Source organism: Salvia hispanica, chromosome 1 (assembly GCF_029641045.1).
Source record: "Salvia hispanica isolate PSC_SH4W2 chromosome 1, Shi_PSC_v1, whole genome shotgun sequence".
In the NCBI taxonomy this organism is placed as follows: domain Eukaryota; kingdom Viridiplantae; phylum Streptophyta; class Magnoliopsida; order Lamiales; family Lamiaceae; genus Salvia; species Salvia hispanica.
In genome coordinates this window covers 25,203,999-25,270,692 of record NC_142692.1, presented here as the reverse complement: position 1 = coordinate 25,270,692, position 66,694 = coordinate 25,203,999, and the positions used below count along the sequence as shown (strand labels likewise).

Below are 66,694 nucleotides of genomic sequence, written 5' to 3'. Positions count from 1 at the left end.
AATTTTACATCGTATAAATATGACTAATTTTCAAATTATGTACTCCCTCCGTCCCATTTTAGGAGTCCCAGTCACTTTTACACACCCATTTTGTAAAAATCATAATAAATTAGTTAAAGTGGAGAAATGGTAAAGTAAGAGAGAGAATAATGTAGATAAGACTTATCTACATTATTCTCTCTCTTACTTTACCATTTCTCCACTTTAACTATTTATTATGCTTTTTACAAAACGGGTGTGCAAAAGTGACCGGGACTCCTAAAGTGGGACGTAGGAAGTATTAAATTGATCACATGTTTATTTTATTTGCAGCAATCCAATTAGCCTGTTAGACTAGCCTAAAATCCAATCATTAAGAATAGAGTTAGAATATATATAACTCAATAATACAATACAATTAATTTGCAACCCGACTAGGATTGGGACAAATACGTACTGGGTTGATCCGATTGACCCCTAAACACATTCGGTAGAATAAGAAAAGAAAACGACATTATTAAATGTTTACAATCTTTAAAACTTAGGATAGAACATATCTGAGCAATATTTTTTTTGGTTAATAAATTATTTGGCCGCCTCACATTAGTAATAAGTAATTACACGTTGAATATACTTTTCAGTTATGTAGTACGGAGTATTTATAGTATTTAAAGAATTTATCCTTTCATAAGTTAGTTAGCGCAATTATATATTGTTGAATGCTACTCGAATGCCCATGCCCTCTCGACTCTATTCATATCTATGAGATTTGGTATGGATGCTTATATTCTGTTAAATTTTCTGTTTTTCATTTATATGTGTACTTACTTACTACTATCAGGCACACAAAATACATACTGTATTATACTCTATAAATGAATAATTTTCTGTTTCTCATTTATAATAAGCAAACAAGATATATGAATGATTACAAATGCAATGTGTAATACTTGATATTCTGGTGAAAATTTTAAATTAAGTACCGATAGAACATAGAAATCTATAAATATATCAATCCCTAAAATCAATTGGTGATAGAAAAAAAATTATAAGATCCAATAGCTGTTTCAATTATCTTCTTACATCAATTTAGAATAGTTATTTTTTTATTTTTTATTTAATTGCCAACAAATACTACTCCATTATCTAAAAGATATGAGAGTTTTAAGTCCAAATATTGAAGCACATAATCAAAAATATACTATAAATTTATTTTGGATAATAATGATTATGTGCAATATGATAAGTAATTGATCGAGTCCTCCCAAAAAAAATACTAATGTAAATAGCTGGATATTAATAATGACTATTACCATGAAAAAAGATACTGGCTTTTGGCCAAAAATAGTAAGAATCATTCCGATGGAAAATATTTGTCTTCAAGTTAAACTAGAATCGCAATTTAAATTTCTAGACAGTTTTTACAGGAATAGTCTGGCTATAATACAATAATCCCTACCTCCTATATATGGTACTTGCACACTTGCACTTTTCGTTTTTATCGTTAATTTAGAATTATTTTTTTAATATAATTAAATTAATATTTTAAGTGTAATGAAAGATATTTAATAATGAAAATTTTAATTAACTCTTATATACTGGTATTAACTAAATATTCTAATTTTTACTTAAATTATAAATAGTATAGGTAGTTTGGGATGAGACGAATTAGAAAAGGCGAGTAACACGAGACTGAGGGAATACTATAGTATTAACAATATAGTATTCCCTTGGTCCCGTAATAGATGTCGCGCGCACTTTCATTTTTAGTTTGTCTCACAAAAAATGTCATATTCTATTTTTTGGAAAAAGTTTCCTCTCACATTAGTATAACTATTTTCTTTCTCTACTTAACATATAAAACAAAATCTCCCAAATTCTCGTATTATTATCCAAGTGTATCATCTATTATGGAATAGAGAGAGTAACAAAATTATCCCCAAAAATCCGGAATGAGAAAGAAACAATATAAAAGAAAAGCAGTAGCATGAACATCGTCAAACGCAAAAATTCAGCCCATAGGAATAACTTTCTCAAGGAACTACTGTGACCAAGGATAGTTTTCATTGAATATCTATATCATTAAAAAATTAAGGTCAAATTAAACCACAAAAAAAAAAAAAAGAATGTCTAAGAATTAAATTTCCAGAATCAAAGGTTAAATGACTCGTTCGATGACGATTTGAATTTTAACTCTGAAATAAAGGATAGTTGGTGTTGGTGGACATCCTTCATTCTTCCAATTACCAAACATATTCTAGAATCTAGATGAGTGGATTTCATATCACAAAATACTTATATTAATTACCATCATTTAAATTTTCCACCACTTATATAATGGTGAAACATGGTAGGATGTAATTATTGTAAGTATTGATTATTTCCACTTCTGATGTTAACCTTGAAAAAATTAATTAAATAAAGAGTAAAGATAAATTTACAACAATTGTATTCACCAAATACCCTTAAATTTTAAACCAGTTTTATTTAAACAGGTTTTCTTATTAATTTACTATTATTTTCTTACTAAATTGCCCTTTTTATATTTGTAAAGATATAATCATTAAATGTCTTGATTATTTTCATTTATACGATCTATGAATTTATAGAAACTCCACTCACGGTAGGATGTAATTATTTAATTATTGTAAGTATCGATTATTTCCACTTCTGATGTTAATATTGAAGCTAGCTCGAAAAAGTTGAGTTGAAATTTTCCCATATCTAACAGAATCTGTATATTTATTATTTCAAACATTCCATTATCGTCATAAAAGAGCTTCATATTCCTTTGATCTGAAATTCCAAGCTATGTAAAGCATTTTTTCAAAATTTGTTTAGTGAGCGTCACATGCAATATTTACGCGAATTTCGGTGTATTTTTCTGTTGTAGTGACGTCTCTGTATCTGGTATATGTGTATCAGCGTATTTGTCAAAATTAAATAATATAAGTTCCGAGTATAGTAAGTATAGTATTCATACTAGAATTAATGGAATAATAGTTCGAAGATTTTGACATGATAGCAGAATCACAACTTGACCCCAGTAACAAAAATAGACCTATTTAATATTACCAAGGAAAATGAGTTGGAATGCGTATAACTATTACATGTCCAGAGCCTTTGTCCTAGTAGCAAGGAGCTTAGATATCAATGTATGAGGTGCCGAGTTCGAGCCCTCTTAAAATCAGTTGTAATTTCCTCATTTCTTGGGAGTTTATTTGTAATTTTCTCCTTTATATAGGAGTTAATTTCAAAAAAATAAAAAAATAAATAAAAATACTATTACATAGACAATCAAATACTACCAGACTACCAATTACATAAGGTCCCTTAATTTGCTAAATAATAAACGGGATAAGATCAATATGATGCATATGTTTTTGCCGATATTTTATTATGGTATCAATATATATCATGTTTGATTGAATATAATCGCGTATTTCGTTCAATATAACTATCTAATGGTATCTTACACAATCATTGACTTATAACTGGCTAAAGTATATTTTTAGTTTTGAATATATGACAATTTTGTAATTTTGTTTCAGAACATTATGATTTAATAATTTTGGTCCAAAACATTTTATATGTTTAACTAATAGTAGTGTTTCTGTTTTTAATTGTATCAAAACTGTGTTAAGCATGAAATTTAATAACATCCGTAACTTTAGAATGAAAAATAATCTATTTATAACAAAAGTTATCTAGCATAATATTTTGGACTAAAATCATAAAGTTATATTAGACCAAAATAGTAAAATAACCCAAAACAAAAAAAAATGGAGTTTAATACACGTACAAATCGGTATATAATATTTGTTTGGTTTATGAACAACTTCATTTTTTAAACAAACACAACACATATATTGAAGTGATTGCATTTATGCACAAAGAAAAAAAAAAGACCTAGTCAAAAGAACACGGGTTCTGAATGAAATCCTTGAGCAAGAGAATTAATACTTACTACTCCCTCCATCCCAGATAATTTGGGACACTTTAACCCGGCATAGATTTTAAGAAATCTAATGGAAAGTGAGTTGAAAAAGTTGGTGGAATGTGGGTCCTACTTTTAAAGTATTAGTTTTATAATAAAATGTGAGTACGAATGAGTTAAGTGGAATATGAGGTCCACTACCTAAAATGGTAAAAGTGAAATGGGACAAATTATGTGGGACGGCCCGAAATGTAATACTGGGTCGAATTATTTGGGACGGAGGGAGTAGTATTCAATTCATTTTGTACTAGATTCGCCGTCTCAAACCTCATTACTACGAAAATATATACTCCCTTCGTCCGCCATTAGGAGTCCCGACCACTTTTGCGCACATGTTGTGTAAAAATGATAATAAATAGTTAAAGTGGAGAAATGGTAAAGTAGGAGAGAGAATAATGATAAGAAGACTCTTGTCAACATTATTCTATCTCTTACTTAACTATTTCTCCACTTTAACTATTTCTTATCATTTTTACAAAACGGGTGCGCAAAAGTGATCGGAACTCCTAGTGGCGGACGGAGGGAGTATATTTTTAGCCCTGGGCAAACGGTTCTCGGTTTTTGGTTAACCGAGAATCGAACTTTATTTTTTCGATTTTTGGTTAACCGAGAACTGAAAAAATAAAGTTAAGGTTCGGTTCCGGTTATTAAGTTTAAACTAATCTCAGTTCCGGTTCTAACCGAGAACCGAAAGGTTAGAACCGAATATCCGTTATTTTCTAAATATTTAATTTTTATATATTTATTTTAGTTTTATTATCATTGTTTTAGAAAAGTAAACTTTGTTGGAATTTTGATTTTTGATGATGGAATGGAATCATGGTTTTTGTCCTTTGGTTTCACACTTATTACTTAATGTATTATGTTGCACTTGAGTTCTGTTCCTTCGTTGGAACCGAAGACCGAACCGATTGGTTCCTTGAGGAACTGAACCGACAAAGGGTTCGGTTTCGGTTCTGGATTTCAGAAAAAATGGGAGTCGGTTAACCGACTAATCAGTTTGGTCGGAACCGAACCTGCCTAATTCCCACCCCTATATATTTTTCAACGCACAACATTATCTATGGAAAAATCTAATTCACATTCTTACCACTAGATTGTAAAAATACATATCCATACTGTTTAAATAATTAAGTAGTTGACTTGATCAATTTGTTTTGGTATAAATAGAGACACATATGCCTCAGTTTCTTCACCAATCCATCTCATCAACCTCCTAAGCTCCATATTTCAGATTTTTATATCTTTCATTAATTCCTCCATATCTTAACTACGTAGCAATGCGTCGTTCCTTGATGCTTCTAGCATGGGCCTTGGCTCTTTTGGCTTGCTCCTCATCTTTTGCCTCTGCTCTGATCATGCGATATTATTTAAAAGTAATCTTATAATATTATTTTATTGATTCTATGTCTTCCTATTTTAATTACAATTATTCATATATATCATACATGCATCGAGGTTTTAATATACTCCTATAGTTTGTAAAGAAATCGAACATGTTGGATTGCAGGTGGCAAATTTTAGAATGCATCGGTTATGCAGAGATCAAGTCATTACAGCGGTGAATAGCGGTACTCTTCCTGGACCAATTATTGTGGCTCGAGATGGTGATACACTTGTTGTTCGTGTCAATAACGTATCACCATATAATGTCACTATTCACTGGTATGTCATTTGTTTACATAACATAACATAACATTGTTTGCGTTATTGCACTTTCAACTAAATAATGTTTGATCAAATCAAATGGTGTAGGCACGGAGTGTTCCAATTAATGAGTGCATGGGCTGATGGCCCCGAATACATTACTCAGTGCCCGATTCGACCCGGTCAAAGCTTTACCTATAGATTCAACGTGACCCGCCAAGAAGGAACTCTTTTGTGGCACGCTCACTTCAAAGCCCTCCGAACCACAGTTCATGGAGCCTTAATCATCCGACCCGCACGTGGTCGCACGTACCCATTCCCAGCCCCATTCCGTGAAATCCCAATCGTCGTAGGTCAGTAATATCATTGCATTTTCATACAAGTATTATAGTTTACTAATATTAATTGAAACTGAGTATTGGGTGTGGATGGTGTAGGCGAGTGGTGGAATGCCAATATCATGGACGTTGAGGAGGAAGCTGTCTCAATGGGGAGACCTCCTAATATGTCTGATGCATTAACTATTAATGGCCAGCCTGGAGATCTTTACCCATGCTCCTCTAACCGTTAGTCCACATTAGTATTCTCGTTTTACTAGTTAACTCTATGCTAAAAATAATTGATACAAATTCAAGGATTCCATCTTAAAACCAATTGATAGATACTTAAATTTTTATTTTTAGTTTCAATCGCCAACAAAAATTTAATAAATCTATATTTTAAAAATAAATACAGGTACGGTTAGATTCAGGTTGGTACGAGGAAAGACCTATCTTCTCCGGGTAATCAACGCTGCACTCAACACTCCAGTATTCTTCAAGATCGCCAACCACAAATTCACAGTAGTAGCCGTGGATGCATCCTACACCGACCCCTACGACTCTGACGTCTTGGTCATAGCCCCGGGCCAAACCGTAGACGCACTGATGACAGCGGACCAAGCCCCCCTCCGCTACTACATGGCAGTAAGTTCCCATGTCGTCCCCCCTCAAGCTCCATTCGTGAACACCTCCGCCACCGCGATCATATCATACATCGGAGCATCCCCATTGTCGCCTCCCTTCATGCCGGTAATGCCCGACGCCAGAGACAGCGACACCGCGCACGCGTTTTTAAGCAACTTGACCGGTTTGACCAGCAGCCCGCACTGGACCCCGGTCCCGTTAGACATAGACGAGCGCATGTTTGTGACGGTGGGTTTAGGCCTTGTCTCGGGCCGTTGCGACACTCCAACCGGGGCCTGCAGCGGGCCCGGGAGCCAGATGCTAGCGGCATCTATGAACAACGTATCGTTCGAGCTCCCAGAGAGGTTGTCGATCATGGAAGCCTACGTGAACAACGTGAGCGGGATCTACACTGCCGATTTCCCCGACAACCCGCCGGTGACGTACGACTACACGAACCCGGCCAATCAGCAGAATCCGGCGGTGATGGCCACGGCGAGGGGGACGAGGGTGAAGGTGTTCAAGTACAACGCGACGGTGGAGATGGTGTTTCAGAACACGGTGGTGCTGTCGTCGGATGATCATCCAATGCATTTGCACGGCCTCAATTTCTACGTGGTGGGGCAAGGGTTTGGGAACTACAATACCCAAACTGATTCTGCCAATTTCAATTTGGTCAATCCACAAGAGCGGAATACTGTTGTGGTTCCCGCCTTTGGGTGGGTGGTCATTAGGTTCCGAGCTAATAATCCAGGTGAATATTTTTATATTCATAACTAATTAATTTGTTTATGTACATGTATATTCAACAGTGGTAACAAATTTGATATTTTCAGGTGTATGGTTCGTACATTGCCATATAGATGCGCACGTGCCGTGGGGTCTATCGAATGCTTTTATAATTGAAAATGGGCCCACACCGGATACAACCTTGCCTCCGCCACCTGCTGATCTTCCCAAATGCTAATTTGAAAATGGATACTCCACTATATATTCTTTAAGATTTACTCTACCTCTACTTGCATTTAACTTTGTTGACGTAATTTTGTTTGTGTATATTTTTTTGTTCAATTCTCTGGCTTGTTGATGTATTTCCTTATCAAATAAATGTAACATTTTAATTCAATACTCTGCTGTAGTAAAGTATTAATAAAACATGACAACTTTCATGAAGATTTTTTTCCTTTTTGTGACGCACAAAATCTAATATTTAGATACTATAATTGACATTATGATTGTTTTTTTCACTATTCTTTAAAGTTAAATCTTTTTAATGATGATTATCAACTTGGCATGTAACAAGATTTAAGAACTTTTTAACACACTCCTACACATGCAGGCTAGAATGTATATTAGATTTTCACATGTGAGGCAAACAAGACAGAGATTTGTAAAGAAATTCATCATCGATTTGGATCCACGTTGATATCATATTAGAAATGAGCCATTCAACCCTCTTTAAAAGAGCTTATAAGGGGGAGGTATCCACAATATTATAGATGAGACATTTTCATTACCATATTGACATAAAACAAGATTTAGAATTTTTTAACCGAGTATATTTAATGGTGAAGTTTATTAACAGATTTAATACTTGCTTTGAAAAATGATATAGTAAGGACCATTTAAGATGAAAAATTTATAAAAGAATTTATCAAAATAAAAAATTAAAGTGTAAGGACCTTTAACTAGATGTATTTTTGCCTATTTAGATTTGAAGTTTGAGAAATGTAATCAGGGCTAACTAAAATTAGTAAATTAAACGCGATACATTTATAAATAAACATATATATCAACAAATATATTGTTAATTGGTTATCGCGAAGTGATTGGTGCTGATTATAAAATACTTAAATTCAAGATCCACAGTATAGGAGATTATATTTTATGCTTGTTGCATGCAGTAGTTGGATCTAATGACCCCCCTAAATTGGCAATATTTCTTGCTATATGTAAGTAATTAGCAAGATTGGGATTGAGCACCCACCGTAATACAAATCGATAATTTTGTTATATGCCGACAGCTTCAGGCCAAGATAGTCATGACCCATGTTACTTGGTATTAGAAAGGGACGTGATCAAATGAAAACTCTAAATATTGTACAAATTCAAAACTATGATTTGGACCATTGAAAAATGTCAACAGATCATAAAAAACATCAATAGGAAAATGTCAACAGAATTTCAACGATAGTCAATGATTGATGTTGTGTTGATACTATGTTCATATTAAAATCTTGAAATTTACACTGTGTTGATATTGTATTGAAACTGTGTTGAGGGATTTTGAGTTTGTACAATATATAAGTTTGCATTTTATCACTACCCATACTAGAAAAGTATTAATGTTCGACGAATTTTAGTATTTCCATCTTATTTTAATTATACAAATCTAATCAAACATGTACTCCCTTATTATATAACTATATATACACAACACAAACATGTATTTCTTCCGTCTCAATCAAAATATCCATATTTTTTTAGTTTGTCTCATTGAAAATGTTCCCTTTCTATAATTGAAAATATATCACTCTCTTTTCTCTCTTTATTAAAATATCCAACCACCGTTTTCTGTCTCTATTTATTTTACTTAACAATTCCTCCAAAAATCTCGTGCCATTAAATATATGTGAACATCTTAAGTGGAACGGGAGAGTAATACATGCGAGCGTGTAAGAACACTGTTTCTTTTTCAATAATATTTCTGACATGGGCCACTGTTTCTTTGTTTGGTTTGCAAAATAAATGTTGGATTGGACTAACATTTCTATAGGTCCAACAACAATTTATTTTGCTATAAGTTACAAGCTACTCTAAATCGATTACCTCTTTATTTTTTAATATTGGGTATTACAAATACTTTTGTTTAGTTGTTTATAGGTTATAATTAAAAATAATGTTAGTATATCATTATTTTATAGTGTTACAAGAGGCTAACTTTTTGAGTTTACCTTTAAATATAATTTTTATATTATTCAATTTATTAATAGGGCTTTTACATAATTAGTTACATAGAATTTGAATAAATTTAAATTTTAAAAAACAAATACTCCAATTTTGGTAGGAGCTTAAGTGCCCTCACACCTCACTTCTTTATGTTCGCTACTCGCTAGTGATTGATATTCTTTTTTGTATTCATCAAATATTGGAAAACCGTGAACCTTGCTACAAATGAAGAATCAGTAGAATAAATTTGAATGGGATCTTGTTGATTAGGGATGTGGACGTGGAGGTTGAGTAGAGAAATTGAGCATTGGATACTCATCTTTCTTTTTTTCAAAATAGACAGCCCACGCCATGCGTAGCCTAATGCAATTGTTTTTCGTAGGCAAACGTGCAACTTGTGTAGTGGATTAATATTATTGATTTTTAATATTTTCACGTCAACACAAACAATTACTACATAAAATTGGATTGGTGTATGTTTTATTTTTCGTTTCTTCCCTTTTATAATTGGCGTTTGATTTACTAGATAAAATAGTAGGGTTAAGTTGTAAAATTATGTAGTAAGAGATTAGCTATGATTAATTAATATGACTATCCATCTATAACTAAGTCATGATCAAATTCAATCTCATAAACCAAATATAAGTACAAATTTAATCATAGGATATAATCTTGCAAATCGAACACTCATATTAAATGGATACAAATCTAGAGACATAATGTCTCCAAGACATAATACCCTTATGGCATTTTGACATAGATATAAATTTTATAATGACTACTTTACCTAATATCATATTAAATGGATACAAATTTAATTAAGGAATATTAAATCAAATTAAATATCTTTATATAAATGCATATTTATTGATTTGATTAGAGATAAGCTACAATCATGCTCTTTTTATATGTTTACATATCAATTTTTTCATATTAATTTTATACTATATTATTTATTTAAAAATCATGAATTCAGATTATAAATTAGTTACTATAATGCGTAATAAATTATTATTTAATAATAAAATAATTTGATAACTTCATATATTATTATTTTTTCAAATAAATTTTTATCTAATTAGTTGATAATTTAATTATGAGTTATTTTCTTTTTTTATATTATACTTTCATAGCCGGTTAATTTTATTTTTTTTTTGTTAAATTTCTTATTCAAATTTGAATTGTATGATTAAATAATAGTAGTAGTTATTATGATGAATCATTTATTTGCGTTATCTTTTGTATTTTTGTATTAATTTTCTTAACTTTTATCACATGTAATATTCTTTTTATATTTTGATTGACAAGTACTAGTTAGACTTCGCTCTATAAAATTATGCTTAGAAAATTAACTTTATAATGTTTGAAAAATAAAAAATTATTATATTTTTTAATACGAAAATAATTGGATGAATCAACTTTTCTCATTTTAGATTATTTAATATATCGTACATCAACTAATTATATTAAGAATTAAGAAAATTAAGAATCGTAAGCTCCATTAATTATATCCTTTTATAGTTAGTAATTTTAATATAAGAAAATGAGAAGATTTTAAATATAGGAGTATTAGTTAAGAACATGTGATCTTTTTTTTTTTGAGTTGTAATTCCAGAAATAATAGTAAAAATGAAATGTAAAGAATTAATATTAAAATTTTAAAAATTTTAAAATCAAAATTACGTACTCAATTAGTATGAAAATCAAAACTGCATCTCAAATAATTTTAAAATCAAAATTGCATACTCCAAATTTGTTGCTACATGATATAGTAAATTTCAATATTTAATAAAGAAAAGTAAATATTAATTATGGTCAATAATAGCATTAACAATGATGTAAAAAAATAATAATTTAAAGTTATTTATATTTTAAAATATAATTTAATTTTTCTTAATACAGTAAATTTAGTTAAGAACTCTATATTTTACAAATAATTAAATTAACCTTATCAAGATCTTAATTAATACTACTTCCATATATAAATGCAGGGGCAACAAAGTACATATACAAATATTAAATTTAATTTAAAATTAAATGTAAAATAAAATTACTACTTTAACCTCATTATGTTTTAGACATTAAGTCTCCAAAACATTTTTCTATTGATATTATTAGCCATCCTAGATGTCTCTTTCTACTTTACATGTTTTCAACGACCTCTACTTGTGTTACAACTGGAAGGAAATTTATTGAAAATATATCTTCTAATTTATGGACCAATAATGAAGTGCTTGCTAAAAATATGATGCCACGCATTGTCGCATCATATATATGTGGAAATTTATATTTTAGAATAACTAGTTGTTTCAACTCTCAAATATATAGTTTTTAATGTTGTTTTGGCGTCCTTTTATTAATTTTCTATGGCTATTCGATGTCCAATTAGGGGACATTATAGGAATAAAGTTACACATGTAAAATACTAGGAATATCTGTTTTTGGCGTACTGTTTTTACTAAACATATCAAATTGATTCATACAAACCAAAATTTCACGGTACTCTGTTAATACTATGACTAATTTATACTATTATAGGAAATCGCATATGATATCATATACTCCCTCCGTCTCAGATAATTTGGAACATTTTGACCCGGCACGGATTTTAAGAAATCTAATAGAAAGTGAGTTGAAAAAGTTGGTGGGATGTGGGTCCTACTTTTGAAGTATTAGTTTTATAATAAAATGTGAGTAGGAATGAGTTAGTGGAATATGAGGTTCACTACCAAAAATGGTAAAAGTGAAGTGGGACAAATTATGTGGAACGGTCCGAAATGAAATACTGGGTCGAATTATCTGGGACGGAGGGAGTATCCCACTTAATATTCCTTTTTCCATTGTCTTAAGTAATCAATTTTCATTTTTAGCCAAAAATAAAAACGCGCTAATTTTTTTGTTTTAGCTTTTATTTTATTTTCTTTACTTAATTCAATAATATTATTTTTTAAATATCTCGTACAAAAAAAATGCAATCACTTTTAATGACACGTGGAGGAGTAACAATTAACCAAGAAATAAATATTATAAATGTGCACTATCTAATAATGTTATTTCCTGAGGTTTTTTTCTATTCTAAAGTCTCTTAACAAAGAGCCATGTCAAACTTTGGAATTTCGACATATAACTTTTTGATAGAATTTACAAGAAAAAGCAAGTATATATAATCAATATATCAAGCTCTAGTCTTAGTAACAATAAGATAGAAATTGAGCTTGAAAATAGATACATATACAAACTGCTTCACTTATTTAAGGCTCAATACTTAACAAATCATTCTGCTTCAATACTTAACGAAAACATTCCTAGTTTCACCAGTTCACCTTATCATGAAAAACATCATATTCCCTCATTCCTCGAACAAAAAGGACGGACGACACGGGTTTTAATACAAAATTAATAATGTAAGAAAGATATAAAAAAAAAAAATTTGATTATAGTATTGTTAGTGGAGAATGGGGTTCATTTAGTAAGAGAGAAAAATATACTATCAAAAAAGAAAAATGACTATTTTTATAGGACAGACCAAAATAAAAAAAATACTAATTTTTTTTTATTCAACAAAGGGAATATTGCCAAATTTAATCAGAAAAAATGTAATCGGAGTCAGAAACATATGTACGTATGTCGATTAGATCCCTCGCAGAGATTCTTACTCAACTTTCGAAAATTACAGTATAATCTTGACAATAACTTTATTTTGTAAAATACTAATCCCTCCGTCGTATACTAAATGTCACACTTTTATTTTTAATTTGTCCTACAAATACGCCACATTTTTTTTTAACTCTCTCTTATATTAATATAAATACTATATTATTTTTTTCCACCTAACACACAAAATAACATGTTATAAAATCTCATGTCATTATCCAAGTATGCCAAATATTATGAACATTTGATTAGGGTTCGTCACGGATTTTAATGAAAAAATAGGAAAATAAGAGAGAGATAGGCAGAAAAAGTAATTAAAGTATTATTAGTGGAGAATGAGTCACCACCTCATTAGAGTGAAAAGAGTTTCAAAATTAAATAGTACTCCCTCGTCTCATTTTAGGAGTTCCGGTTGAGTTCGGCACGGGTTTTAAAAAATGTAAAGGAAAGTTGGTGAAAAAAGATAGTGGAACGTGTGTTCTACTTTTTTATATTAGTTTTATAATAAAATGTGAGTGGAAAAATGTTAGTGGACTATGGGGCCTAATACTATTTGTGGAATATTCCAACCGGGACTCCTAAAGTGGGACGGAGGGGGTAGTTCATAATTTTGTGGGACAAACTAAAAAGAAAATAGAAATCTTAAGTGAAAAATATACTCCCTCCGTCCGCGAATAGGAGTCCCGTTTTTCCATTTTAGTCCGTCCGCGAATAAGAATCCCGGTTCACTTTTACCATAAATGGTAAGAGGATCCCACCTTCCACTAATTCATCCCACTCACATTTCATTTAAAACTAATACTCCCTCTGTTCCATAGTTATAGAGTCATTTTGGTACGTTCCATAGTAATAGAGTCATTTCCATTTTTAGTAAAAGTCAACACATTTCTCCACACCTACTTTACTCTCTCTTCCTTTTTTTCTCTTCTCTCTCTACTTTTTTCATTTTTCACTTTATTCTTTCTTTACTTAATTCACCTAACGTAATTTTTCTTAATCTTCGTGCCGAAAAGAAATATCTCTATTACTATAAAACGAAAAGAGTATATACATGTAAGACCCCTATTTCACTAATTTTTTTTCAGTCACTTTTCTTAATATTTCTTAAAATTGGTGTTGTACATGAGATTCCTAATAAACGGAGAGTACATAAGATAGAGATAGTGGGTCCCATGGGGTCAGTCTCAGCGAGACAGAAGGAGAGAGACAGGGGAAGGGGTCACGGGCTCATCGGGAATTGCGAACTCTCTTTTCTGACATAGCTGCTGCATTTGTACATTATTTTTTCTATATTTTATTCGCATCTACAATCTATCCGATTTAATATTCAAACCTTTAATTATGTTGTAATGATTTTATTCCCGAACACACGAGCTACAAAGCTTATTCACTTTTACATGTTACAGCCTTTTTCACTAGTATATTTGTTTAGGGATCTAAAATTGTGAACCCTAAATAGAAAAAAGAATGACTATTACTCCCATTCAAATATCACAAATATCACAGAGCCCCATGTTTGTCAAAAAGTTGAAACTTAAAACCATTCCACGTTTGACCTTTCTCACTCTGTTTTAGGCCCACCTTTTCCAAAATTTTGTTCCATGTATTTATACTTATCTATTTGTGTGGCTATTAATCCGAGGTTTATGAGTCAAAGGAGAAAAAAATTGGAGTCCAATATGAGATAGTTTTCGTGACTCTGAAAATTACAAACATTTCACATGCCACTATATATGCATGGAGCATAGATATGACAGCTGAAATGTGAAACAATTCGAAAAAATGAAAAGGTGCACCAATAGTAAGACACTGTATTCGTGGGACTTTGGTCAGTTGTGAACTTGTGATTCGAATTGAAACTATTTATTCAAATATTTTATATTTCGAACTAGCTAGCTATAGTATTTAATTTCTTTTACCAATTATAGTGAAATGCATATCTTTTATTAATTCTAGGTGTTGGTAATAGTATATAATAGAATTGAGCTCGAAAAACTACGGTTGACACAAAGCTCTACACATTCTGATTACAAGCAGCATACAGCCAATGTGTACGTACAATCAATTGTATCTAGAGAGAGAGAGAGAGCAGACAGAGCTGGGCCCATAGCCTATTTCTATGGCTGACCGACTTTGAAATTACGAATAGATAATGAGATAGGACTTAGAACCAGAGAGAGAAGAGAGAGGAGTTTGGTTTGTTAGAAGAATAGAGAGGAAATATTCTCTTTAGCTTTCAATGGTATTTTTGGTGTTTTGCTCCTGAAATCAAACAAATCATCCTCCCGATTGTATTCTTGTGTTGTGCTCCTCGGATTCAAAACGTTATTGCTGTTGTGTGTTTTCGTCTTCTTACTTTCTTCTGAATAATACCAAACCATCCATCTGTTTGTATTTGGAGACCTTGTTTGTTTATTTTGTATTCCAACTCTTTGTTTTTCCTCCTCACTCAAATGATGTCTGGTGCTCCTAATTCCCAAACAAACCCTAACTCCAAACCCCCTTCTTCTGCAAAAAGGCGACGAAATCTTCCCGGCACACCAGGTAATTAAGTAATTATTCAATATATATTGTGATGCTGATGTTGACATATACATACATATATACATACAGATCCAGATGCAGAAGTTATCGCGCTTTCTCCAAAGACGCTTATGGCGACCAACCGATTCGTCTGCGAAATCTGCAACAAAGGATTCCAGCGAGACCAGAATCTCCAGCTGCACAGGAGAGGCCACAATCTGCCGTGGAAGCTCAAGCAAAGAGCTAACAAGGATCAAATCAAGAAGAAGGTTTACATCTGCCCGGAGAAGACCTGCGTCCACCACGAGCCGGGCCGGGCCCTCGGCGACCTCACCGGAATCAAAAAGCACTTCAGCCGCAAGCACGGCGAGAAGAAATGGAAGTGCGACAAATGTTCTAAGAAATACGCAGTTCAATCCGATTGGAAGGCTCACTCCAAGACGTGTGGTACCAGAGAGTACAAGTGCGACTGTGGAACTCTCTTTTCCAGGTACAGATGTTTTCTTTAATGCTCTCCAAATTAATGATTAGCTAATTATCACTTTTATTGCTTTTTGCAGGAAAGACAGTTTCATCACGCACCGCGCCTTCTGCGACGCCTTGGCGGAGGACAACAATTTGAACTCGAGAAATGGAGAAAATCCGATATCGGTGGATCAGAATCAGCAGAAGCCGAGGCTGTCGCTTTGGTTGGATCAAGCCAACTCTCAGCTCAATCACACTCATCATAATTCAAATGCTATGTTTATGCCTTCATCCACGGATATGATTCAGATGGCGTCGAACGGCCTTTTCGGCTCGAATTCATCCATGGCGGATTCTCTGGCTTCTCTCTACTCAGATAGCCAAAGCTCGGGCATGTCGGCCACGGCGCTGCTGCAGAAGGCCGCTCAGATAGGGTCCACGAGGAGCAGCCCGACGTTCTTCGGCAACACGGTCGGGGTGATGAACTCGTCTTCGCCATCGGCGTCGTCCACCAACACATTGCCGTACGGCCCTCCGCAGACCGAGCTGCATCAGGTGTTTGGGGAGAATGCCGCGGCGGCGATGATGAATTTCAACAACAATCTCGGAGGCGCCGCACAGGGGGCTAATTCGGTGAGCTTGCATTCGGGATTGCATGGTTTCACGAGGGATTTTCTCGGTATGGGCGGAGACGGCGGCGGCGGTGGGACGTTTTTGCCGCAGGAGCTGGCTAAGTTCGCTTCGATGAGTCCGGCAATGGGGCTCACCCACTTCACTACCAATCACTAGCTAGCACCTACCTTTTCTTATTTTTTCCCTTTTCCTTTATTTTTGTTTCTGAGATTTTGTTTGATATCACCATAATAAAAAGTGTTTATACCTCTAAATAATTACTCTACTTAAGTAAAAGTACTAACAAATTAAAAATATCTTGCCACTAGTCAATTCGCATGGAAAAATGATTCAGCCGACATATTTAATGAATTTTAGATTTATCTCCTAAAATGTACTCCCTCCGTTCCTTCATAGTTGAGTCATTTTTTCATTTCGAGAAGTTTCCTCATAGTTGAGTCATTTCCATTTATAGTAATTTTTTCCTCTCTCTTACTTTACTCTTTCTTACTTTATTCTCTCTACTTTATTCACTTTTTACTTTATTCTCTATATCTTTTTCTCTTTCTTACTCTTTTTATCTATTTATTTAACACACTCAACATTCATTTCTTAAACTCCGTGCCAAAAAGTTCCGCCTCAACTATAAGGGAACGGAGGGAGTACTCCATAGTACTTCTTACTATTTTTCTTTTAGTGATCAGATCTTTTGTTTTTATCATTTTCTTCCTTTTTTCTGTTAGATACTTCGATTCTTTTAACTATTTTTTTCTTCTTTTGTGCTTGATTTTCTCATTCTATCAATTTTTACTTCGCATATTTGCATCTTTAAGAATATCAAAAAATGTATATCTGACAGGTAAAACTATATTCATTTTGCCAAACTTTCAGTAAGATATTTTGTTCAAACATTTTAGAAGCATAGACAGAGTGATATAAATACATTCTTCAAGCAAATTCATAATATGACTCCCATAATAAAATATCCACGAAAATTCTCATTGAAATTGGGAGAGAATGCAATAGAGCATGGGTAAACAATTTGTTACGCTTTCGCTTTCCCCCGTTTTTTCAGGGAAAGTCTTCTAATCATTGTCATTATGGAGACAAAAATCATGGAAAAAAATAATAAATGATTTATTAAGCTATGGTTGTTTCAGTGAATTTTATTGACATTATAAAACATGTTTGGTGCTTGCTATTGTAAGTTTGTTTGTTTGTTTGAAGGAGAGTTTTGGCAAGGGCTGAAGAGTTGCGTGCCGAACGGGAAGATCCAGATTACGATGCAATCTTTCTCGAGCTTTTTGGGAGGGTTAAGAAAATGAAACAGGTTCCTAGAGCTGGGTAAGCGACAAGCTTGTATTTTCCACTACCAGCTCAGCTGCTGGCTCTGCATCTTCTGGCTCATCTGGCCTAAGCACTGAGCAGGTTGATGAACTTCTCGAGCAACGAGTACATCCATTGCATCAAGAGATCGAAGAATTGCGGGAGCTATCCTTAGTCAACAAGTTCAAAAGTCTAGAAGAAGTGGCTAGTAGTAATTGAACTAAATCTGTGATCTGATTGAATTGAAGTGTAAAACAATGTTTTGTATCTATGTAAAATTTGAATTTTCGTCGTTCAATTGGGTTATTTCTATTGGAAATATATAGGATATATATTGGAGGAGTAACTTAGTTTGGAGGAAATATTTGAGAGGGGAATAGGTGAAATATGTAGGAAATGATTTAGGAGATGGTGGTGATGTGGGGAAAGTAAGACACTTTTATTTCTCAAACTTCTCAAGTTCTCTATTTGTTCAACTTCTCCAACTTCTCAACTTCTCCACTTATACAAAATGGTACAACTCTCACATATTTATAGGCATACATGTTCTATTCTAGAATTCTCTACTAGATTTCTTTAATATTTTATATCTAGATTTTTCTCCATAAAAATCTAGATATTCTAGGGAATTCTACTAAAAATATCTAGATATTTCTACTACAATATCTAGATAGTCTCTTACTTAATTCTAGAGAATTCTATAATATCTACTCTATTCTCCTAAAATATCTAGATATTTCTACTAAAATATGTAGATATTTTCTCAAGCACATTCTAGATAATTCTACATAATATCTATATATTTATACAATATCTAGATATTTCCATTACAAAATCAAGTTTATATTTTAATATTCCAACACCCCCCTTAAACTTGATTTGTCATCCTGAGCAACGTCTTGAAAATGATAAAGTCTCCGTACTTGAGGGGCTTTGTGAAAATATCGGCAACTTGATCGTGCGATTTGACATACTCGACTTGAATCTCCTTGTTTGCAACGCATTCTCTGATTTAGTGGTAGCATGTGTCGATGTGTTTGCTTTGGCTTGGATAGTGCAATTGCCGACTTGTTATCCACACAAATAGTTGTTCCCTCCTTTTGTAGCCACCCGAGCTCTGGACGTGTCGTTTTTCTCTATGGCTTTGATCTCTTCATCCATCGCGACTCGCCAATTTTCACTTGTTGTAGTTTCTCCAAAGCTAACTGGTTCACAATCAGCAGATAAGCAAAATAAGGTGAGATCTTCTAACCTTTCGGTGTCGTCATACACTTCACCCAAACTTCGTGTGCGTTCTGTGGCTCTTTCATTAAAAAAGATGGTGGCAAGTCTCTGATAGCTGATGTTGGAGATGTAGGTGGAGTTGTTTGTTCTTGCTGCTCCTCTCCGATCTGCTCACCTGCTCTTTGCTCTTCAAACGGTGGTATGAAGGTGAAGTCATTGTTCGAGCCGAAATCCCACACTCCTTCTTCATCGAACTCCACGTCTCGGCTAATCATGGTTTTCTGTGAAGTTGGATCATATAACTTATAGCCTATAGCGTTAGAGTCGTACCCGATGAAGATGAATGGCTTGTTTTTATCATCGAGTTTACTCCTCGTCCGATCCGGTACATGTGCATAGGCTTTGCCCCCGTACACTCTCAAGTGGGCGATCCCTGGTTTTCTCCCGCTCCAGGCTTCTTGAGGAGTCATTCCCCAGAAACTTTTTGTTGGGGACCTGTTAGACAGGTATACGGCGCACGCCACTGATTCTGCCCATAGCTCTTTGGGCAAATTCTTCATCTTCAGCATACTTCGAGTCATCTCGACGATAGTCCTGTTCTTTCGTTCGGCAACTCCATTCTGCTGGGGGGATCTTGGGATCGTCAATAGCCGCCGAATTCCATTTTCTTTGCAAAACTCTTGAAACTCCCTAGAAGTGAATTCTCCACCTCGGTCGGTCCTCATTGCTTTGATTTGTAGACCGCTTTTTTTCTCGACGGCAGCCTTGAACTTCTTGAAGGCGTCAAATGCTTCTGATTTTTGCTTCAAGAAGTATACCCACGTTTTTCTTGAAAAATCATCAATGAAAAGTAGGAAATAGTGATTTTTACCGAGGGAGGTTGACTTGATTAGTCCACACACGTCTGCATGGATTAACTCCAATGGCTTCTGAGCTCTCGAACTTGACTCCTTTGGGAACGCCTTTCTAAAGTGCTTCCCAACTAAGCATCCTTCACAGAGTTGATCAGGGTGCTCGATGGGCGGTAATCCTCGTACCATTTCTTTATTTGATAGCAATTTCAAGCTACCAAAATTCAGGTGCCCAAATCGAAGATGTCATAGCCAAGACGTATCTTTATAATATGCTTGAAGACACTTCACCACATCATTTTGAACATTTAATAGAAACATCCTATTCTTGTACATTGGCACTTTGGCAATTAAATCATTTTTGCCATCTCTTATTGAAAGGCTATAATCTCTCATGTGAATATTATAACCTTTCTCTAAGAGTTGTCCAAGACTCAATATATTATTTCTCATATTGGGCACGTAATATACGTTAGAAATAAAATCATGAGCTCCATTCTTCAAACGAATTAGAATCTTGCTTTTCCTTTAACTGGAATTTTAGATTCATCACCAAAGGAGACGTTACCACTTACTGATTCATCAAGCTCCACGAACATGCTCCTGTTCCCGCACATATGATTGCTCGCTCCCGTGTCGAGGTACCACATATCATATTTTCTTCCAGCTTCTCCTTTATAAGCTAGAAGAACACATCCATTTTCTTCATTTGTGTTCTCCACGTAATTGGCCTTTTCTTCAACTTTTGATTCTGTGTCTCTGCACTTGGAAGCATAGTGCCCATATCTATGACAATTATAACATTCTATTGAAGATTTATCGTACCTCGACTATGGATTGCTCCTCCCTCGTCCCATATTTGGGAACTCCTTTCTTTCTTCATTGTTGGAAAAATATCCTTGTCCACGTCCACGTCCACGAGCATATCCTCGACCACGACCACGACCACGATCTTGTCTTTGTCTGCGACCTCTTTCTTGTGGGTCACCACCATTGCTCAAGCTTTCTTCTTTCTCCTTTGGGCTTACTTGCAACTTCAAAAGTTGCTCCACAATTTCTTGTTTCATCTTTTGTTTCTCCTCATATGCTTGTAGCGAACCAAATAAGTGATCGATGGTCATTTCCTCCAAATCTTTTGTTTCTTCTATTGTAACTACTATGTGCTCAAAATTAGGGGTTAGAGAGCGCAATATTTTCTCCATGCTTCTAACATCCTCCCATTTTTCACCATTTCTTTTCATTTGATTTGACACCGCCAAGACTCTTGAAAAATAATCCGAAATTGATTCGGACTCTTTCATATGTAATGATTCAAATTCCCCTCTTAAATTTTGGAGGTGTTGGATTTATTGGGTGGACTTTTATTTCGGTTGTGATATTAAGTAAGCCCGAATGTGATTAATTGGGCTGAGCCCAATTACTTATCTCCTTGCACCAGATCCTGCCACGTGCCCCCTTCACCTGGATCTTGCTCTACAGCCGTTGGATGTAGGGATGTGTTTGTTATTGTGAGAAGGCTATGCTCCGTTCTCATTATTCTCTAATCTCTCTCTCTCTCTACACTCGATTCAGTGTGTTCTCTCTTCTCTATCTACTTTTCCGATGAGTTTCCGTCCATCTCTTGGTGATCTCTCACGGTTCTTTGAGTGGTAGATCTTTTGTGAGTGCTGGAGTGAGGCATGTTGGGGTTTGGAGCCCCTTGCACAGCGGAAGACTTGTACAAAACAAATAAATCAGATACGGATCTATTTGACCGATTATGCGATTAATCAATTCACATGTTAAACAGATAACTGCATGCTAGAACGCAAATAATTCATGCTCAAAGAATATAAATCCTAAGCATGAATACTACGGTTTAGAGTTACCGATTTGATTCTCCAAATAATCATCGATTGCTCGCGCCTTCTCCACGATGATCTTCAATACTAGACCACGGATCTTCTCTCTGGTTCCCGAACTGTATCTCGATATCAGGGTGTGCTGATCTTATCAAAATATTAGGACTCGAATAAAGAAGACAGAAGAAATCATTTTGGGAATAGGTGAAGAATTCGAAATCCTCCATAGCTGGAGAGTTCGAAATTTTCAAAAAATTTGAGAATAAAAATTGTGATCATTCTGTCTCATTTATTCTCCTATTTATATTAAGTTCCTTTTGGGCCCAGACATGGATCTATGGAAGGTTTTGGATATGGGCTCGCCCAATTAGCTTTTACAAATTAAATTGAACCCACAATTTAATACAAGCTTATATTGGAATATTACGAGCAGCCACTACAGAAGTAATATTGAACTCTCCCCATCCAAATCCGAAATTACAAGTAATCCGGGTTTCCACTTTTATTATTTATTTCCCGCGCTTAAGATATAAATGTCCATTAATTAATTAATGTCTGCTATGGACTTAATTAATTAATATCTTATTAATTCCAAGAGTGGACTTAGCAAGAAACATTTATTTATTATTCATAGAGTAATAAAACTCCAACTGGCCAGTTTTCCGAATAATAAAACCTTGTTCGAGCTCCTCTTGAGGACATTATCAAACGAGACTCACCTCGCGCACGTTTCAACATAATAGCAATCCTAGCACCGCTAGATATTAATCACCACTACCCAATATATCAGGATTATTGGGTTGCGAAAAACCCGTACCATTTGATAAGTCAAAGTATTGCATAATCAATACCGTATGCTCAATGCTAACATATGTAGATTAAGAAATAGTATTTTATCAAGACCTAGTCTTTCAGTAGATAGCATAAAGACACGTCTTGCTGTTAGATCCGTTCAGTGCTATATCACACCAATGTCATCTTATTTCAGTAAGGCTTAGAAATATGCGGACTGACATTGCAACCTTTCACGATAGGTAGCCAAAGCCTATCTAGGTTGTGAAATTCTTCTTTTTCTTTTGCAAAGCATTGCATAGATCTGACCGTGTTACCTTAAAGTGGATGACGCCCACAACCGGTCTACCAAGCAAAAGACTTAGACTTTGTTTGCTTCTTATACATTTAAATGTTTATAAAACATCTTATAAATGCACAAGCAAACACAATGTAATAATAATAGTGATTCTATTCGTGCGGAACTGCTCGAATAATACTGAATCGGGTTAAAAGTGGATTATAGAGTTTTACGTATACAAGCAAGATTCTATTCGAGCGAAACTTGCTCGAAACATGCTTTTCAGTATACCAAACCTAACAAGGAAATTTCTTCGATTGCTTGGTTGCTGGAGAAGAACTAGGATTTGTGAGACTCGAAGGTTCTGTGTTGAGATTTATTCTGTGAAACTTGATGTGGTGTGAGGGGACTTTCTGGTGGAGGTATTGGTGGTCCGAGGGTGAACTCTAACCGATCCATCTGTGCTCCCTTGGATCTTGTTCTGGTTGAATCGATCAGTGTGGTCTGGCGGGTTCTGAGCCAAGTTCTTTGATCTATTTGTTGTTCTTGGTGCTTGTTAGTAATTGCCTATAGATCCGAGAGGATCCTTCTTGTTATTACTAACTGTTTTGTTAAGTGTGCAGGTTGTGAAGCTAGCTAGGGTATCATCTTTGGTTACTCAAAGATCTTGTAATAGCTAGGGTTCTATACCTCTTTTATTCTTTAATACTTGTAATATCAGCCGCGTGGGTGAGAGTTTGGCTGAGCTCTCTTGTACAAGAACAAAGAGGTCTCGGTAATTAGTGAATCTAGACTAATCTGATCCCTACAGGAGGCGTACCTTCTTTACTCGCTCCACACCAACACACGAGATTTGGAGCTTCTTCCATGCTTCTTTGGCGGTGCTTGCACTCGAGATCTTCTCGAAATCGTCGTCACTTAAAGCTTGGTAGATGAGATATAGAGTCTTCTTGTCTCTCTTTCTCGCATCTCGCAATCTATCCCTTTGTTGGGATAGATCGGTCTCGTCTTGCGGCTCCTCGTAGCCATTCTTCACGATCTCCCAAACGTCGTGGGCTCCCAACAACGCTTTCATCTTGATACTCCAATTATCGAAACTGCTCTTATTGAGCATGGAGACTTGGAACGACGACAAGTTAGCCATACTACATGTAGGAACTTATGGCTCTGGTACCACTTTATTGGAAATATATAGGATATATATTGGAGGAGTAACTTGGTTTGGAGGAAATATTTGAGAGGAGAATAGGTGAAATATGTGGGAAATAATTTAGGAGACGGTGGTGATGTGGGGAAAGTAAGACACACTTTTATTTCTCAAACTTCTCAAGTTTTCTACTTGTTCAACTTCTCCAACTTCTCAACTTCTCCACTTATACAAAATGGTACAACTCTCACATATTTATAGGCATACATCTCATATTCTAGAATTTTCTAATAGATTTCTTTAATATTTTATATCTAGATTTTTCTCCATAAAAATCTAGATATTCTAGGGAACTCTACTAAAAATATCTAGATATTTCTACTAAAATATCTAGATATTCTCTTACTTTATTCTAGAGAATTCTGTAATATCTACTCTATTCTCCTTAAATATCTAGATATTTCTACTAAAATATCTATATATTTTCTCAAGCACATTATAGATAATTCTACATAATATCTACATAATATCTAGATATATTATGTAGAATTATCTATAATGTGCTTGAGAAAATATATAGATATTTTAGTAGAAATATCTAGATATTTCCATTACAAAATCAAGTTTATATTTTAATATTCCAACAATTTCGTACTATGATTTAGAAAAATAAATCTTAATATTAATTTTTTAAAAAATCTCAAAAATTTAATAGAAAAATATTTTCGAATAGATGCTGAACAGCGAGCACAACGGTACTCGCAAAATGAAGTTAGAAAATGGAATTATTTGCGAGCACAATAGAATGCTTGCCGAAGTTGAATTTGGCTACAATATTGAGGAAGTATTGCGAGCAAAAAATGTTTGCAATGTACTAATTCGACCACCAGATTTTGCAAGCAATTTTGCAAGCACTAGTCAATGTGCTTGCAAAATTTTCAGCATGTGCTTGCTAAAGTTCTCGCAAATTTTGCGACGAGCCAAATGGGTAGCACCCTTTCTACTCGCAAACTGCTTGCAAAATGACGTTTTGCGAGCATACAAAATGCTTGCAAAACAACCTTTTTTTTGTAGTGAAGGCTCTCACAGCGTTGCACTTTATTGAGTCATACTTGAGCCATGAGTAAGGCGAGATGCTGGACCCAAACCTAGGCATAGGCCCTATGTGATCGTTGTTGATTTTGATTTTGATTTTCTATTTTCTATTTTTTTTTCTTATTTCTAATTTTTAAAAAAATCATTGGTGGTTCCTCGAACCCTATCCATAAATTCCAACTCTCCCATTTATAATATCAACAAATATTGTGGACATTTTTTCAATTTTCTTCCAATTTCTTAGTTTTTCCTTTTTAAAAAAAAATTCTCTTCAAAATACATGTATCCACATGAATAAAATGAGAATTCATCCGACAGTAGTGTCGATCATCAATCCCACAAGAGTTCGTCTTACACAAAGGACAACATTTATGATATCATTGGGAAGTTCAATATCATGATGTGATAATACATGAAAACTCAGGAAACAACTCTATTGACACTTCGAGTACCGAGGAGTACATGACTGAGAGTGTTAAACTGATGCACAACGTTGAAACCTGCGATCATAATGTGCTCGTATGACAGCCACGTACCCAAAAATTTATGCAAGGTTACCTCTACCAAATTTATGTGTCATCCACCTTCCATCCACGAGTGCTCACAACATCCTCCCAAAGTTTTTGTTGGAAATAATCCCTACCCATGTTTCACGCTTTGGAATAAACTGTGATAATTATTTGATATGTTCAATAATACTAATTAAAATGTTTAAAATAAAATTATATATATACACAATTTGATAAATATTAAAGCATGATTCAGAATTGTGAACTTGAAATTTTCGATTGTTTGTCTATTTTTAAATTATACTAATAAATACTAATGCAAATGTTTGCATACATAATAATTTATAAGTATAATTTGGAGGGTTGATTTTATTTTATTTTAACGTAGTTGTATTACCAATCCACAATCATGATTATTAGAGTGGTTGCACTCCGTAGCAACCAACCATGACCCTTTTAGAAAAACTCAGCATGCTTCTACTGTGGATTTTTGTTGGGCTGATAAATAAAATTCTAATAAGTTGTACGGACCTAAAGTTATTTGTGAATATAAGCCCATTTATATGGGCTAATATAAATAAATCGTATGGCGGCCCAGTTGATGCAATTTCATGCGTGAGGTAAGAAATAGGCCCCTACACGTGGCATATGTTGATTGGTAAATGGTCTCGCACGTGGCAAGAGTTAATAGGGTAAAACAACGTGGAATTGGGTTTGGATCTTTCTTCTGGCCACGCAGCCAAGCTTACAATATTTTGATACTAGTAATTAAATTCTAGAGTAGCGCTACACATATCTTTAGTAGGGATTTGTCACAAATATTAAGGTGTAGATGGGGATGAAGCTCTGTGGTTTTGATTCTGTGGCGCGAAGAGGCTTTGTCTACGCAGCATTGATTCTCAACTTCGTGTTTTGCTGCCACCTTCTCCTCCTCCAACCGCTCGTCGCTGCAGGTTTCTTCAAAATTTCTCTTCTTTTTTTAATTGCACTAACTACTCCATTGATCTGCTTTTATCTGCATAAAATGCATGTTTGATTCCGATGTTGACTTGTCCTACTGAAACAACCGATGAGCCTTAATATCCGCAGTCTATGTTATAGAATTAGGTATCTAACTTTCTATGAATGTTCTCTGCTTTTACAATTTTGAAAAGATCTTGTTCTAGGAATGATTTGATTGTTAGGGCTACATTTAGCAACATGAACTCAAGCGCGGTCTGTATTTGATAAATTATGAAACTTTGTTGTTGGGACTTGGGACACACTAACTAGTTGGATACCATCAGGTTTCTTTGTTTCACGTGACCCGTCTCAGCTCCAGGGATCCCTGAGCTTCAGAGTTCAAATCATGTTATAGAGCCTAGTTTCAGTTAATCCTTTCATCTTTCATCATCTTCATGTTCTCTTTAGGCTATTCGATACAAATTTAGTGTCTTTCTATGTTGGATTCACATATTTCTATGAGAATGGAAAGTGGAAACCTTGTTGGCCAATCTTTAACTAGTTTTGGAAGACATAATGGCATCTTGGATCGAGTCAGAGTTACCAAAGTTACTTGTTCATCAAATACATGAAGATTGGTAATTTGTGCATTGTTTGATTGTTCTACGATATTGGTTAAAGTACCGCATACTCTAAGCGTATATTTTTTTACTTAATGAGCAGATGGCCAAGCAGGTGGTGCTTCTCTCTTTGAGAGAGTTTCGCAGAGTGTCAAAGTGAAGAAGTATAGTGAGGCTCTCAGTTACCTCAATGCTGCTATAGAGGCAGATCCAGCACTTTCAGAAGCATATTGGCATAAAGCATCAATTCTTCGTCAGCTATGCAGGTCTTTTTAGCAGCTATAGCTAAACTCAATAACTGTACTTGTATGTTGGCAACTAAACAAATTTTACTGTGTTCTTACTTATGCTGACACTTGTATTATCACTCCATCTCTGTTATTTCGAAATTCCTTAGTACCTTGCGGATGGCATCTGGTCCTCCCTTGCTTATTCATTTCATCTTTACCTTATACTCCCAAAAACTTCAATCTGCTTATTTTCCGAGCAACAACAAAATGGAAAGTTAGCCAAATTTTTATTTTGTTCAGAGTCATTATACTGTTCGCCTTAATCTGATTATTTGATGTGATTCTTAAGGTTTTTATTCATGTTTACTAGAGACTTAATATACACCATCATGTCACTGGGTGTTGGACAAATGGATGGTCTCAATCATTCTTTATTCTTTTGCATCTGATTGGTAAATCATACGATTCAGGAAGTTTTTCGCTGATGTAGATATGAAGAGTCAGAGAGAAGTTACAAAAGTTTTCTAGGGATGAAACCTGGAAATTCGGCAGCAGAAAAGGAGCTTTCACAGTTATATCAAGCTCAGAATGCCTTAAATTCAGCTGATGACCTTTTTGAATCAGGAGATTTTTCCAAAGCATTGGAGTATATTTATAAAGTTGTACTTGTGTTTTCTCCAGAATGCTCTAAGGTTTACTTTTTTACTACATCCTATATGAACAGAGGACCAATTATCTTGTTTTAGTGTAAACATTCCATATAAGTCTAAGTCCTGTCACTTTATTTCAGGCTAAACTCCTTAAAGTGTGGCTGTTGATAGCAGCTAAAGATTATTCAAAAGCCATATCTGAGACAGGATTCATTCTTAAAGAAGACGAAAATAATTTAGAGGCTTTGCTGTTGCGTGGTCGTGCCTACTATTATTTGGCTGATCATGACATAGCCACTAGGTCTGTCGAAATCACATAACTTATTTTCCTCACTCATTCGTCCAATTGTAGTGTCACATTTAATTTCTTATACACTTTACTGTTTCGCATATTTTCCCTTAGGCATTACCAGAAAGGTCTTCGTTTGGACCCCGAGCATGGTGAGCTGAAGAAGGCATATTTTGGATTAAAAAACCTCCTAAAAAAGACAAAAAGTGTAATGTCTTGTTCTTTCTTTTTGACCTGTTAATATGCATTGTTGCAGCAAAATGAGGACCATTCTCAATTCAGTTCATTTTACTTACAGGCCGAAGACAATGCTGGCAAGGGTAAACTTCGCCTGGCAGTGGAGGATTATAAAGCAGCCCTTGCTTTTGACCCAAACCATACTGCACACAATATACACCTTCATCTTGGACTGTGTAAGGTCTACGTGAAGCTTGATAAGGGAACTGATGCGTTAAAGAGCTGCACAAAAGTACTCGAAATTGATGGAGATCAAGTTGAAGCTCTGGTCCAGGTATTAATCTTGCATTGTTTCACATATTGTCTTGTAAATGGAAACCTTCTTGGGAAGGGTATACTTGAACTCTTTTGGCCTATGTCTAGTGGAGTATTATTCTTAAAAAAAAAGTTTATTAGTATATTTTAACTTCTAACAATATCTTGCAGAGAGGTGAAGCGAAGCTTTTAGTTGAAGACTGGGAGGGAGCTGTGGCTGATATAAAATCAGCTGCTGAAAAGTCACCTCAGGTTAGTTACTTTACTGAGATATTAAGTTTTCTGCTTCAATTATATGGATATATTTCTGGCCATTTAATAATAGGTATACTTGCTTAACTCTTAAAAGATATCTGCAAAATATAGAATCATGGGGCATCTTCTACAATGTGGGAATGGATGCTTGTTGGAAAGATTAATTTGGAGTTCCATCGAATTCTGAAAATGTTTGTTCATGCAACTTACAAGCTACAATCATTGAAGCTTTATTATGTGTTTGAGGGACCTGGAAAGAATGGATGTATCTTCTGAAACTTGGGTGAATGGTAGGATTCTAGTTTGATACAGAAGATTAACACATAAATTCATGTTCAACTCACATACAAGTGTTGCCAACTTTCAGCTTAGTAACTTGGACCTGGTAGAGTTGTACGTCACAATAGTCAATTTTTCAGATTTCTATTATATTTGGTATCCGTGAGAGAGAGCTGATATCATACTTTGCTTCTTATATATATATATATATATCATACTTTGCTTCTTATATATATATATATATAGGGGTGCGATCATATCATAACTCATATTTATGTGATAACCTAATAACCCTATCATTTTATGGGTCAAAAGTATCACTTTTACTAAAAATGATATTTATACACGATAAAATGATATTTTTTCAGCATGCATAAAATGATACTTTTATTCCATAAAATGATATTCTGTTCCATAAAATGATATTTTTCGTCCATAAAATGAGGGTTATTAGGTTATCACCATAAATATGGGTTATGATATGATCACATCCCTATATATATATATGTGTGGAGTTCCTGTAGCAGTTAATACAAAAAAATTCTGCTCATGAAATGTGATACTACTAGTATTTTTCCTTTATAACATGTGTTCATATAAATGACTACCTTTGATAGGATATGAACATACGTGAAGTGTTAATGAGGGCTGAAAGATCATTGAAGTTAAGCCAACGAAAAGACTGGTACAAAATTTTGGGAATTTCAAAATTTGCATCAATATCAGAGATAAAGAAGGCCTACAAGAAGCTCGCATTGCAGTGGCATCCAGATAAGAATGTTGATAATAGAGAAGAAGCAGAAGCCAAATTTCGTGAAATAGCAGCTGCATATGAGGTAATAGCTTCTTCATCTTATCTCGCACGCCGACTTTTTCGTCATTTCTGCAGATCTGTAGTTACCTTATGTATCAGCTGTGATTCTCATTTTTCCGTTGTACCAGAATTTTGGAATTCACTGCCTACTTCCAAGATAACTGCACTTATAATGATCTTTGACTAATGCTTAAAATTTCGTTTGGTGACCTTCACCAATGAAGGTTATTGACTTTAGTCTGACAGGTGCCGTCATAATTTGAAAACTTAATGTCAGGAAAACTGCATGGCAGGAACTAGGAAAGGTCAAATTGCAAACTTAATACTCTAAAACCCAGTTTGGCTGCTGTTACCTATAATTAATTGTAGGTTTCTTGGTTTTTCCTTTCAATATTTGTCGGTGCATCTTCATGTACTATCATTTTTCTTACTTTATGTAACTCTGCTCTGTATTTCATGTTCATCTTTGTGTAAACTTCTTCTCTACTGTAATCTTACTGTTAGAGAACATGGTGTGTATTTTTTTTCTCCACAGATACTTGGCGACGAAGATAAACGTACCAGATATGACAGAGGAGAAGATATGGATGACAATGGCATGGGAATGGGGGGAGGAGGATTTAACCCTTTTGGTGGAGGGGGGCAGCAATTTACATTTCACTTTGAAGGAGGCTTTCCTGGAGGGGACTTTGGAGGATATCATTTCTAAACTTGGGGAATTATGAAATGTGATAGCTTTTACCAAGAGAGTGACATGGAACGGTGAGAATAGAATTTTTTGACTAACCGCCTTGTAGGTTCAGTTCATTTTAATCTTATAGTGTGTTGTTAGTGCTTAAGGTTGTACCTTACAAATATGTACAAATTTGATTTGAATAAAAAAAAGGTAATTGTTCGAATGCTATAAAACTCCTCTATACATGGAGATCCAGTAGAAGAAGTCATTGACAGTGCACCATATGAAAATATTTGCAGATATAATAATATTGCTATTTAATGTAGGCTGTAGTCCTTATTCAAAGAAAAAAATACAGCAAAAAAATGACTGTCTTGTGCTACTCAATAGAAATCTTGTAGCTGAGCATCAAGTTATTAAACTAATCTTCATGCGAATGCCGCCAAGAATAGGATCCCACAGGCGACCATCTTTGTAGTAATAACGTTTGCATTGGAGGAATCAGGAGTGGCATCAGATCCCGAGGGCGAGTCCGGTGCCTTTCTGTGGGTGGAAGGCGAAGGAGCCGGTGACGGAGTCACGAAAAAGCTGAGAGGAAGCAGCACGTGGTCAACCTGGTAGACGGCGAGCTGGGAATCAGTGTAAACGGTACCGGCCACCGTGGCATTGGTGACACCGGTAGTTATGTTGACCTGGTTGCCCGATACGGTGACGTTGAGCGGGTAGGAGCCCTGGGAGCCCCCAGCCTGGGTGCGTATGGGGTTGCTGGCGGTCTGGAACTGTGAGGTGGAAAACACGGAAGGGAGGACGTGGAACTGCATGAGCTCCACTTTCTGCTCGTCAGTGAAGGAGTTGAGGGTCCCGGCCTTGAGGTCGGAGAAGGAGCGGTCAGTGGGGGCGAAGAGGGTCACGCCTTGCTTGGAGCTGTTGAGCTGCATGTTTATCTGGTCTGCTACTTTGGTGTTCTGTAGGAGGCGGATGAATGTGCCGAACTGTCCGGCCTTCTCGAGGATGGCTGTCACGTTCGTGGGGCCCGCTGGGGCTGGGGCGGGCGCCGGGGACTGCCCCCGTGTCAGGCTGCAGCAGATCGAGACGAAGAGGAGGATAGGGAATGTGGAGAGTAGAGGATTCATTTCTTTTGAGTGTTTTTAATATAGATGGGGGGAGGGAAAGGGGTTTTGCTTTAGTCTCAATTGATCGATCTTTGATTAGTACTAGTACATATAGGAAATAAAGAAAATGAGTAGCTTGAAGTGGGGGTGAGTTAGGTGAGGTGAGTGAATCGACACTTTAAGGTGGGAAGATATGTTGTGAAAATGTGGAGGCATCTAACACGGTTGCTTGGTGGGGATGATAAAACCTGTCATGCCAAAATATATATGATCATAATTCATAGATGCAAAGGGTTTTCCAACAATTCAAGCATTCAGCCAAATGGGTCCATGCATATATCATCACATTAGCACTATGTTCTTTTAAACGAAATAAGTTGCCGAATGCCTCCTATTTCCAATCACAACATAATATAGGCAAATGGATTGTTTTCTAACCACGATGTATCTTTAACCATTTACACTAAACTTAAATTCATTTTAAGGCTTGGGTGATGTTTTGAAAAGTAATTTTCATGGAAGTGGAGATAGTGGACTTTTCTCCAACACATGGATAGTGCAATGTGATGTTTGGTATAAGGGAGAAACGAGCATCTCTAATACCTGTCCTCAAACATGATTGGGTTACAATGAATACATCGATAGTAGTATATGAGGAATGAGAAACCCGCTTAGTTTATACCGGGTCATGATATTATTTTCAAGGCTACCAATAGATACAGAAGGTGAATAGTGCTATTTCAGTCTATTTCAGAGCTACCACTCGCCTCTTAATGTAAATGTCACATCAAATAGATAGTGATTTTATTCTAACTATTTACACTAAACTTAAAATAATATTCTCTATATAAGTACAATTTTTATTCACAAAATTTGAAATTATTTAAGTTTGTTTCTATGTAAAGCTAAAGATGTTTATATTTTATTTATAAAAAAAAAAATATAAGATTGGTATTGGGATACTATAAGAGTCAATTACCTACTTCGATTTAGTGTATTGATCTTAGGGCCCTAGATTATGCTTATCACCACTTTCACTTACCAAAGAGGGAATTGGCAAGTGATATCTATAAATATTTGTAATCTATGAATCTAAGTCGAGTCATACTTCTTCAGGCAATCTAAACTCTTTATATCCCTTGCATTAACTAATAGTACTCCATACAGAAATCATCTAATAATTCTTCAGGGACAGTTCTGAATCAGGAGAGAAGTAAATTATTGAATATTGCAATTCATTCTGGTATTAGCATAGTAAGCCATAATGTTGGGCCTAAATTTGATCCAATTATCATACGAATGGGCTTTCTTAAACTAATTTCCGTTTTTTCTTAAAATGTCTTTGTAAGTTAAAAATGTAACGCAAATTATCTATAAAAAATAAATATTTTATATAATAAAGTGACCGGTTTAGTAACTCTAGAATTCTGAAATAATTCTGCATTCATTCCATATTACTTTTGCATCATATCTTATTGTTCTTGTTTTATCTCATTTAATTTTAAGTTTGTCGAAGTGGTATAATAAGAAGAAAAAAAAAATTTGGATCATCTAGATAATGGTTAAGATGATTCATGGTAAAATGAAAGCAAGTCAATTATCTAATACTAGTACTAGTAAAATATAGAGAAGTTGACTTCTCAAATACTTTAAACATATATGATCTAATTTATTCATATATTTAGTGTGTTTTGTTTAATTATATATTGTGTGCTATTGATAAAATATTTTGTTGGAATTAATTTATTTTAAGTTTTATATTTTAAATTAAAAAGTAATAACAATAATATTTATAAAATATTAAACAAAATTATGTGATTCATTAAAACTATTACAAAAACATGATCAAAATAATATAATGATGATAAAAAGTTCTTTATATAATAAAATCTTTAAATACACTAACTAATTAAATTATACTCCATCCATTCCAGGGTAGTTGAGTTATATAGTATTCATTTTCGGCTTAATCCATGGTAGTTGTTATCATTTTTTGTTATATAATATTTTGTAATCCTTTATTAAAAAAATTTGCATACGATAAAACAATAATTATGATAAATATAATTTATAGTACTTGTATATTATATATTTTATTGATATTTTGTAAATCTAATTTACTGTGGTATACTTAAATCATTGTTATGCACATCCATAGATATAATCATTTGTATAATAAAATAATTAATCATATTTGTAACGATATTGATGATATTTTTTTTATTCTATATATCACCACCGTTGTCTATAAAATATTTTCAAAATTTATTATTATTATTATTATTATTATTATTATTATTATTATTATTATTACTACTATTATAATAAAATTTATTAATTTTGGAAAAAAATTATGTCCATACTTAGATATCTAGTTAATAATAACAAATAAATTTAAGTATAGTTTGTACTATTTATTCTCCTATTATTAGTATAGTTACAGATTATATAAAATGCACTATGTATTCTCCTAATATTAGAAGTGCATTTTACCTCTGACCATGCGTCTTTGATTAAGTTAAAACGTCAAATTAGAGTAGTGAAAACTGAAAAAGTCATCAACTGAAATGTGGTTATTGGTAAAGCATTCTCTGTAGAGAAGTTTTTTATAATATTTATTATGTACAAATATATTTTTATGAACAGATTTTACTAATATATACCTCATTCATCCATAAAAAATAGTCTAATTTTTTTTAATATCCATAAAAAATAGTCTCATTCAAAAAATAAAAAAAAAATCTCTTTTATATTTTTATTTACTTTTTCTCCTATCTCATTCTTTATCTATGTTTTACTCTATTAAACTCTCATTAAAGTTTAATATTGATTTTTTAAATACATAACATGTGAATGTTCTTCTTGTAGAAGTAGATTTCTAATCGTGTTATAAGTAATTTATGTGTGTGTTTCTTGTAAATTCATATCTTTTATGTTACACAAACTCTTAATAAGTACTTCATTTATTATATTTTAAATTCATATAATGATAAAATCATGTTAAATTAGTCTTAACTATACATTGCACGAGAGTGAATATTAATTAGTATGTTAATAAATTTTACTTGACTAATAAAACAATAATAATTCCCAGCTTGACTATGATACCAAGTCACCTCACATCTAATTTAATTTCGGTGGACGGCATGATCCATGGTTTCTTCATCATCCACATCTTATTGTCGTTTCTCAATTTTTTGAATTCTCCAAGGGCCAAAAACTATGATCTACAGTGTCCAAATTCTCATACATTAAAGTATTCTAGTCTAATCTAACACAATTTCACAATTTATATGTGAAACGATATTATATTATCACTAAATCACGAATAAGTAAACATGGTTTTAATTATTGAATGTCTAAGCTCCTAACTCTAGCCTACCAACATCTCATCAATTATCAAATTACAAAATTCAGATGTTTTAGATGGCACAGAGAAAAGTGCATTCCCTAGTTTCCAACTCTTAAAAAAGTCAATACACAATTAAAAATATCAAATCTCAATCTCAGAGCATTCCTTTCGGTAAACTCATTCTCTCACACTCTCAAAACTGTCTCTCTCTCTCTCAACTCAACGAGGCCAGCGAAATTTGAAAAAAGGGGTGAAAAACCCTTGATACATACATACAGGCAGACGATACAATACGCACAACCCAGAAAACCCAGCTCTCTTTTATTTTTATTTTTATTTTTTAATCAATTACTCTTAGGAAAAGGGGAAAGAATAGATGTACCCTTTTTCGAGTTCATGATCTCGTTCAAATTTTGACTTATCATCGCTATTCTGAGATTTATTAGTGGGTGAGGAGAATAGAGACGATGAACAATAGTGGCGCGAGTAACAATATGATGTCCTCGTCGGCGGCGTCGGCGTCTGGGAACAACGCGCCGGGCCCTGGTTTGAAGACCTATTTCAAGACGCCAGAAGGTAAATATAAGCTCCAGTATGAGAAGACTCATCCCGCCGGTCTACTTCACTACGCCCATGGTAAAACAGTCACTCAGGTACCTCAATTTTCATTTTCTCTAAATTAATTTTTAGGGCTTATTTTTCCCCAATTTTTTTTTATTGAATTTCTTGTATAAGGGGCTTGTTCGAGTTTTGCATCGTTCGGGCGGCAATGATTTTGTTGTGATTGTTTGTTAATTGTGGTTTTCTGCTACATATGTTGTGAATTTCGTAGAGTTGGGTGTTGGTTTGGTCAGTCTGGTTCTGTTGATTTTCCCGTGATTGAGGTTAAAAGTTGAAGTTTTCATTAGGTTATTTGACAATGTGCGGGTAGGTAGTTGAATTTTGCGTGGAAATTGTTTTTTCAATACCTTCTATGGTTTTTGAGATGTACTGTGACATGCTATAGATATCTTTTGACCGCTAAGGTATTTGACTTTGTGTTGATAATAACTAGTGGTAACCAGCGTATAGATTTGTGACTCATGTAACTGTTATGGGTATGGTCACTATATGAAGAAGATACAACGTTTTGTTAATTGCCTTTCAGTGATTCAGGCCTTCTTTCTGAAGCTACTTAAAATTAAAATATTGTTACAGCATCTGGTATCTATTTCAATCTTCATTCAGTTAAACATTGGGAATGTGTTATTTTTCCTTTGGAGAGAAGACTGATATTGTAAAGTTGTTATTGATCATAGTGTGATTTCATTAATTTTTGATCAGGTGACGCTAGCTCATCTCAAGGAAAAGCCAATGCAGGCACCATCACAATCATCATCTGCTTTAGGTGTAAGCAGTGGTGTGAGGTCTGCAGCAGCTAGGTTCTTAGGTGGTGGTAATGGGAGTCGGGCACTTAGTTTTGTTGGAGGGAATGGTGGAAGCAAGCCTGTGGGTGGCAGCAGTACCAGAATAGGATCATTAGGGGCTTCAAGTTCAAATAATGTTGTTGGTAATCCCAACTTTGATGGAAAAGGGACTTACTTGGTGTTCAATGTCGGGGATGCAATTTTTGTGAGCGACTTAAATTCTCAAGATAAGGTACATCTGGTTTTCTGCACTTAACCTTTCATTCTCATTAGTCATTTCTAAATGAATTGATATCAAGAGGTTTTTTGTGCTGCATAGGATCCTATAAAGTCTATACATTTTAGTAATTCAAATCCTGTTTGCCACGCATATGATCCTGATGCTAAAGATGGGCATGATTTGCTTATTGGTTTAAACTCTGGAGATGGTATGCCTTTATTCTCAGAATGTTAATTAAAACTAGTATTTATATCTTACATTTGTTATTCAGTATGTTATGTTTTTGTTTTTGTAGTTTATTCTGTGTCTCTTAGACAACAATTACAAGACGTTGGGAAGAAGCTTGTGGGGGCCCAACACTATAATAAAGATGGTTCTATTAATAATAGGCAAGGAATTGGCTTTTCTCTTTCCTTTCCTTTCCTTTCCTTTCATTTTGTTTTGCCATTGGTATACTTGTGTCTTATCTTTCATGTTATTTCTTGTTCTCTTAATTATATAATGGTGTTCTACTGATTTATTTAGATTATAGCTTCGATCATTTTTTCTGTTTCCAATTACACGATCTTAGTTATCTTGTAATCTGTGGTGGTTCTTAAAGCAGCTAAAAGTACAGGCTACATATTTGTCAAACCTGACATTGTGAATGAAAATTTTCTTTGCAGTCCTTGGAATGTGTGAAAAATAGGATTCTAAATTTCTAATAAGAAAAGAGGATTAGACAAGGGCATTGAAGCTTATCAGTAAATAGTAGACCAGTTCGGTTGGCTTTTGTTTGCAATGCTTAATATATATTACCATTAGTTAGCGGTATAGTCTGTTCCAAGTTCAACTAATTTGTTTGCTTAACAAATTAATGATGCCCATCAGCCCATGAAAACTCCCTATTTACTGACTACAGAATTCAGATCTGTAAATTTGTTGTCATCAATTACTTTATTTTCTTTTAACAGTCGCTGTACTTGTGTTGCGTGGATCCCCAATGGAGATGGCTCATTTGTGGTATCTCATGCAGATGGAAATATGTATACATATGAAAAGGCAAGTTTTGGACTTTATTTGGAATGAAATTGAATATTTGCAATTCTGATGTTGTTTTACTGATATGCCCTCATCTCTTTTTTAGAACAAAGATGGCTCTGGTGATCCTTCGTTTCCTGTAATCAAGGATCAGACTCAATTTTCTGTATCACATGCCCGTTATAGTAAGGTATTCACAATTTTTATGTCCTTTTTCAATTCTTGAACTGTTTATTCATTTCGTTCCTATTAGATTCATTTCGTATTTACCTTCTTTCCTCAGCATGGTGGTTCACAATTTAGTATCTCGAGGGAGGGGGGGGGGGGGGGGGATGATCTATTGCTATTTGTCTTGAACTTTATGGTTTTTGGACCAAATATTTTGCTAAATTGACCCGATTTTTAAGTCTCAACTACATTGGGAAGATTAGAATTTTGGTTTGTGAACTGTAGATAGATAAAATTCCTAATTTCGTTATCCTGCTAGGCAGTTGGTCTCTAACTTCCTTCATATATTGGTCTTTTGCTTCGGTTTCATATATTTGGTCTGTGATGCTTGTCATGAGCAGTGAACCATCAAGCACTGATGTATGTCTGTTATGATGTCATTTGAATTTTATGAAAGGTCATTCTTTCATTGTCTGCAGGTTTACATTATCATCTTTTGCCTGTCACCTTTAGGAGTTCTGGCACTACCTCAGTGGTTATCCACATCTATATTGACCAAAAAATATCAATACATATTTTATGCAGCATACTCTCTTTTCTATATCCATCGTTTTCATGATTAGAGTATTGCTGTTGTGTTGCATATCATCAGGTGATCAGTGAAACGTCAATAACTGGAATGGGAAATAGTACTTATGTAAAGGGTCAGTGAGGATTTTAAGTCTGCTAGCATGTTGACTTTATGATTTAAGACTATAGCTTTAGACGAACAAACTCTATTTCATAATGAAATTTTTTGACCACCAATGGAGAGTTATCTCATGGAATTGGAAGCAATTGCTATGCATGGACTTGCCACAGTTTTGTTACATTTTAATTGTTATTTTTCTTTTATCTAATCTCATTCAATTATTTGCAGAACCCAGTTGCTAGGTGGCATATATGTCAAGGTTCAGTAAATGGCATTGCCTTCTCAGCTGATGGTGCTTATATAGCCACCGTAGGGAGGGATGGTATTGTCATATTCCATTATCCTTCAGTATCTAGGTTATCTTTTCCATTTCATGTTGCCCCTGTTTCTCCATCTCTATTTATTTGGATGATGACAATTATTGGCTACAGGTTACTTGCGAGTCTTTGACTATAAAAGTGAACAGCTTATATGTGGTGGAAAAAGTTATTACGGAGCTCTTTTATGTTGTGCTTGGAGGTGTGTTTACTTTCTTGTCTTTTATTATTGGGTTGGGAGATGTGCTACTTAATTCAGTTCCAAAGTTGTGTTATTTTGCTTTATCATTATCATTGAAGTCAGAGTCTCCAGAATTAAATTAGTTGGTGTCAGTGTTATATGAAGTTAGCTAATGTCTAGTCAAACAACAGCATGGATGGAAAATACATTTTGACTGGAGGCGAGGATGACCTTGTGCAAGTTTGGAGTATGGAGGATCGAAAGATTGTAGCATGGGGAGAAGGTCACAACTCATGGGTGAGTTTCAATGTTATTGAATAAATTGTTATGATTGAGAAGTATTCCTTGATATTACTAGCAAGAATTTAGTACAGTTGTTTCTGTGGGTAATATACTAATATCATTATATCTGTTGATTTTGATACTGGGCAACTGGACATTAACGTGTTCTTACGTGAATAGAAATACATTATGCCAAAGGTGTCAGGTTCGAGTCCACCGTGACACGACCTTTAAATTTTTGTTCATTTATCAATGAAAAAAATACATCATGCTACCGAAATAGCACTGAAATAGTATAGATTGTTAGTTTATCATGTTGCTGTGGATGATTCTTTTATTTCATGCTCAACTTTGGCAGGTTAGTGGAGTAGCATTTGATTCGTATTGGCTTGCTCCAAATTCAGATGGTGTTGGGGAAAACATAGTCTATCGGTTTGGTTCTGTTGGTCAGGTATCTAAACAGTATATTTATCTGTTCGATAAATTTGGTTCTATGAAACTGAGTCGTGATAATTTATCTTCTGGCCAGTCTTAGATTTTTGGTTTCCTTTTGGAATTCAATACCAAACGACTTATAGGTTGTAGCCCAGTACAGACATTCCATCCACATATTGGAACTTTAATGTACCTACCCCAAGGGAAAGCTCATAGATTTTCTCGACTTAGTAGCCACACCTGTCCTCTGGCTCTGTGAACACTTAATGAAATGATTCTATTGATTGCTATGAATTTAAAAATGTAATGGTGATGGGAATCACTCTAGCATTTCATCATGTCTATGGAATGAGAATGGAACGAATTATCATTCTGTAATAATAATTTAGGCAATATGGTATGCCAAAATTAACATTTTCAATTAAAGTGAACACCAATATGATAGACTGATTGATGTGTGCTGAAATAAAGTCAACTTTACTGCAGGACACACAATTGCTCTTATGGGATCTAGAAATGGATGAGCTTGTAGTGCCAGTTCGCCGTGCCCCCGGTGGGTCTCCAACTTTCAGCACGGGAAGCCAGTCGTCTCACTGGGACAGCGCCTGCCCTGTGGGAACCTTGCAACCATCTCCAAGCATGCGAGATGTTCCAAAGCTCTCCCCACTGGTAGCTCATCGCGTCCACACAGAGCCTCTCTCTGGTTTGCTATTCACTCAAGAATCCGTCCTAACAGTATGCCGTGAGGGTCACATAAAAATCTGGATGAGGCCAGGCTCTGCCGAAACCCAATCAACTAACTCGGATTCTTTCATGAGCACAAGCTTAAAAGAAAAAGCGGCAATAGCCGGGAAGGGAGGCAGACAATGATTCAAGATTGAGATTGTGTTGTGCATAAAGCTTTTGCCGGAAAAGATGATGCTGCTTTTGCCATTTGCACAGTTTTTTGTTTCAACTGAAATGAGAAAGCATATGATAAAAAGTCAGGTGCTGTAAGATTAACTGAGAAGAGCAATGTATAGGCAGAGAGGGCTTTTGGAGTCAGCTATGATATTGTTGAGATAGAAAAGCGCAGCCAAGTTTGTAAGTAGGAGAGAGCCATGAAAATAATTCAAGTTGCGCCCTTGGAAGTTTCTCTCCTGTTTTTTTCATTTGGTGGTCGATTTTGCATGGCCAATTTTGCCACACGATATAGCTGGTCAATTGTTATCATTTCTTTGATTGGCCACTACGCTAATTTGTTATGAATATTTTCTTTTTCATCACAGTTTATGCATCATGACTCAGCTTGCCATTTTCTTTTCTTTACTGCGTATCTTGTCAATACACAATGGAAATATTCAAAAATGATCACTTGCTATAGATATATATGCATGTTCCTTAGGTCAACAAATTGAATCATGTCTACACCCGATATCCAATTCTATACAATTGTTTGACAAAGATTTGAAGGTGAATTATCAAAGGTGGTATAATATTTACAAAGATTTGAGAGCAACTGTGTGTCAGTTGTGTTGGCCATTTCCACCCACTCTGTTTGAGGGTGCATCACTAGTCTCCGAAGCTTGAGCAGCATCGTGTTGGGAAGCCGACCAATTTCTCCATGTTCTTCTCCACTTGAGTATCTCGAAAAGGATGGAAGTGCCACACATAGCACCTCCAAAACCAGCAAACGTCGCAAGCAGAACAGATAGAACCGCTTGCACATGGAGCTGTATAAACAAAACAGAGAGATTATATTAGCATCTTGAAGGTCAATGAAGGAAAGGAAGTTAGCAGAGTCATCTAACACATATTGTGTAGGTGAAGTACTTACCAATGAGTAAAAGATATGCGCGAAAATAACCACCATTGTAAACTGAATCGTAGCATACAGCCAAGCATATCTCCTCCTCACTGCCCAAAGACAGCAACACAGAAGAATGAGTTGAAAAGAGAAGTTGCTTAATTTTGACTAGTAAAATGGCATACCCATGGTAGTCGAGGTCATTGATGCGAGGAGACCTAATATACACGAAAAGGGCAACGATATGGCAATTGCACTTGATCCCATTTTCTTGACCTGCGTGTGAAAAAATGTAGAATCTTGACCTACATTTGTAAAGAACACACAACCTACATATAAGAATGAATTATACTCATTTCACTCACCAAAAGTTGCTCTAGAAAACAAAAATATGCAAGCATGCTGACGATCACAAGAACCGGAACATCCTGCCACACCCTATATATGGTTGCAACTGTTAGTTCTCTTAATTATTTCGCTCTTGGAATTCATATACTTGCCTGTATCGAGTTATTTCAGGTGGTCGAGTTCCATACCCTCGAGTTTGATTGGTCTGAATGCGTAAGAGCGTGACAGATAAATTTTTGACCTCTTGCTTGCAGATATCACAAGTCTTGTTCCCTTTTATGCTAAACCATTTAATAGCACATTCCTGGTGGGCTAGAGCAAGTTCACCTTTACAGCTGCATTCCATCTTCAGTGTGTCTGAGCCCTCACCCAGCTCAACAAAGCAGATTCTACAAACAGCCTCTTCCTGAGGGATGTCCTCAGCATAATCATTCTTCTCATCTGAACACGATTACTAAGACAAGTCAATGTGTTTGGAAACACAAGTCTGAAAAAGTAAGATCAATAAGCATGGACGGACTAGACCTTTCGTCCCAAATGTCATATTAACTTTCAACGAAGTAGTTCACAGACCAAAGTAAACAAATTTAAAGACTAAGAGCAACTGGCAAACACACTATGAAGTTGTAAGACTTAGAACTAGAAAGGGAAAACAAGTAGATGGTTAATTAGCTTAAGATGGAGCAAGTTATTAAGTCCTACACAATGTGGTTGTTGGAGTTTTAAACGTATGGCAGAGAACATAATATTTTATGCCAAGGTCCCTCCTTAATCATTAGACATAATAATATATGTACCTGCACCAATTGTTCCAACAGGTGGAGATGCTGCAGAAGTCTGTTCGGTAATCCTTGGAGTAGTAGGCACCACACGATATACACTGCCCAAAGAGTCCATCTGTTTTATACTTCCCTCTTTGTTTAAAACAGGTACAGAGCGTGAACGGTGCATTGGTAGCTGGCACCCGCCTGTCTGCATAATTACTATATCTGTAAGATCGATTGAGAAATGAGGTCGAAATTTAATGAATATTGTTCCCATCCAACAGATGGAATTATCCGATTGCATCAATATAGCAGATGATCTAGAACTATCTTCACCAAGGTAGTAATGGTATGCCAACTGAGACTAGAGATGAAAAATGACCAAGTATTCCTATAATTTTACAAATAAACTGTAAAGAGAAGAAGTACTTACAGCTGCAACACCGGTAAATCCTCCATGCGCAGACTCGGGATTTGAGTGGAGAATAGGAGAAGTTGGTAGAGATGATGTCCTATCCATCTTTGGTTGGAAAATCTTGGAAAGAGAGAATGTCCTAGGAATCGAAGTCGAAGGCATCTCAGGGGAAACTTGCAGTGCTATGATAGCAGCCTTTTCAATATCTGAGTTTGTATTCCGGAATTTGAAGCTGAGTCTAGGAAGAAGATTTTTGATGGAGGATTTTGGTTTGGTTGAAGGAGATGGAGATCCATTAAGCTTGAGTCTATTAGGACTAGGTAAGGGCGAGAAGTTAACTCTTTTGGGAGTTGGAATTGGAGAAGGGGGCATGTTTATTGCCACAGACACAGAGTCCTCAAGCTGCTCCCTGATTACAGCCTCCTCAATTACTATTTCACTCCATTCTCCAACCTATTACCAATAAAGACCTAAGCTTTTTAAATAGCTCAAATCAGTTTTTAATGATGTGAAGATAACAAAGAGAAAGACAACACTAATCTTTCACGAATTTTCTTGTACTAACATTTAGAGAAGTAATTTTCAGAATCAATAGCATACAGAGTCCAATCACAAAATACATCAATACACATTACTTTTCAATTCTTGTTTAGCGAATATTTTCAAGAATCTAAAGCTCGTTATTCGACTTTTTTTTGAACGAGCTCCATGAGTTGAATCAGTATTAAAGTTGATGAATTGGTAGAAAGTACAATCTTTGCACTGCATCAATACTGGAATTCAATAACACAAGCAAAATCAGACCAGAAAGTCAGAAAAATGCCATGATTACATTTGCAGATAAAGAAAAACATGAATTCTTTCAGAAAAAAAAAAGATACCTTTGGGTTTAGGAGTAGAGGCTGTGGGGGTGGTAAATTAGAGCAGCCCTCTTCAATTTCTTTGGCTGAAGACATTTCTTTGGCAGATTCCATGATTGAGAATAAAGTTATTCCAACTATACAACAGAAAGAAATACTTACCTGAGAACAAGGAAAGAGAGAGAGAGAGAGAGAGAGAGAGAGAGAGAGATGCAACTAACACTAGTAGAATTCGTGTTAGTAACTGAAACCTTAATATGTGACAAGCGACATGTCGATAACGTTCCTCAGTTCTGCAGCAGAAGCTGTTAATTTTGATTTCACTATAATAATAATCTTTCCTTTTTTTGGACAGAAAGCTATATGCCTCTATTAAAATTTGTCTGTCTTCATTTTGTCCTAGATTATCCACATAAATACAATATTTTTACAACTGTTCCTCAAATCTATTTACAATTAAATTTGTGGGAGAAGGAAGACTCCATCAATGTATAATTGTTTAGATTAAAACTATGGACTATGGAATCTCTAGTTTTAATTCCTGCCACTTTAATGCCACACACTAATAATTAAAGGATTATTTTTTCCTAGTGGTAAAGTTTATAATAATATAAATAAAGTTGTCAACGGCCTTTTTGTATGAAATTGGTTATGCATTTCACCTACATTGGATGGAGGCATAAAAAAATACAGTAGTACAAAGTTAGCATTATTTGAGGTTATAGTACTATAATATGTGCCCACTTTTAAAGGGTTAGTCAGCTGTGATCCACCACATGATATACATTGGTTTATCTTAATCAATACTACATACTTAATCCAATTAATACATCATAATCACATATCACGCAAATGAGTTATATTGTAGTACCTTAATGTCAAGTTAGTGTTTCTGCTTTTTTTTAATTCAATTTCGGTCATTCTCAATGACTATCATATAAGTTTTACTTAATAGTAGTACTAATTATTAAGAAATGATTTTCGACAATTAATCGGTTAGCCGATTATCAAAATCAATTAGATGTCAAGTTGGGATGATACAATTCGGACTCTTATCCAACTTGGTTTGATGTATGCAATTGCAATTGTAATCAAAGTCAATCTCCAATGATTACTTAGGCCATTGTGCTTTCTAACGACAGCATGAATTGTATGATGTACACAATACAAATTCTGATTGCGGAATAAATAATAAAGGCGTAAATCACATATTGTTAGGTAAATAGAAAAAGGAAATACGAAAAAAAGTGAAAAAGAAAAATAATGGAAGTGAAACATACTCCTAGAAAAGAGCGGTTGTAAAGAAGACGCACAACGCCAAACTACCACAGCTTAATTAGTGAATCAAAGCCCATTAATTATATCCGCCTCACTACAATTTGGCTACCTAATCCCCCAATTTTGTCGATAAATCATGAATTCTTGGGTTCTAATTAAAAGGGTCATCAAAATGCAGAAACAATATAGTATGAGAGATTAACTAAATTTTGAGTTGTAGATACGTATTAACTTGGTAAACAAATCGGTTTCGAGCTCTAGTGGGATGCTGATTAAATGAGTTTTGGACGAGATTCAATATTGTACGATAGAGAGATAGAATCAAACCAACATGGAATCATTTTATTTCAAAACCATTTAGTTGGATTTTAAGTAATACTCCACTTACTACAGTGTAACAAAAATTTGTAGTAGTTAAATAAATACATTCGTAATGTAAAAGCCTAAATGAGAGTTTCAGTTGGACTTAATAGGAAAGAAGAAATATGTGTGGAAGATCGTCCTCCCTATGTCCCCTATGAATATAGACTTTATGGACGTGGAGGGGATTTAAATTAATTAAATATATATAAAAAAGAAATAATTAAAGTGTTAATGGATGATTCAATATCATAAAAAGTAGCCTTAAACTATCTTTCCAAGGCTCCCTATGTTTGTCAACCCAGAAGAGCAAACTCATTCAAGAAACATGATTTGGGAGAATGAGAACCGGAAATAAATCTTTAAATGGAGGATAGGATGAAAGAGTGTAAATGGGTATTAAGTTAAATATTTTCTCTTCATCTAATTTTGTTTTGCAGGTTACTCGACGTCTTGACAACACAAACAGAATGGAAAAACAAGGACGTCTTGCTTGGAAAAACGTTGTCCCACCACGAGCAATACTATATGTCTAGTTCGTCCTCTAGGGAAGACTCAACACCAAAGTTAGACTTCGCATATTTGGTACTCCAGGAATCAAAAATGATATATGCAACCTTGGAGCATACTGCAAAGTTTCTAGTAGCCTTTGGTATTATTGTTATGAGAGGTGTAATATCGCATTTTGCATGCCCAGAGAACCAATGACATGCTTCATCGCTTGGATGAACACTCCTCTTATCAAATTTGACAAAAATGCTTAGGAGCCCTATGTTCTTCGTCATTGCTTGGTTAATTTGAATATTCGAAATAAAGTCATTTTAAAGGATTTGAATCGTATTGGGAGCTTGAAAAAAAAAAAGACTCATCTGGCGCCTTAGATCATGGATTAGAAGTTGGTGTCCGAATTTTACCAACCTAACAAAGTCTACCGATTACTTGAGCGTCCTAAGAAGTTGGATCGGAGGCTAAGGTATTTGTTGTTTGGATTTGTTTGCTTTCGTTTGAAGTGTTGTTGCTCCCTTTCCTTTGGGCTTTGTGTTTGCTTTGATGTTTCATTCTTTGTGTAATTAATACTTTCTCCGTCCACTAAAAGTAGATAAGGTTTGAATATATGAGTTTTAATGTATAATTGATAGAGTAAGAGAGAGAGAGATGGAAAATGTAGTGGAATAAATTTTAGTGGATTGTGGAGTCCACATTTAGAATGATGTGTATAGTTAACATTGGTTGAAAACTTTCTATTTTTAGATTTAATCTAATTTTGGTGGACACTCAAAATGATAAACCAGTCTATTTTTTGTGGACGAAAGAAGTAGTGTTGGAGTAGTACATAAAAATGTTTTAAAAAATATAAAGTAGATTTTTGTGGAATAAATTAAAATAATAAAAAAAGACTATTTTTTTAAAGACATGGAATACATAGTTTTATAAACTTGGTTCGACCAATCTCCCACCTCATTCATTAGGTGGCTATTTATTGATGTTGTACTTTTACTTTGAAGGATTTTAATATTGTGAGCGTTAGGCTTAATAAAAGGTAAATTATCAAATTATAAAGTTTATATGCAAAATTTTAGTGTATTCATTAATTTTAAACATAAGTAAAAAAAATTAAAGTTTGAATTTATTCTCAGCTATCTCATTTTAAATTTTTGGTCAATACATGTAATATGTAGTTCATATTTCTCAACTAAACAATGTCATTTTTTAAGGATAAATATCATTGTTTAATTCATTGCAATATGATTTTTTTTTGCTTCCATATCACATAATTTCACAAAAAATTTACTTACGATCGTTAACAAAAAAAATAACTTCACAATTTGTTATTGATTTTTAAAATTATGAAACAAATCAAAATTGATCTAAATTTCATAGTTTTTCTTATTAATTTATCCTTTAATTTAATTAGGGGTGATAGGTTGAATTAGAACCACAAGTCCACAAGGCGTGCTCCAGACCAATCTGCAACAATTTAGTGCTCCACCAAATTCAAATTCACAATTTACAATTTACATTTATGATATGTGCATAATCTACAATTGAATTATAATAAATAATCAGAAGTAGCTTAATCCCTATTTGGAATTGACTCCTCTTTCTGTCAGTTGTGAACATGAAAACAGAAATAAGCTGAAATTATCTCGTAGAAGCGTCGCTCCAGTTTGTGATGACCAAAATGTGTCTTTTGAAACTTACAAAGGCCATATTACAGAGCGTCTGCCTTCTTAGGTTCCTTTTTCTATTTTTTTATCCTACTAAGAGGGTGTACAGTGCGGCCATATTATTTTGCGGACGGAAGTAGATGTGAGATCTATATAGGAGCAATATGAATTTCGTGCACGAAGTTTCGATACAATAATTTTATTATATTTCGTTATAGTGATAAAAACTTTTACAGAATATTTCACACAAAGTGTCAAAAATTCAATGATTATTTTTTTTAAATGAGTTTTTTAGTTTGGGAGGGGCTGGGTGAAGCCTCTTGTACTTGTACACGTTGCCACCAGTATATAAGGTAAGAGCTCGAACAAAAGGATAAGATTTAAGATCATAGCATCATGTTGCAGATGTTTTTGGTAATCATCACACATATGTCAAACTCTTTTCAAGTTTATCCTCTCATCCTAATTGATCTAAACATTGAAACAGCCTAATTTATAATCAAGATGAATATTTCAGTTTGGATCTTAGTATAAATCTTATCCTAACCATAATTAGTCGTGATACTTTGAAAAATATATATTCAGCACAAATAAATGGAGGACATTAGATCACATGCTCGTTTATATCTTTTTTTTATTCAAATAATGGATTAGATCATTTAATAAGTCTCTGTCTTCAAAATCTAATTACTTGATCGGAAGCAACACCAATAAAATCAAACTTAATTATTACTAAAAAATCGTGTGTGCTGACTCAAGTGTAATCAGCACTTAAATGGCCTCTTTAACTTTTGTGCAATCATGAAACCGACAATTTTAATTTATTTTATTCTTTGCCCTTTAAATTATTTGAGTTAGACTAACATTGGTTTTAGGCAGTATAAATCTGCCAGTCTCTTTCAATGGATAATGATCCGAAAATGTGATAATAGTAATGTCAACTAATTTTGAGTTGAAGAATAGTGGATGACATGCTAATCATATATTCTTGCTAGTCTTGTGGCTATGAATTCATATGCTACAAGTATTTATATTTGGGAATTGTATTTTCTAAATTTTGAATTTTAAATTACGAATGCATTTTTCTGGTATATGATAAAGCTTTTATACTTTATCATATCTCATATTCTTTGCTCACATTAAAACGAAGTCACCTCAACAAAGTGGTTTCGACGCTACGCACTGTACAAATTCAGCAGCTAGAAACAGAGGGTGCTAAAACAAATCAAAAGATAGAGGTTTACTGAAATAAGTCACATCAAATTTACAAAATGTGGACAAAATCACGATGGTATCCAACTGAACAAACTGAATATTTAGGATGGAATCCAAGACCTCTCTCTTAACAATAGAGGAGGTTCACCGGATATTCTATATGCAGTGAAAGTTGGATTTTCATCATTCATCACTCCCATTGTTCACCTTGATCTCCAAAAGGCGCTCAATCGGCTGCCGGCATATTGGACATCTGTTTGTTTGAAACCTCAAAACTTTCGCACACTCCCCGCACATGCACTGCATTGATCACACAATCTTATTAATCGAAAAGTTGCTAACAGTAGCCAGCCTTATTCGTTGAAATCAAGGAGAGGGAGGTTACCATATGTCGACATGGAAGGACAGTGGTGTCTCGCGGTTCTGAAAGGCATACCACGCATTCTTTTCCAGGATCATTCTCATCGAATTCATGCTCGAGTGAATTTCCAATCCCGAATATCTCCTGCAATTCAAACCTCATGCCATTCACCCATAATATTTGTTTGACAACTTTCACCTTATTTTCTTCTCTGTCCTCGAACACGGCCAGAGTGATCTGGGAGTTTGTGGACCTGCTATCCGTGTCTCCACCTGATGAGGCCTCTGCCTTAATTGCTAGAGGGTACACGCCCAAGTCACTGTCGTTTGGCAGTCCTTCCTCTTGAAAACTTGATAGGTCTATCCCAGTTCCAGAGGGTTGTTTAAACTTCTGCGCCAAACCTTTTTCAAACTTCACAGTAATAGTCTGATACAAGCTTTCTTTCATTGGAATCAAGTGGCAATCTTCACCCACCTTAGCGCAGAACATTAATGTTAAGCTGCATTACATGTCAGATTTTTGTCATGATGCAGTAAAAGAGGCAGCAGAGACTGGCATAAATCATAATACTTGCACATGATTATTGAATATAAACAACAATGAACATGAAGAATTGAATTAAAAGATCACTCTGCTTACTCCTCCCCATCCCAACACAAAACAAGGAGGGGAAAAAGTTAATTATAATGACCTTGATCTTCCTACCTCTTTGTAGTTACATTTACATTAGTGATCACGGAAGATGACATGGCTCCGGCCTCCGCCCATCCCTCAATCATTTCCTAACATTATCTCCCTATCTTTTCACCAATCACTTGTCCCACAAAACAAGGTAAAGCAGCATTCACATTTTATTCAAAGTGGAGTACTAAAATTTTACAAGTTTCAGCTAAGCAAAGGTCGAGAAATTGCCATTCAGTGACTATAGATGTCCAATTGCAGTAATTAGGAATTGTATGTCCAGTAACAGTTACAGTAATTAGGAATTGTATTGAAACGCAAAAATAAGGTCCATACATACAAAAGGAAGATAATACACAAATGATGGTTATTTATAAGTTACCATTAGCTGTCCACTCCAATTCAAAAGGACAAGTAAAACCTACAAATGGGGAAAAAGCATGTAATGCGTCGAGTCTTTTAGAAAAGACTGATCACCACATTCACATATTAAAAAATTATTGAACCAGAGGACTACATAAAAACTCAAACCAAAACAATGTCAGATATAGACATAGTTCAGTGTCACCAGGCGGGCTTCATTGACAAATTAATCTCCATAAATCCAATCAATCAAAGAAACAATCTAGAGTTAATCTAGCTAACATGAAAGATCACCAAATACCCAGCTAGGAAACAGTAATGAAGTCCAAACTTGCTAAGGTGCATACTGCAAACAAAAGGAAGATAATACACAAGTGATGATGGTTATTTATGAGTTACCATTAGCTGTCCAACCCAACTAATAGAAAAGGACACAAAACTACAAATGGGGGAAAGGCATGTAACGCATCGAGACTTTTAGAAAACGCTGATCGCCACATTCACACATTAAAAAAATTATAGAATCATGGCACTGCACTCTTATATCACAAAACTCTAGCCAAAAGAATGTCATACATAGTTCAGCATCACAGGTCAGGCTTCACTGACGAATTAATCTCCATAAATCCAATCCATCAAAGAAAGAATCTAGAGTTAATAACCTAGCCAACTTGAAAGATCACCAGATAGGCAGATACCAGCTAGGAAACAGCAATGAGGTCCAACTTGCTAATTTATCAATCAAGGTAAGCTTTAAGCAGATTCTAATCAAATCATATACCAAGAAAATCTTGATCAGCAAAGCTAATTGAAGAAGAAACCATAATTCATTCAGCTTAATCAATCAAAAGTAACAAGCTATATCCACTCGATTCATCAACAGGTACAACTGTTGTTATCAAAGATCCAATAGATTAAAAACAAAGTCAGCAGAAAACAATTTGATAAGAAAAGCAAATAGAGAGTGAATTAGCACCTCCCCTCCACCGTGGCGTCGAACGAGAAGGCGACGAGGAACTTTCCAGAATCGGCTTCATCGGGCTCGAGTCTGAGCGTCTCCTTCTTGACATTGACATCGTTCCGAATGGTGACGGCCTTCTGATGCTCGACGGCAGGTTGAGGCGGAAGCATCGGATACCGGGCACCGGACAAATCGGCATTCGGCACTCGATGAGGGTAGAAAGGCGGGTACTGGGGATAGGGCGTGGAAGGCGCGAATACATTGTGCGGAGGCGGGGGATTGGAGCCTCTGCTACTGCTGTTGCCCATCAACAACAAATTCGGAGAAGAGAGAGAGAGAGGAGAGGGGTTAAGAGTTGGGTTTGAGGTGAATCAAAATTATGGTTTTCCTAAATCGGAGAATCAAAGGAAGAGAGGTGACCTCTCCTGTATCGGGGTTAGGGTAAAGACAAGTGGACTAACACAAATTATCTACTTTTTCTACTTTAAAATACTACTAGATCGGTCTAAAATAGATTTACTCCTATGAGGCTATGATGTCATTTTAGGAAGAAAACTATTTTTAGTCTTTATTATAATTTTATTTTTAGGTTCCCTAATGGCATTAGCAATAAAGGCCCTTCTCCGAAGCTCATCTTAGAGCTTATCTCCATTTTTTCTCCCACGTCAATAGGTTCATCTCAGAGCCTATCTCTCTGCAATAAAGAGCCCATCCCAGAGTCTATCTCATTTCATTTTAAAAACTAAAAGAAACATAAATATCTAAATAATATAATCAAAATTACATAATAAATTCATTCTTCGATGTATTACAATATTGGAAAACAGAATACAACGAGATAGGAAATTCATTAAAAACGAAATAAAACATCACACATTAAAAAAAAAAAAAGAAAAAAAAGATACAGATAGAAAATATAATAATAAACGACAATGGAAGTAGAAATCGTGAAATTTAGCAAACTCATACACCATGCTCGTCCTCCCCGACACGACCCATTAACTCTATGAATTTGGAGCAATCCTTCAGTGGCAGATATATTTCCCAGTACTTGAACCCCCTCGCATTGCCATCGTAGAATTCGTGAAATTTAGCACACTCATACACCAAGTATTTCCAATGCTTGCGTAGATCGTCGGACTGGTGTGTCGGGGATCCTGCGGGCTTTACTTGTTCATATCTTTACGCGATATGCCTCCAGAAACCACCCTCTACAATCGGGTCTTCAGAGATCTCTGTCTAACAATGAGAAAGAGCAATCGACTCCTCTATGGAGTAGGTACTCATCGTCCGCCCAGCTTCAGACGCCCCCCCGGACTGTCTCCTTCTTCTTCCCCTTCATGTCGAGCACCATGTTGCTGAAGTTCATCACCGTGGAGAGAAAATTGAAATTGAGATTGGAAAGGGATGAATGTGAATTGAAGTGGATGAAAAATTGAATTAAATTAAAAAAAAAAAAAATTGGATATCGGCTTCGTCATCGGCCCGAGCCTCCGCAATTGAGGCCTATCGCGGGCCGATGCGGAGCCGATAGGGGCATCGGCTTGGCCGATTTATCGGCGGAAGGCCGGAGGCGAAGGGGAAGGGAGATGGGCTCCCTCCCCACAATGGTGACCCATGGAAGGCGATTGGGGGGCCGATCCATCGGCTCTGGGAATCGGCCCCCATTGCTAATGCCCTAATGGGGAACCTTTTTTTTTTTCTCTCTGTTATCCAACTTTGAGAAAAACGCGATCTGCGTCTTTATTCACACTAACAAATTTGCGTGTTCAGTCGTGCATTTTTAATTTAAGTGTTCGATCGAGCGTTTTGAATTTGCATTTTTAGTCGTGTGTTTTCAATCATGGATATAGACCCGTGTTTTTACCTTTATTTATTGAATCGGTAAGTTTTCTTATATTTCTTGTTTTCATAGTCATATATGTGTATTATACTGATCGTATTATTTATCCATTAATTGCGTAGTTTTGTTAATTATTTGAATTTTTAGGGTTTGTGTCGTGTTGTGTTGTGTTGTGTTAGGTTATGCTGTGAATTTTGTTAAGTAGATTTTAGTGTTGTGTTGTGTAAATAAATTTGAGGTGCGTGCTGTTAATATATAGTGAATTGTTAAGTATATTTTGGTGTTGTGTTGTTAATATGCTACTATTAATTTTAATAGAATTGTGTTTGATTATTTTTTTTGGTGGAATTGTGTTAATTATGCTAATATGGTGGAATGGGGAGTGATCAATTGCTAACTCATCATTTAATTGCTAACTATAACTAATTTAAGGCCATAAGATTTTAGAAAATGTGTAGTCTACAATTTGCCATGAGTAATTTTCATTTTTATTTATTAAATCGAAAAAGATAAAAAAAAAAAAAAAAACCCTTCAAATTAGGGTTTTGGATGAAAATGTCAATATAGTGTTCCGAAATATCAACACAATGCTTTGAGAATGTCAATACAATGCTTTAAGAATGTTAACCCATTGCTTATATTGACATTCTACATGTATTATATTGACATATTTTATATAATATGTTGACATTTCTGCTTGTACGAAAAAATTAAAAAATTTTGAATTTTTTTTTCAAATTTTGACGTCGGAACATATGCATGTATGATATCGTTGGAATCCTTATGAAATTATCTTTAATTTGATATATGTTATGAATTTAAAATTTTGGGATTTCTTTTAAAAGTTAGTTATAACTAAACATGTAGTTAATTGACATTAATACCCCTACTGATATTTTTTGGAATTAATCCTATGGCTTTATTGACGTTTTTCGTTTATCGTATTGACATTTAGGGGTTAATGATCTAAGCTCTTAATTTAAATATCTAATGGCTATTATTTAGTTGTAGTTAGCAATTAAGTTATGAGTTAGCAATATAACACTCCCCATGGTAGAATTGTGTTGTGAAATAAATTTATTAATTTTGTAGATATTATTCAATGACTTCTTCTTCAAGAAATATAAATATTATTCTGTCTGAAAGATCCATCGGTACTATATTTGCACAGTGATCATATTTCTCTATATTTTTAGGTTGGGAACCAACAGACAAAGTTAAAGTGTGGAAGGTATGTGATACGGACCCAATCCGGCCGGCGCCGGAGCCCCAGCTGACCGTAGACAGGTCTCCGGAAGTAGAACAGCGTCGCCGTGAGAAGCAGCTACAGCAGCCCTCTATCGCAACGACGAAACCAAAGAGGAACGTGCGACCGCCCGAGAAGTTGGGCGACTTCGTTCCCAAGTAGACCATCTGAAGTTATCTATTTTTATTTTTATTTTATTTTGGTTATTAGGATATTTTTGAATATTTGTTTTGGTTTCTTTAAATATTTTTGCATTACGAGTCGAGCATATCTATAAGCTCCGTCTTGGGTTTTCTTTGTTGATTCTTTCCCAGGATGAATAGGATTAGGTCGAATCAACCCTAGGGTCCTTATTCTATAAATAGGGCATTTGTTCATACGTTGCGATTAGGAATGAAATATTATTTTGCCCACATACAATTGTGTTCTCTTTGAAAACGCTAGACTACGAGCTGCCCGACGAAACTACGTGCGCAGCCCGAATCTTCCTTAACCTATGACCCCGATAGGGCGCCAGAACTGAACCGATCGACAAGCAAGCTGCCGCCGATCACCGTTAGGGAATTTGGTCCTTAACAACTGGTGCTTTCTTCTGTGAACTCATGAAACGCTTCAACAACAACAATGGGAAACCAGCCTGGGGAGGGCCGAGACAAGATTCCTTCCCCGCGAATCGATTTGGTGGCCGCGTGCCAACCGGCGGTCGCCGCGGCGACGGCGGATTGCCACGCCCCTCGTTCGACGACAACGAACGACAGTCGCCCGATGGACGACCTGTTCCGTGACGATCCTGTACAATCCAAACTCGATCGGATAATGGAGAAAATCGACAAATTTGATTTGTGGAAGGAAGAGACCGATCGAAGGCTCGAAAATCGCGACACACGACCGACGCGCGATACTGATCACCCATGGAGTTTTGACGAAGGTGATGAGCTCGAATACGATGACTACCGTCGTCGGAAATTGGCTGAGAGGGGATACCATCATCGGAACCGTAATTATGGTCAGCGCGACGACCCGACGGAGGAAAGGGGCCGCCGCGACTAGAGGGGTCCCCATTGGGATTCTCCGGGGGTCCGACAGCCGGGGATCTATGCTGGAGGGAATGACCGCCAGCCGACGTGTTGGGACCCACCTCAACGATTCCAGCCGCATGCTGCACGGCTTGACATACTGGAGAAGCTGAAGATGCAACCGCCTCGGTTCGACGGTTCTGATGCCTCGAATTGGGTGTCCTGAGTGCAGTACTATTTCGATCATCTCATGATGCCCGAGGCGCAACGTCTTCATTACGCCGTGATGTTATTTGACCCTCCCGCAGCAGAATGGGTATTTAATTACTGCGCGAATACGAATTTCGTCACTTGGCAGGATTTTCTGGAGGACGCGAGACATCGTTTCAATAGGCAAAGCTTTAAGAATTATTTTGGTCTAATCGCTAAACTGACCCAAACAGGCACAGTACTAGAGTATCACGACACTTTTGAGAAGTACCTCAACAGGGTCCGAGGAATCCCAGAGTCAGAACTATTTACTCTTTTCGTGGCCGGCCTAAAACCAGACATGCAGGAACGTCTCCGGCTGCACCGGCCGTCATCGTTGGCGGAGGCAATGGCCCTATCACTGGAATTAGCAGACTTGGAGGCCGAACGTAAACAGCAGTCGAGCCACATCTCGTCCACCACCCGACGTTCATGGCAGGGCCGCGAGACCCGCCAGCAATCGAGCTACACACCGCCACAACCGACATCGGGGACAGCACAGCCCGCAGACCAAATAGCACGCACCCCAGAGCAACAACGGCTACCTAGAATTCGGGTCTCTCAAGCTGAGAAATCTGAACGGTCCAGATTGGGTCTGTGCTGGCATTGTTCGGAGAAGTGGGTGATTGGACATGTTTGTAAACAGCGCATTCTCTACTATGCCGATGAGGAGGACGACTTTGATGAGACGAAGTTGGAGAATTACAAACACAAAGAACCTATAGTGGCGGACGTTTCTCATATTCACAGAATGGACGGGGGACGCAGATCTCGCCCTCTGAAGGTCGTAGGGGTGATCCAAAACCACGAGGTCTGCATTCTCATTGATACGGGTAGCGACCAAGATTTTATGCACCCCAACATCGCCGAAAAACTCCACTTACCCCTTTCTGAAATTCAACCTTTCCGCGTTTATGTGGGGAATGGAGAGGCTTTATTATGCACACACGTGTCGAAGCAAACGAAGATTGAGGTGCAAGGGTCGATTTTCATGGTAGACTTACACATCCTACCGGTCCACAGTCCGGATGTGATTTTGGGAATGGACTGGCTCGAGTCTTTGGGTAAGGTCACCGCTGATTTCGCAGGAAAGACTCTAGAGTTCGTCCAGGGGGATAAGGCAATAACACTTAAAGGTCTCTTACCCCCACCGAGACGGATCAATCTACACTCTTTGGCGGCCCTCGATACGGACCACCATATATTGGAATGTTACGAGATTATGTTGCTAGAAGCAGAACCAGAGTCAACCCCGTTCCCGGGGAAGGAGGATTTTCCCGCGACCCTCTCGCCGTACATGAGGTCGGTCTTGGAGAAATTCCAACCGGTATTTGACCCACCGTCAGGTATGCCGCCGGTACGCGCTTACGACCACCGAGTACATCTATTACCAGGCGCGAAACCGGTAAATGTTAGGCCGTATCGCTACCCTTATTTTTAGAAAAAGCGAGATCGAACAGCAGGTCAAAGACATGTTGGATCAGGGGATTATTCAGCGGAGCAACAGCCCTTTCTCCTCACCAGTCCTGCTTATTAGAAAAAAAAGATGGCACGTTCCGTTTCTGCATAGACTATCGGGAGTTGAACAATGCGACAGTGCCGGATCATTTTCCGATACCTACGGCGGATGAGCTTTTTGATGAATTAGGCAAAGCTCGGGTTTTCACTAAGTTGGATCTGCGTTCGGGTTATCATCAAATCCGGATGAACGAGCAGGATGTGTTCAAGACAGCTTTTCGTACCCATGACGACCATTACGAGTTTTTGGTCATGCCATTCGGCCTGACGAACGCGCCGTCGACTTTCCAGGCCGTTATGAACTCGATCATTCAACCTTTACTACGAAAGTTCGTTATAGTGTTTTTTGATGATATTCTGGTGTATAGTCCCTCGCCAGAAACACACGCCCAGCACTTGGCCGAGGTTTTGGGCATCCTGCAAGAGCACAGTTTCTTCGTGAAGTTGTCCAAGTGCTCTTTTGGTAGATCTACGGTTGAGTACCTCGGCCATCTAATCGGTGACGGTTTGCTCAAAGCAGACCCAACAAAAATCTAGGCTATGTCGACGTGGCCCAAACCAAAAAATGTGAAGCAGCTGCGGGGATTTTTGGGCCTGACAGGCTATTACCGCCGGTTCATCGCACAATATGCGCTAATCGCGGCCTCGCTGACGGATTTACTGAAGAAGGACGCTTTTGAGTGGTCCGCCACCGCGGATTCAAGTTTCGACAATTTGAAGAAGGCTATGACCAGTGCCCCGGTTCTCCGCCTCCCCGATTTCGATCGGCCTTTTTGTGTCGAGACAGACGCTTCCGACATCGGCATCGGCGCGGTTCTGCTTCAGGATAACCACCCGATCGCCTATTTCAGTAAGAAATTGGGGCCGCGTCGCAAGGTGGCCTCTACTTATCATAAGGAATTATACGCAATTGTTGAGGCAGTCCAAAAATGGCGCCAGTACTTGCTTGGGCGCGAATTCGTTATTAGAACTGATCAGAAGAGTTTGAAGGAGTTACTTCAGCAGGTGGTGCAGGCTCCGGATCAGCAGTTATACGTCCGCAAACTCATGGGTTACAAGTTCGTAATTGAATACAAGAAAGGAAGTACGAACCGTGCAGCAGACGCCTTCTCCCGTCGCGAGGATGCGCAGGCCGACGCCGGAGCCGGGGTTGTCGAGGCAGAGGCGGCCGCGAGCGCCGATGCAGCACATGACAGTGCGCTATTATCATTAGTCGCCCATCCGATACCTAAGCTGCTCGAATTACTCCGCAGCGAAACGCGATCGTCGCCTCAGATGCGTGAGATTGTGAAGGAGATTCGCGAAAGCAGAGCCCCCCCACATTTGTCTTTGGTGGTTGGGCTGGTATATTATGGGCGCAGGATCTTTGTGGGTTCGCGTTCGTCAGCAAGGACGCCAATCCTATTGGAGTATCACAGTTCACAGTCTGCAGGCCACCCCGGGTTCGAAAGGACACTTCGACGGGTGTCAGCGGGTTTTTACTGGCCATGTATGAAGAAAGACGTGAAACGATTTGTGGAGGCTTGCGTGGTTTGTCAGACGACCAAGTATTCGACTCAGAAACCGGCAGGGTTACTGCAGCCGTTGCCAATCCCAACCCAAGGGGTATACGACAATCATGGTAGTAGTGGATCGATTGCCAAAGTATGCTCACTTTGCTCCGTTTCCAGGCCGGTTCGATGCTTTAAAGGTGGCTCATTTGTTTATTAACACAGTGGTCCGACACCATGGATTCCCTAAGACCTTGGTTTCCGATCGAGATTCGGTGTTTTTGAATCAGGTTTGGGAGGATTTGTTGCGCCTCAGCGGCACGAAACTTAATTTTTCGACGGCGTACCATCCACAATCCAATGGTCAAACGGAGGTGCGTAATCGGGGTTTGGAGCAGTATTTGCGAGCGTTCGCTGCTGATCGGTCGTCGAAATGGGCTAACTTCTTGCCTTGGGCGGAATTGGCCCTCAATTGTTTCCATCACGCGGGGTTGGGCATGTCTCCTTTCAAAGCCCTCTATGGGCGCAAACCGCCAAGTTTAATATTTGCTCAGCCTTCAGCGTCGACTCCACCATCTGTCGCGGAATTGATCACACAGCGGAGCGAGCTATTGGTGGAACTACGCCGGAACTTGGAGCGGGCGCAGCAGCGTATGCGCGATTCAACGAACAAGCATCGTCGTAATTTGGAGTTCGCGGTGGGTGACAAGGTTTTACTTAAGTTACAACCGTACAGACAACACTCGGTCGCCCGACCGCAATCGGCCAAATTGGCTCGTCGAAATTATGGGCCATTTGAAGTATTGGAGCGTATCGGCCAGGTGGCTTACCGGCTGCGCCTGCCCGATGGGAGTAGGATACGCAATGTGTTCCATGTGAGTCTTTTAAGGCCTTTTGTAGCAGGTGCCGTCGCTGACGAGGGGGTAGCTTTAACATGCGAATTTTTTGGTGACAAGCCAGTGGTTTATCCGGTTCGGGTGCTAGAACGACGGGTCTTGTGGCACGAAGATCAGCCAAAAGACCATGTACTGGTCCGGTGGTCGGATGGTACGGATTCCCCAACGTGGGAGCCGTTGGAGGTGATTCAGAGGCAGTTTCCGAACGTGCTCCTTGAGGACAAGGATTTTGTTATCGGAGGGGGGGTTGATACGGACCCAATCCGGCCGGCGCCGGAGCCCCAGCTGACCGTAGAGAGGTCTCCGGAAGTAGAACAGCGTCGCCGTGAGAAGCAGCTACAACAGCCCTCTATCGCAACGACGAAACCAAAGAGGAACGTGCGACTGCCCGAGAAGTTGGGCGACTTCGTTCCCAAGTAGACCATCGGAAGTTATCTATTTTTATTTTTATTTTATTTTGGTTATTAGGATATTTTTGAATATTTGTTTTGATTTCTTTAAATATTTTTGCATTACGAGTCGAGCATATCTATAAGTTCCGTCTTGGGTTTTCTTTGTTGATTCTTTCCCAGGATGAATAGGATTAGGTCGAATCAACCCTAGGGTCCTTATTCTATAAATAGGGCATTTGTTCATACGTTGCGATTAGGAATGAAATATTATTTTGCCCACATACAATTGTGTTCTCTTTGAAAACGCTAGACTACGAGCTGCCCGACGAAACTACGTGCGCAGCCCGAATCTTCCTTGACCGACGACCCCGATAGGGCGCCAGAACTGAACCGATCTACGAGCAAGCTGCCGCCGATCACCGTTAGGGAATTTGGTCCTTAACAGTATGCCAAGAAAAAGGTGCGAGACGTCAATGGTGTTCACCCTATTGTTATTCAATATATTAGGATAATGGTGTTTGGAGGATTGTTGGATTGCGGAAAACCTCGTGAATGAGATCATTCTCTTACTATTAAATTGGTATAGCGGTTGCGTCCAGAGATACTTTGACTCTAGTTGGATCTGCAGGTAGAGCCGATGGTTGGCCTGTCATGGGCTCTATGATGAATATGGGGTATAAATATCAGAGGACAATCTGTTACCAACTGTTGTGTATTGTCCCTAATGAGAGGAAGTTGAAGAATGACGGTCTACTTTAATCGTTATTATTGATAATTAATTTAGAAGAGTGTTAGCATGATGATAATGATGATATAAGTTTCGAGTATCTGATACAACAAGCATGCATTTATTCCCTAATTATGTTATGTGGTTTGGTCTTACCCGAGACAACATGGATAAATATCATTTCATTTCATTTCAATTTTGATGGACGTTGAGGTTGCTTCATAATATAGTAGGGATAGTGCAGCACTATAGCTTATCTGTATCACAATTTGCGTGAAACTGCATGTGGGAAGAAGACAAAAATTTGGAATATTGTAAATCCTAACCCTAGTTTTAAATATAGCACTAATTTAACTAGTTTAAATAAAATACGAAAACCTATAATATGTTTCTTAAACACAAAGATAAAAAAGAATTACAAATCTATAGCAAACTTACATAAACTCTAGCAGAAATCTTGTACATTTGAAAATCAGAAGGGTGTGTTATGTATAATTGAAATTGCGTATTAGTTATGCGTGTTTGGTTGTACAGATTTGTTCTGCGTGTTCAGTTCTACAGATGCCTTATACTACTTGTTTATAGATGCATATCTGTGTCATGCGTATTTAGTTAATCACGCAAATCCATATCAATTTTTCCTAAAGCTCGATAATAATAAAAAAAGTTTCTTATTAGGAAACCTATATTACAGATTCACCCCAGATACGAAAAATCCACGATTCTTGTCCTAGTTGTACTTTTAAGCTGAGATCAATGCCGAAGCTAGAAATTTTATATTGGGGGATTCAAGTCTCAAGTATTTTTTAGTGTCGACATCACTGAGTATAGTACTATTTTGGTTATAAACATATGGCCGATTTATGATTTTTGTTCAAAACATTCACTTTTTGAAAACTTAAGAAAATAAAACTCTTTCACGTAAAAGTGTAAGAAAACTCTCACTTTTTGAAAACTTAAGAAAACTCTTTCACATAAAAGGTAAGAAAATAAAACTAGGAAATTTTTTTTGATTTGTAAGTTAGAGTCAAACTTGAGAACAGAAAAGTGTAAGTAAATAAGACAAACTTAAGAAAATAAAAGTGTAAGAAAACAAAACAAACAAAAAAAATTAATTTGTAAAGTAAAAGGGTCGAACTTGTCATTATGATAGTGACCTAGGCCCTAATCATATGCACTACTCACAAACGTTAACTACTCATACTTTCATTTGTTGGGGGCCCAATGGTCCATAGTGGCTTTGTCATTGGGCCTAAAATGATAAATACATGGTGTGGGGGAAGTTGAGTGGGCACTGATTTTAGAAAACTAAACTTTCGGAACAAGGCAGGCAACCAATTCTTGCACTGTGCGCTCAAGGGGTAAGAGACATGGTGTGCGCGGTTCTCTCGGCCAAGCCCTTGGCATTGGTTCCATTCTTGTCTTCAACTCTGCCTCACACGGCCGTGTGTTTAAGGCTAAACATAGAAAGGGCACAAAAATACATAAAGCAAATAATTTGAAGAGCTAAGAGGGAAACTAAGAACATTCTCAAATAAATGTTCAAATTTGAACATATTTGAAGCCCAATGCAGATCATAAACCTCAAAACTGCATAATGAAGCCATGAAAGTAATGCAATGCTTGTGTTGGCATTTCTGAAACAGATACCTTGTGGCTTGCAGACAGCAAATAAGCAGAGTTGTTTCACTGTAAAGTACTGTACTGATTAATAAATGCCGGTGGCCTGGATTTACTAAGCTGTCTTTGAGAGAGAGATATATCTAGACTGATAAAATGAAGGGAGTAGGAAATACAGGTTGATTATAGCCTATAAGAGAAACTGCATTACATATATGATATATACCTACGAGGATGAGCATTAAGAATTGATGGTATCTTCAAATGTTCATATATCACAAGAAGCGCCGCTGTAATAAGCTATATAGTGTAACCATCATCACCGTGTCACAACATTGGCTTATTTCATTAACATAACAAGAGAAAGATTTAGGGAGTATTTGGTTTTCTGCAAGTAATGATAGCAAATTTGATGAGACCCTTGTTGTATCCTTGGATCATCAATGGCATGACGAGCGCTCCCCTTATAGTCTTCCACCCTGAGGCGAAAAACGAGATAAGGCAAGAAGAAAGGTGAGGAATAGTTATTGAGAAGGGAGATCCAAGTTACCACTGGTTAGCAATGAGGTGATGCCTTTCCATGTCAATGCTGATTTAATAACAGCAGGCCAAAATGGAGCAACGTTGTCGGACCAGTCTGCAGACTTAACATCCTGCACAGCCACAATATTTGTTATGATTTGATTAACCATTTGAATGGAATGAGAAGCAAGATGAAGCAGCACCTCCATGGATAGGGAGGTGAGCAGGCTGACATAATCAGCAGTGGAGCACCATTCTGGGAGATAGAAAGCGCGGCATATTCTGTCTAGCAAGTTTTTCTCCTCTGGCCGCAGAGACTCTTCCGAAGGAGATAGGTCTCTGTGGCACCATGTCACGATGATTATTGTTCCACCAGGAGCAGCCACACGCACCAGCTCGTTCACAAACTACAACCATCACAAATTGAATGACATTCATAGATGTATGTATGTTGGTGTATAATACAAGGAGAATATATGTGGGGAGTGAACCTTCTTCTTGTCAGGCATGTGCTCTCCACTCTCCATGGACCAAACTAGATCGAACTGGCCATCGGGGAAGGGCTGGTTCAACGCGTCAGCAACTTGAAATGAAATCTGAGCGCTGAGTCCTTGAGCATCAGCAAGCTGTTGAGCTCTCTGTGCTTGAACAGGACTGAGAGTAATGCCTTTGCATTTAGCCCCAAATTTTCTTGCCAGATATCGAGAACTGCCTCCTATGCCACATCCAACATCAACAATACTCTTTGGTTTCTGGTTCGACTCATCTGCCAAATTTTTTATCCCACATTATACAATCCGATAATCATTAAATTTCTCAACTCCAAAACAATTTGATCCATGTTTTCGTTGATGAATATACCAATTCCTCATGAATTGCATCTATTAATCTACTACTAATAAGTAGGTTCATGTCTATAACTTGATTGTGAAATTACTATCATTAACATACTGCTACAACAAAAACCAACCACAAACATTCATTTTCAACATTCAGCTAACAATTAGTAAATTAAAATAAAATAAAAAAAAGAGGCTAGTCCAGTCTGTAGTGAGTCGAGATGGAGAGAGAGAGGGGTACCGGAGAGAGAGGCGAAGGCGAGGGACTGATCGATCATGCGGATCTGGGCGGCGCGGTGGTCGGAGATGGAGACATCGGAGGCCGGATCGTAGAAGCCGTGGTGCATGTGGTCTCCCCAAATGTCCTCCCAGACACCAGAGGATTCATCGTAGAACTCAGCGATGCCTTTCCGCAAGGCATCCGGTGCCGTCGTCGATGCCGCTCCGACGCTCATGTTGTTCCGGCGCCGTCTACCACGTGTACTGAGGGAGTAGGTGGCGTATTCCCGAATGGGCAGGGCTAGGGCCGGCTTTATAGGATGAGTGGGAGAGGACGTGGCTAGGTGGCCCCTGGCGTATACGTGGCTGCCCCAGCCTCCGATGCAGAATCCTTCCATCCACATATGGTCGTCGCACGCCAATTATTTTAATTCACAATTCACAACAAGAATAGTACGGAGGGTTAAAATACGGCTGGAGAACTGTGTTTTTATCCAATTGCACAATTATTCCAGCAGTATAGTGTATGAAGATGATGATGGATTGGTTGATAAACGGCTAGGGGATGGTATTCGTCCACGAGGATATTATACATAGGGGAACACATCCATATAATAATTAAAAAAATCATGGGTTTTACTATAAATAAATGTAGCCAGGTCCTTTTGTATGCTGTCAATTTCATGTCTTGGCAAGGTACTATATTTTATATTTGTTGCTTCCAAATCAGATTTTAGTATTTTACCAATAAAGGTTATTTTATGAGTGTCGTATTTCCTGAGGTTTCAGCACCAATCAATTTCTGACTTTCATATTTCCACAAGTTTCAGAACACCAATCACTTTCTCTCAATACAAGTTGGAACTGGGAAGTTAATTGAGCATTAATTTGTACGACAAATCTAGGTGACCTACGTGAACAAATTTTGTATAATTAATAATTAGTTTATTTGAAAAAAATAAATTTATTTTTATATTTAATTAAAATATATAGATACATATATAGTACATGGAAACTGCATAATATTTTGGTCATATATTTATGATTTGTGTATAATTTTTTTACTTTTTTAGAACATAAGGGCATTCACAGTGGGGCAGATTATACGACTCCCTAAGCCCCCACCCTATGCACCTCCACATCAGCATTTTATCATCCGTCCCTTTCACCTACAATGGGGCGGACTATAGCCCGCTCTAAGCCCCGCCCTATAGTTTTTCTTTTATTTTGTATTTAATTTATGTTTGCAAATATATCAAGCTAAATAAAAAAAACAACACAATTAAAAGGCAAACCTACAAATACTTAATTTTTTTAAAAAAAGTTACAAAATCAGAAAAAAAAAAAAAAAAAAAAAAAAGTGCACTACATATAAAAAGAGGCCACCGAATGGTTGAGGTACATTGGAGTTGTGTCGCTGTCGTTGCTCGTATAATCATCGGCGAAGGTGTGCTTCGCCCTCTTCTTCGCCGCTGTCGATTGGGGCAGCACACCTCCAACGAACTTCTGCTTCTCCTTCAAGAGCGCTCAGGACTGGTAGTACTTGAGATCGCCGTACAATGACATGTACGACTGCACCGCTTTGTCGCGCACATCCGACAAACTCTCGTCGCTTCACTGCACCCTCTCGCACTTCTCGTACCCCCCGAGAACAAATTGACCTGCTTCTTTATTTGATTCCAGTGCTTGCTGAGCTGCTCCCTCTGGCGGTTGTAGGCGGTCGACGACTTGGCCTCGTTATATTTTTCGGCGATGCGCTCCCAATACGCAGTAACCTTCTGGTTGTTGGCGAACACCGGATCCTCTGAAATATCAATCCAACATCTCGTCAAGACGATGGATTCTTCCGCCTGGTAGTTCGTCCTTTCCGGGGAGAACTCTTCATTCACCACCGTTTGCGGCAACTTCTGGGCTCTTGCCTTGGTCCGCTTCTTCTTGGTGGCGGAGCCCGAGGCGGTGGCAGCGGAGGAGCGGCCGTGTGGCAGGGCGGGTGTGCGGTTTGGAGAAGGCTCCATGTCTGACAGCCCGTACGAGTCTATGCTGAAATCGGGATCGTACTGGGTGTTGGTGTCGAAGGGCCGGTATTCACCGGGTTCTGTACCCGGCCACCGTGCACCACCATCGAACATCGAACTATCCGGACTTGGGTAATCGGGTTTCATTTTGTTTAAAATGTTGAAAATGGAGTGTGAAAGGATTGGAAATGGAGTGAAATGAGTGAAAATGAAGTGAAAAATGAGATGTATATATAGTGTGTGAAAATTAAATAAAATTAAAAAAAAAACCCGAAA

At 36.7% G+C, this 66,694-nt stretch overlaps 8 protein-coding genes and 2 pseudogenes across 10 annotated transcripts; 5 read left to right on the top strand and 5 right to left on the bottom strand.

The window, feature by feature from the left end:
• The first annotated feature begins 5,186 nt into the window (after positions 1-5,186).
• LOC125224013 (laccase-7-like) lies at positions 5,187-7,740 on the top strand. Its single transcript, XM_048127347.2, has 6 exons — positions 5,187-5,352; positions 5,487-5,641; positions 5,732-5,976; positions 6,061-6,189; positions 6,359-7,321; positions 7,404-7,740. Exons 1-6 carry the CDS (start codon positions 5,257-5,259, stop codon positions 7,532-7,534), a joined length of 1,719 nt encoding a protein of 572 aa, XP_047983304.1. The 5' UTR covers positions 5,187-5,256; the 3' UTR covers positions 7,535-7,740.
• Positions 7,741-15,314: 7,574 nt separating this feature from the next.
• On the top strand, positions 15,315-17,048 carry LOC125218306 (zinc finger protein JACKDAW-like). Its single transcript, XM_048119946.2, has 3 exons — positions 15,315-15,714; positions 15,784-16,183; positions 16,254-17,048. Exons 1-3 carry the CDS (start codon positions 15,624-15,626, stop codon positions 16,945-16,947), a joined length of 1,185 nt encoding a protein of 394 aa, XP_047975903.1. The 5' UTR covers positions 15,315-15,623; the 3' UTR covers positions 16,948-17,048.
• A 3,953-nt stretch (positions 17,049-21,001) lies between these two features.
• Positions 21,002-24,228, bottom strand: LOC148933501 (uncharacterized). Its single transcript, XM_089059956.1, has 2 exons — positions 23,900-24,228; positions 21,002-21,509 (listed from the first exon to the last, which is right to left on the bottom strand). The coding sequence occupies exons 1-2, from the start codon at positions 24,226-24,228 to the stop codon at positions 21,002-21,004; spliced, it is 837 nt and encodes a 278-aa protein (XP_088916082.1).
• A 2,376-nt stretch (positions 24,229-26,604) lies between these two features.
• LOC125185406 (dnaJ protein P58IPK homolog) lies at positions 26,605-31,315 on the top strand. 2 transcript variants are annotated; one of them, XM_089062970.1, is made up of 10 exons: positions 26,605-26,788; positions 27,501-27,663; positions 28,118-28,319; positions 28,418-28,578; positions 28,681-28,774; positions 28,865-29,077; positions 29,230-29,310; positions 30,210-30,428; positions 30,684-30,771; positions 30,942-31,050. In XM_089062970.1, the coding sequence occupies exons 1-9, from the start codon at positions 26,668-26,670 to the stop codon at positions 30,735-30,737; spliced, it is 1,308 nt and encodes a 435-aa protein (XP_088919096.1). In that variant the 5' UTR covers positions 26,605-26,667; the 3' UTR covers positions 30,738-30,771; positions 30,942-31,050. The 2 variants fall into 2 exon arrangements, with proteins under 2 accessions (XP_088919096.1, XP_047937885.1); XM_048081928.2 differs by lacking the exon at positions 30,684-30,771 and having other exon boundaries at positions 26,606-26,788; positions 30,942-31,315.
• An 18-nt stretch (positions 31,316-31,333) lies between these two features.
• Positions 31,334-32,284, bottom strand: LOC125185407 (fasciclin-like arabinogalactan protein 11 pseudogene; annotated as a pseudogene).
• Positions 32,285-35,701: 3,417 nt separating this feature from the next.
• Positions 35,702-41,560, top strand: LOC125219607 (uncharacterized). Its single transcript, XM_048121628.2, has 11 exons — positions 35,702-36,199; positions 36,870-37,184; positions 37,272-37,380; positions 37,468-37,561; positions 38,126-38,213; positions 38,299-38,382; positions 39,280-39,373; positions 39,483-39,570; positions 39,741-39,846; positions 40,190-40,282; positions 40,753-41,560. Exons 1-11 carry the CDS (start codon positions 36,014-36,016, stop codon positions 41,134-41,136), a joined length of 1,641 nt encoding a protein of 546 aa, XP_047977585.1. The 5' UTR covers positions 35,702-36,013; the 3' UTR covers positions 41,137-41,560.
• A 43-nt stretch (positions 41,561-41,603) lies between these two features.
• On the bottom strand, positions 41,604-44,648 carry LOC125219608 (uncharacterized). Of its 2 annotated transcripts, none has more exons than XM_048121630.2 (8): positions 44,461-44,648; positions 43,598-44,032; positions 43,198-43,372; positions 42,589-42,841; positions 42,418-42,490; positions 42,238-42,328; positions 42,083-42,162; positions 41,604-41,978 (listed from the first exon to the last, which is right to left on the bottom strand). In XM_048121630.2, the coding sequence occupies exons 1-8, from the start codon at positions 44,551-44,553 to the stop codon at positions 41,772-41,774; spliced, it is 1,407 nt and encodes a 468-aa protein (XP_047977587.1). In that variant the 5' UTR covers positions 44,554-44,648; the 3' UTR covers positions 41,604-41,771. The 2 variants fall into 2 exon arrangements, with proteins under 2 accessions (XP_047977587.1, XP_047977586.1); XM_048121629.2 differs by having other exon boundaries at positions 42,553-42,841; positions 44,461-44,646.
• A 4,813-nt stretch (positions 44,649-49,461) lies between these two features.
• On the bottom strand, positions 49,462-52,285 carry LOC125218014 (putative E3 ubiquitin-protein ligase LOG2). The gene is made up of 3 exons (XM_048119605.2): positions 51,842-52,285; positions 49,846-50,320; positions 49,462-49,760 (listed from the first exon to the last, which is right to left on the bottom strand). Exons 1-3 carry the CDS (start codon positions 52,132-52,134, stop codon positions 49,644-49,646), a joined length of 885 nt encoding a protein of 294 aa, XP_047975562.1. The 5' UTR covers positions 52,135-52,285; the 3' UTR covers positions 49,462-49,643.
• Positions 52,286-55,517: 3,232 nt separating this feature from the next.
• On the top strand, positions 55,518-58,235 carry LOC125220993 (uncharacterized; annotated as a pseudogene).
• Positions 58,236-62,989: 4,754 nt separating this feature from the next.
• Positions 62,990-64,998, bottom strand: LOC125217603 (tocopherol O-methyltransferase, chloroplastic). The gene is made up of 5 exons (XM_048119124.2): positions 64,426-64,998; positions 63,837-64,111; positions 63,549-63,752; positions 63,374-63,476; positions 62,990-63,302 (listed from the first exon to the last, which is right to left on the bottom strand). The coding sequence occupies exons 1-5, from the start codon at positions 64,805-64,807 to the stop codon at positions 63,193-63,195; spliced, it is 1,074 nt and encodes a 357-aa protein (XP_047975081.2). The 5' UTR covers positions 64,808-64,998; the 3' UTR covers positions 62,990-63,192.
• Between the last annotated feature and the right edge of the window lie 1,696 nt (positions 64,999-66,694).

Coding starts and splice junctions, on each gene's coding strand:
- LOC125224013 (XM_048127347.2), top strand. CDS start 5,257: ATGCGTCGTTCCTTGATGCTTCTAGCATGGGCCTTGGCTCTTTTGGCT. Junction 5,977..6,060: donor TGAAATCCCAATCGTCGTAG/GTCAGTAATATC, acceptor TGGATGGTGTAG/GCGAGTGGTGGAATGCCAAT. Junction 6,190..6,358: donor TTACCCATGCTCCTCTAACC/GTTAGTCCACAT, acceptor AAATAAATACAG/GTACGGTTAGATTCAGGTTG.
- LOC125219608 (XM_048121629.2), bottom strand. CDS start 44,553: ATGGAATCTGCCAAAGAAATGTCTTCAGCCAAAGAAATTGAAGAGGGC. Junction 44,033..44,460: donor CTCTACTCCTAAACCCAAAG/GTATCTTTTTTT, acceptor TATTGGTAATAG/GTTGGAGAATGGAGTGAAAT. Junction 42,163..42,237: donor AATGACCTCGACTACCATGG/GTATGCCATTTT, acceptor GTCTTTGGGCAG/TGAGGAGGAGATATGCTTGG.
- LOC125218306 (XM_048119946.2), top strand. CDS start 15,624: ATGATGTCTGGTGCTCCTAATTCCCAAACAAACCCTAACTCCAAACCC. Junction 15,715..15,783: donor AAATCTTCCCGGCACACCAG/GTAATTAAGTAA, acceptor ATATACATACAG/ATCCAGATGCAGAAGTTATC. Junction 16,184..16,253: donor TGTGGAACTCTCTTTTCCAG/GTACAGATGTTT, acceptor TGCTTTTTGCAG/GAAAGACAGTTTCATCACGC.
- LOC125219607 (XM_048121628.2), top strand. CDS start 36,014: ATGAACAATAGTGGCGCGAGTAACAATATGATGTCCTCGTCGGCGGCG. Junction 37,185..37,271: donor ACTTAAATTCTCAAGATAAG/GTACATCTGGTT, acceptor TGTGCTGCATAG/GATCCTATAAAGTCTATACA. Junction 37,562..38,125: donor GATGGTTCTATTAATAATAG/GCAAGGAATTGG, acceptor TTCTTTTAACAG/TCGCTGTACTTGTGTTGCGT.
- LOC125218014 (XM_048119605.2), bottom strand. CDS start 52,134: ATGGGCAACAGCAGTAGCAGAGGCTCCAATCCCCCGCCTCCGCACAAT. Junction 50,321..51,841: donor GACGCCACGGTGGAGGGGAG/GTGCTAATTCAC, acceptor CATGTAATGCAG/CTTAACATTAATGTTCTGCG. Junction 49,761..49,845: donor TCCTTCCATGTCGACATATG/GTAACCTCCCTC, acceptor TGATCAATGCAG/TGCATGTGCGGGGAGTGTGC.
- LOC125217603 (XM_048119124.2), bottom strand. CDS start 64,807: ATGTGGATGGAAGGATTCTGCATCGGAGGCTGGGGCAGCCACGTATAC. Junction 63,477..63,548: donor TCACCTCCCTATCCATGGAG/GTGCTGCTTCAT, acceptor GTGGCTGTGCAG/GATGTTAAGTCTGCAGACTG. Junction 63,303..63,373: donor CACCTCATTGCTAACCAGTG/GTAACTTGGATC, acceptor TTTTCGCCTCAG/GGTGGAAGACTATAAGGGGA.
- LOC148933501 (XM_089059956.1), bottom strand. CDS start 24,228: ATGGCTAACTTGTCGTCGTTCCAAGTCTCCATGCTCAATAAGAGCAGT. Junction 21,510..23,899: donor GAGCGAGTAAAGAAGGTACG/CCTCCTGTAGGG, acceptor ATAAATCCAACA/CCTCCAAAATTTAAGAGGGG.
- LOC125185406 (XM_048081928.2), top strand. CDS start 26,668: ATGGGGATGAAGCTCTGTGGTTTTGATTCTGTGGCGCGAAGAGGCTTT. Junction 28,775..28,864: donor TCCTAAAAAAGACAAAAAGT/GTAATGTCTTGT, acceptor TTTTACTTACAG/GCCGAAGACAATGCTGGCAA. Junction 30,429..30,941: donor AAATAGCAGCTGCATATGAG/GTAATAGCTTCT, acceptor TTTTCTCCACAG/ATACTTGGCGACGAAGATAA.